The 72089-nt window shown below is 34.0% G+C and overlaps 3 protein-coding genes and 2 long non-coding RNA genes across 7 annotated transcripts; 3 read left to right on the top strand and 2 right to left on the bottom strand.

The window, feature by feature from the left end:
* The first annotated feature begins 11270 nt into the window (after positions 1-11270).
* LOC108479845 (F-box protein SKIP14-like) lies at positions 11271-14935 on the top strand. The gene is made up of 2 exons (XM_017782664.2): positions 11271-13037; positions 13927-14935. The coding sequence occupies exons 1-2, from the start codon at positions 12117-12119 to the stop codon at positions 14389-14391; spliced, it is 1386 nt and encodes a 461-aa protein (XP_017638153.1). The 5' UTR covers positions 11271-12116; the 3' UTR covers positions 14392-14935.
* Positions 14936-17167: 2232 nt separating this feature from the next.
* On the bottom strand, positions 17168-17780 carry LOC108479077 (uncharacterized). Its single transcript, XM_017781498.2, has one exon. The coding sequence runs from the start codon at positions 17673-17675 to the stop codon at positions 17478-17480; it is 198 nt and encodes a 65-aa protein (XP_017636987.1). The 5' UTR covers positions 17676-17780; the 3' UTR covers positions 17168-17477.
* Positions 17781-31402: 13622 nt separating this feature from the next.
* On the bottom strand, positions 31403-33845 carry LOC128285277 (uncharacterized). 2 transcript variants are annotated; one of them, XR_008275744.1, is made up of 3 exons: positions 33740-33845; positions 32719-32791; positions 31403-31616 (listed from the first exon to the last, which is right to left on the bottom strand). It is a non-coding gene; the product is annotated as an uncharacterized LOC128285277 (long non-coding RNA). The 2 variants fall into 2 exon arrangements; XR_008275743.1 differs by lacking the exon at positions 31403-31616 and having other exon boundaries at positions 32614-32791.
* Positions 33846-35886: 2041 nt separating this feature from the next.
* On the top strand, positions 35887-40688 carry LOC108479690 (trihelix transcription factor GT-1-like). 2 transcript variants are annotated; one of them, XM_017782423.2, is made up of 5 exons: positions 35887-36710; positions 37835-37873; positions 39137-39268; positions 39572-39796; positions 40176-40688. In XM_017782423.2, the coding sequence occupies exons 1-5, from the start codon at positions 36167-36169 to the stop codon at positions 40376-40378; spliced, it is 1143 nt and encodes a 380-aa protein (XP_017637912.2). In that variant the 5' UTR covers positions 35887-36166; the 3' UTR covers positions 40379-40688. The 2 variants fall into 2 exon arrangements, with proteins under 2 accessions (XP_017637912.2, XP_017637913.2); XM_017782424.2 differs by lacking the exon at positions 39137-39268 and having other exon boundaries at positions 35889-36710.
* A 5401-nt stretch (positions 40689-46089) lies between these two features.
* Positions 46090-46572, top strand: LOC108479054 (uncharacterized). Its single transcript, XR_001870397.2, has 2 exons — positions 46090-46214; positions 46305-46572. It is a non-coding gene; the product is annotated as an uncharacterized LOC108479054 (long non-coding RNA).
* The last annotated feature ends 25517 nt before the right edge of the window (positions 46573-72089 follow it).

The raw sequence follows: 72089 nt of genomic DNA on the forward strand, positions 1-72089 counted from the left end.
CAACTAGTGGTAGTGACATAGCTAGTGATGTTGGTGTTGTGAATGGTCAACAAGCACATATGTTTACTCAAGCACAATGTCAGCAAATCTTAAATTTGTTGAACAATGAGCATATAGTTGAAGTTGTCGCAAGTTTAGCAAGTATGGTTGGTGTATCTAATAACTGGATCATGGATACTAGAGCTACTGACCATATGCTTTTTACTTTCCAGTGCTTAGAGTTCCTTCTTGCATGTGTATTGGATTTTCCTTATGTTCAAATACCGAATGGCTCATCTACCTCAATCACCCACATTGGCACCTGCACTATTCACCTTAACTTTCAGCTTATAAAAGTTCCTTATATTTCAAATTGCCATTATATAACCTTTTTTCAAATTTCTAAACTCAGTACTTACCTCAACTGTTTTGTTTCGTTTTATCCTAAATTTTGTCTTATACAGGATCTCTCAAGTGGAAGGCTATGGGGGGGATTGGTAGGGAACAAGGCGGTTTTTACATCCTGCAACCTTCTCGACAAACTAATGTGGCTATAACTACACCTATTACATCTCTTTCAGCAAATGTTGAACCATATTTTCTTTGGCATACTAGACTCGACCATGCTCTGTTTCAATATTAAATAAGGTGCTTAATCTTCCCTACATAGTTTTGAATAGTGATAGATATAATAGTGTCTAGTGTGTCATCTTGCTAAACAAACTAGACTACCTTTACTTGTAAGTACAACTCGTGTCAATGCTATATTTTCTCTTATCTATATAGACTTGTGGAAGCCCTATTGAGTTTCTTATCATAGTGGTCATAAGTATTTTTTAAACCATTGTTGATGATTACTCGAGAATGACATGGGTGTATTTGTTGCGATTTAAAAGTGATACTCTTGTATATCTTAAACAATTCATTGTTATGATCAAGAATCATTTTTTAGCTAATATAAAATACGTTCGTAGTGATAATAGATATGAGTTTTTCAAGAATAAGTGTAGTGAATATTTTAGTATGTTAGGCATTGTGTGCTCAAACTCCCCAACAAAATAGGGTTGTTGAGTGTAAACATAGACATTTGATTAAAGTTGCTAGGTCTCTCAAATTTCAATATAATATGCTTAGTAAGTTTTGGAGTGAATGTGTGCTAACAATCTATTTTTTGATTAATCGATTCACACTTCTCTCTTGTATTGGAAAAGCCCTTTTGAAATTTTATACAATAAGCTACCTGATCTTTCTCGTCTAAGAATGTTTGGGTGTCTTTTTTATGCTACCACATCTTATTATCATGATAAATTTTCTCCAAAAGTTATTCCTTCAATGTTTATGGAATATTCTAATGTTTAAAAAGGCTACCTATTATTTAATCTTGAAACCAATTTTTTTTTTGTTAATCGTGATGTTGTGTTTCATGAAAATGTGTTTCCTTTTAAATTTTTCACCAAAAATTTTATTTTTTTCCCTACAGCTGATAAATCGAATTTTCTTGATCTTGAGCCCATGCCTTTCATTCCTATAATGCCCACTTCACTGATTTTACCAGTCGATAATACTTTACCTAGCCAGTCTTGTTTTTTTATTGAACAATCATTATCTCCTTCTGTTCAACCAGCATCTTCCACCTCAAACCTATTAAGACACACCACACGGTCTGTTAAGAAACTTGCATGAATGAGGGATTATGTTTGTTCCAATCAATCTTCTGCTTCCCTTGATACAAGTTCATACTATATTTCTCAGGTTTATTCCTCTTTATATTTACCTATTCATACTCAATTGTTTGCAGCAAGTATTTCTACCATATTTGAACCCTAAACATATACTGAAGCCATCTCGGATTCAAGGTAGGTCGATACTATGCAACATGAAATTTGAGCTTTGGAGGAGAATGGTACGTGGGAGGTAGTTTCTTTACCATCTGGTGTAGTTCCTATTAGCTACAAATGGTTCTATAAAGTCAAATATAATTATGATGGTTCCATTGAATGGTTTAAAGCCTGGGTGGTGTGAAAACGGTACAACCAACAAGCTGAAGTTGATTTTCAGGAGACTTTTTCTCTTGTGGTTAAACATGTTATTGTTTAGACTGTCATTAGTGTGGCTGCAATAGATGGATGGCCTCTTTTCCAAATGGATGTTTACAATGCCTTCTTTCAAGGTGATATGTATGAGGAGGTTTATATGGACATTCTAGAAGGTTTTCGCAAACAGGAGGAGCACAAGGTGTGTCGTTTGCTCAAGTCGTTGTATGGTTTAAAGCAAGCTTCTCAACAATGGAATCTAAAGCTTACTGAGGCATTGTTGCAAGAGAGTAACATAGTAATATTACTTGTTTATGTTGATGATTTGCTAATCATTGAAAGTGATGTTAATATGATCAATGAGCTTAAAAAGGTTCTGCATCAAAATTTTAAGATGAAACATTTGGGAAAGCTAAAATATTTTCTTGGTATAAAGGTGTCAAGATCAAACAAAAGTATTGTGTTGAATCAAATGAAGTATGCGTTGGAGTTGATAGCTAATGTTGGGTTAGGAGAAGCAAAATTAGCAAGTACACCTTTTGAACAGAATCAAAAAGCTCACTTTAATTGAGTATGATGAGTTTGTACAACTGAGAGTTGATGGTGATGAATTGATTCTTGATGTTGCAGTATACCAACAACTTTTAGGCAGGTTGTTATATTTGACCAATACATGACCGAACATGTCGTATGCAGTTCAAAACTTAAGTCAATTGATACACAAACCAAAGAAATTCCATTTAGGGGCTGTTTTTTAAGTAGTTCAGTGTATAAAAAAGAATCTAGGTGGAAAAAATAGGATGGCCTCTTATGGCGGAATTGAGAATTCTGAAGCTAATCTGGTGGAAAAACTAATACCTAAAAAGGTTCGATTCAGAGATAAAGATGATAATACGCATAGCGGTATGATGATTGATCTATCACTGGATCAGTCAATATCTTGGAGGGACAAGCTTGTTGGACAGTCTTTCAAAACTGATTTTAAAGAATCGAATGAAAAAGAAGACCTTGTTATTTTGGAGTGGGATATTCAGAAATCCTTTGTAAATGGAATGCCTGCTATCTATTTCTCTGACAGGATCTATCAAATTCTTATTTAGGGTATGGATAACATAGTTGTTTTAAAACTTTTGGGTCGTAATATTAGATTTTCGATTTTACAGAATAAAATTCATAGCCTGTGGAAGCCTTCGGCACCTATTCACATGATGTATATTGAAAATGGCTATTTCCCAGTCAAATTCCAGAACAAGCTTGATTGTGAAAAGGCTCTATCTGAAGGGCCTTGGACCATATTTGGTCAATACTTAACTGTGCAACCATGGACATTGGATTTTGATCCTTCCCAACCTTTCCCGAATGTGGTCATGGCATAGATCAGATTTCCTGGGCTGCTTGGATATCTCTATAAACATAAAATTTTGACTGAGATAGGATGATTGGTTGGTAGGGTTGTCAAGTTAGATTTCAATACTGATAGTAGGGTGAGAGGTTGCTTTGCTCGCATGGCGGTATATATCAATCTGGAGAGACCTTTAGTGTCTCAAATTTTGATCGATGGGCGTTTTCAATGTAGGAGGTATGGTCACGTGAAGGACAACTGTTCTTTCAAGAATACTGAAATCAATATGGGAAAGGATTCAGCTCCGCCGGAAAAGTCACCGGAAAACCATAGTATGGTAGATGTTGGACAGGAGAAGGAAGATGAAAGTTACGGGCCATGGATAATCGTTGAAAGGAGACAAAGGCAAAAATCCAAGGATAATGGGCAACACACATATGGAAATATTGAAAGAGAGAAGGAAGGCCCTAGGACTAGGGTTCTGATTAATAGGAATTCAAATTTTGAAATAAATTATAGAGATTTAATAGCCCTTAGACAAAAAAAAGGGAAAGATATTATTGCTGAAAATTCTTCAAGTAAGGAAAGAGTGGAATCTGACAACGGTCGACAGAATATGGAATCTAAGAATAATGGCAAGGCTAAAATGTTGGGTTCTAAAATTAATTTGAATCCGCTCTTTAAGGATGGTGGGCTAATTGCTGAATCCAGCAAGGAAAGAATGGAACCTGATAACGATCGATTGCCTAGGGAATTAAAAAAGAATGGCAAGGTTAAACTGGTGGATCCTAAAACTAGCCTGGACCTGGCCATAAAGGATGGTGGGCTAATTGCTATACCCAACTTGTCCAACTGGAGCTCGGGTCTTAGTATCCCCTTAACAAATCAAGCATGTTCCTCTTTGGATATTACAGGGCAAGAGGTAATAGCCCAAAATGTGCTGGTCAGTGGTTCCAACAGTAACACTTCTTCGGCGATGGGAAAAGTCTCGAATTTTACAGTCGTTGGTTCCTTGATGGAAGGCCAACCGAATGCTGAAGTGGTGGTGGAGGTGGGAAGTCTCGACTCAGATAAGCACTCAGCAGTGGTTTTCTCGCAAAGCAAGGATAAGAACAGCACCCCCACGGTTTTAAAGGCCAATCTAGGCTTGAATCAAGGGTTGATTCTTGGAAGTAGGGGCGGTGTGAAAGCTAAAAGCAGGGGAGCTTTGAAAAAATTTAATAAAATGCATGTGAATAGTGGCAGCCGATTTAAATCTAATGGTAACCAAAGAGTTTTGTTAAAAGACTCGATGGCTCATTTGGCTGAAAATATTTCCTCTTTAATAGGTGATAAATCTAGCTCAAATGGATATTTTGGAGACGAAGAACAGCAGAGGGAAGGGAGTCTCCTTGGACAGTAAGGCTGGTTTTATTTACTGCCGCAAGTTTATGGTTTTTAATTTGCTAGTTGTGATATTTTATTATTACAAGTTTTATTATTTATTTTATTTTGATACAGTAGGTAATTGTTATTTTGCTTTTTGGTATCCGAATTTTTATTATTATTGTAAGGTTTATATTTTTAATTTCTTCTTTGACATGAATTCAAACTTAAAATTTTTTTCTTGGAATTGTCAAGGTTGTGCTAGTAAGAAATTTATCCGTGTTTTTCGAGAGTACAATGTGGAGCATCATCCTGATATTGTTTGTCTACTTGAACCGAGAGTGAGCGGTAAAAAAGCCAATTTCATTATTGATCAACTGGGTTTTAATTTTTCTCACCGTGTTGAAGCTGTTGGTTTTTCAAGTGGTATATAAGTGGGTTGGAGTGATTCAGTGAGGATTCAAATTATCAAGAATCATCCTCAATTCATTCTTCTTCGTGTTAATGAGCATGATCCTAATAATAGTTTTTTATTTCCTTTGTTTTTGGCAGTCCTGATAAGACAAAACGGAAGATTCTATAGGATGGGCTTAAAGATGCAATACTTATTCAAACGAGCCCTTGGTTATTAATGGGTGACTTTAACGCTATTTTATCTTTTGCGGATAAGCAAAGCCCTTGTACTAAAGGTAAGAGATGTAGTTTATTTGGGGGTTTTGTTGACTCTTGTGAATTACAGGACCTGGTCTTTAGCGGTCTGGCTTTCACTTGGCAGAGAGGTGGAACTTTCGTCAGGCTTGATCGAGCTCTTGAGAATGATGCTTGGATGACTTCTTTTCCACAGGCTCTAGTATCACATTTACCATATGTTAAATCTGATCATCGGCCTATCCTTTTGTCTACAAGACCGGACTTGAATATGGATAAAGGTAGACCTTTCATATTTTTAACCGGTTGGACGAAACACAATAACTGTTCTACCTTTGTCAAAGATAAGTGGACCTTCGCAAGTAATATGGCTGATTCTTTGAATAAGTTTACTACTTATGTCAAAGATTGGAATAAGGATGTCTATGGTTTTCTGGGCTCCCATAAACGTCAACTTATGAGAGAGCTCAACAACATTGAAAAGGCTTTAGAACGAATTGATTCAAGTTTCTTAGCTAGAAAGCAGATGGAAGTCCGAGATGAATTGAAAAATGTCCTCAATCATGAAGATTTACTTTAGAGACAAAAGGCTCGGTGTGACTGGCTGCAGTTGGGGGATAGAAACACTAATTTTTTTCATAGTCGTACGGTCAAGAGGAGGAAGTTTAACCGTATCACTGCATTGCGTACTAGCAACGGGGAATGGTGTTTTAATCAGGAAATTTTGAAATCTGAAGCTGTGGGATTCTTTGAGAAACTTTATGGAGAAATGCCACAGCCATTGGGGGACCTACCCAATATTAATTTTCCTCGCCTAAAGCCCTCTGAGATTACTTTCTTGGATAAGCTTATCACCAATGAAAAGATTAAAAAGGCTCTATTTGATATGGCACCGTTAAAAGCTCTTGGGAGTAATGGCTTTCATACTCATTTCTTTCAGAGCCAATAGGATCTTCTTGGTAATGATATTTACAAGTGGGTGAAAGGAATTTTTGCCAGGAAGCCTATTGAACAAGATTTGAATAACACTCTAATCATCTTAATCCCTAAAAAGGACTGTCTTAAAGATTTTAGCCAGTTTCGGCCTATTAGTTTGTGTTCTGTTATGTATAAATTGATTATAAAAGTTATTGCTAAAAGTTTTAAGTTGGTTTTCCCTAGCCTTATTTCACAGGAACAGGCTGGATTCATAGCTGGTCGGAACATATTAGATAATATCATTCTAGCTCAAGAAGTCATACACTCGATGCGTGGCAAGAGGAGTGGGAAGAATTGGATGGCTATCAAGTTAGATTTGGAGAAAGCTTATGACAGAATAAGCTAGGACTTCATAAGTGTTTTGATGACAGCTGTTGGGATTCCTGAGTCTCTTCGAAAAGTGATTATGTCGACTATATCTTCCAGTTCAATGCATATCCTTTGGAATGGAGTGTCTACTCGAAAGTTTAAACTAGCCAGAGGTATCCGTCAGGGGTGCCCTCTATCGCCTTATCTATTTTTGTTATACATGGATTGGCTAGGGCATCTTATTAGGTCGGATATTGATATTGGAAGGTGGAAACCTGTTCAACTTTCAAGATTTGGACCAGCGATTTCCCATATTTTCTTCACTGACGACTTGGTGATTTTCTACAAAGCTCAAGTTGATCAAGCGAGACTTCTGAAGAACATTCTCAATTGATTTTGTGATGTTTCGGGACATAGAGTTAGTGCTAGGAAAAGTAATATTTACTTTTCTAACGGGATTAATAATAAAATTTGTAACCAAATTGTTTAACTGCTTGGATTTCAGAAGATTCAGAACCTTGGTATTTACTTAGGAGTTCCTCTTTTGCATAATAGGGTAACTAAAAGTACCTTTAGCTTTGTGGTTGATAAGGTAAGGCACAAGCTTAACAATTGGGATGTGAGGAAACTATCCATAGCGAGAAGAATCACTTTGGCCCAATCTATTTTACTTTCTATCCCGAACTACTTCATGCAGTCGATGCTTATTCCGAAGGGAGTCTATGCTAAGGTTGAAAGATTGGTTAGACAGTTTGTTTGGGGGTGTGATAATGGTCATCCAAAAATGTCATTAGTAGGCTGGGATTCTATTTGTCAACCACGATCTCGTGGTGGACTTGGTTTTCGTCATTTGAATGATCAAAACATGACATTTCTCGTGAAAATTGGATTTGGTTTAGTTTCAAAATGTAATGCATTATGGTTTCGTGTCCTGCGTTCTAAATATGGTTGGAAAGAGCAAATTTCAGAGTCCATTACTAAGAGTCAATGCTCACATTTATGGCGATCCCTTGCTAAAATATGGCCAACCCTCCATGAAAACTTAGCTTGGGCTATAGGAGATGGTGACAACGTTCGTTGTTGAAGGACTCTTAGATTCCAAGTATGGGTCCTCTAATTTCAATACTAACCTTGATTTGAATTGTTTTGTTAGGGAGATGGTTAACGGTGATGGTAGTTGGAACTTGGATTTGTTCCGTGTTTGGCTGCCTGAAGACATGATTAACAGGATCATAAGCATTCCTCCTCTCCATCCTGACTCAGGAGCTGACAAAGTGATATGGACTCGTTCGACCTCAGGCGTTTTTTCGGTTTGAAGTGCTTTTTGAACTTTAAAAAAAGACACTTGGAGTCCTCGAGATGAGAATTGGAAAATTATTTGGAAATATCATGGTCCACAGAGAGTGAGATTTTTCCTATAGCTTGCTTTTCAACAAAGGCTCCTTACAAATTCGGAGCGTACGAAGAGGGGGATCAGACACAGTAATTCTTGTTCTATATGTGGTCATGAGCTAGAGGATATGAGCCACGTTCTTTGTGATTTTCCAGTAGCAAAAAACGTGTGGACACATGTGTTTCCAAATCATCTGAAGCAAAGGTTCGTTTCTGACTCTTTTTAGGTTTGGCTTTCATCTAATCTTTGTTGTCATATGAGATTGCAGGATAGTGGAGTTACTTGGTCATGCCTTTTTAGATTAATAGTGGAGTTACTTGGTCATGCCTATTTAGATTAATAATCTGGCGAATATGGAAGAATAAGAATCTCTTCATTTTCCAGAACATCTCATGGTCAGCTATTGAAGTGGTGAAAGTCTTTACTAGTTGGGCTCGCCAATTTGAATTATATAGTAGTGGATACGAGAATAAGGTTTCAGCTGTGAATCGTCCGAATTTATCTGAGAATACATGGGTACTTTTGTCTACTAACGGTGCCGTGACGAGGAATTCTGGCCATGCCATATCCGGAGGCGTCGTTCGGGATAGAGATGGAATTTGGATTATGGGATTCGGCAGATACTTAGGTGTTTGTTCACCATTTGAGGCCGAAGTTTGGAGCATCCTTAATGGGATCCTTTTGCTACTTAATAAAGGATTGAGACGAGTCATTATTCAGACTAATAGTCTTGAAGCTATCCAAGCCTTAAATGATTTGGGAATGGAGGAGTTTGGGATTACTGTGCTTAGAAGAGTTTAACGAATCATTAAATCAGAAGGCCAGTGGAGGATAATCCACATTCTGCGAGAACATAATTTGGTGGCAGACCGCCTTGCTAAGTTCAGGCTGAATTGGAAATCAACTTTGCAGATCTTTGACAAAGCTCCTATGGAAATCTTAGAATTGTTACAAAAAGATAAAGTTAATGGTACCTTTATGTAATTGATGTAATTCTTCTTTTCTTTTCACAAAAAAAAAAAAAGAATCTAGGTCAAGTGATCTTGCTGGTTGCATCTTATAAACCACTGTTGGAAAAAATGGGTTTGGAAAACGTAGTAGAAAATAAATTTAGGGAAAAACTAGAGTTTTAAAATTTTTCCAAAACAAGATCTTAGTTGTGATATCTAAAGTAATAAACACTTAATTAAAATTGTACCTTTTTCGATTCGTCTAGGATGAGCGCTTCGACTGAGTAGTCTTCTTTGCTATCCTCAAGCTCACGTTTGCCAAGAGTAGGCTCGCTTTGAATCAGATAAATTTTCACAAGAATTACGAGTGGGGTAATTTTGCAATTTCTTTAAATTTTTAGGTCAAATTGTAAATCAAAAAAATATCTTTAGAAATTTTCTGAAATAATATCTTCAGAGAAGAGAATTTCTCTCTACAACTTTCTATTGAATTCAAGTGTATGTAAATAATGACCCAATGCTCTCTTTATATAGGGATAGTTTAGAGAGTTCAACGATGATTAAATATTATATTAATTTAATATTAAATCTTATTAAAATAATAAAATGTTTATCTAAACATTAAATTAAATTTAATATTAAAATAATCACTTTAATATTAAATTAATAAAATACTATTAACATAAGTATTAAATTTAATTTAATATTAAACTATTAAAATAATATTATTTTAGAATAATTAATCAAATCAAATTTTCTGGTAAAGTCCAAATAGGAGTGTGACTTTTCTACTGTTCAACCACCGACAACCAACCGCCTCTATCGCAGCCCACCGAAATCTTTGGTATGCGGTGATGCAAGTCTCGACACCAGTCTGACACCCGAACGATTCGGTCCAGTCGATGATGACTGATCGATTCGATCTAGCCACCGGTTGGACCATTAACCCGATTTTACATACCGAGCCCAATTTAACTAGTTTAAAAATATTAAAATAAAGATGTTTTAAAAAAATTACTATGAAGATGTTTTTATTTTTGTATTTTTATATTAAACTTATGAAATACAAATTTACACCTAAAATAAAATATACAAATAATGAGATTTTAACTTAAAATATTAAAATCCCATAGTTTTTTAACCAAAACTAACCTTGATTGATAAACCATTAAAAAAATTAAATCAATTGAAAATTAATTTTTTCAATGATTTAATAGTTTACATATGTTTTATAATCCAAAATAAAATAATTTAATAAAAAATTTCTACAAAAATTATGAAAATGATAAATAGGTAAAAATTACTCAAGAGTATTTTCAATTAACTCAATTTTTATTTTATTATATTATCTTATAAAACTTTATGTTTAAAAGTTTTGATTTTAGTTTAGAATAAGGTAAAACGTTTGCAAATGAAAGATAGAAATGTAGAATATATATATAAAATATATTTATTAAATAATATAATTATATTTCATAATTAATTTTAAATAATGTACCAAATAAATTTTATAATTTAAATTTAATAATTAAATTTTAATTTATTTTTAACACTTAATTTTTCGTCAAAATTAAATTAAAAACAATTAATCATAACGTTAATGTTTTCGTCAATTTTATATAAATTTAATTGGTATAATAACAAATTTTACTTTCATAATTTTTATATTTTATCAATTTGGTCATGATTTAGCAAATTTAACCCGTAATATTTTGTAACTATATAAATGTTGAGGCTAAATTTGCTGAATTTTTAAAATTAAGACCAAAATAATAAAATATATAAATATCGAGAACTAAATTTATTTTTATACTAATTAAAATTATACAAAATTATCAAAAATGTTAACACCGTAATTAATTATCATTAATTATTACTTTTAAAATTGATAAAGATCAAATTATTTTAATTTTTAAGAAAAACTAATTTACTTTATTTTAAAATTAAAAAGACTGAGGAATTCCTTTTACCTTTAATTAATAAATAAATAAAATTCTTAAATTTTATACTATATTTAACACTGTCCATTAACTGCATAACATTAATGGCTTGCTCTTCGAGCCAAATGTCACCGATTTCGCCGTGTCCCATTTCCTCCTACTTATCCTTCTACTGCTCCAAAAGAATAATAATAAAATAATTGGCATAATGATCTTTTGTTTCTCCAATTTTATAATCATCTATTTAATTTTTCCTTTAATTTTTATCTATTTTGAAATAATTTGAAAAAAATATGTTTAAAGGCTAAAAACAGTGAAAAATAGATAAATAACTTAAATATTTTTTTTAAGTTGGAGGGCCAAATAAGGAATTATACGAATATAATGTACTTACTTATTTCTCAGTTCTGTTTCCTTTCTCTCGTTTTCTCGCTCTCCGCGGAAAAACACCTCTTCCTAGTCGTCTGCTTGGATCGAGTTGCTCAGTTTCTCAACCACCAAACAAAAAACAAGAAGAGAAAACTTTCCAATTTTGTCTCCATGAGGTTTTTCGAAGCGAAGCGATAGTTTTTGGTATAATTTCTGTCGATTGGGATTGAAGAATCTATCTTTTGGTGGTAATCTTAATTTGGTATTTGGTTATGGCTTATTCCTGGTTTTCTTCTTTGATCTATCATTTTCCTTTTGTATAGTTTCTTTTGACCTATTTCATTCGTCGTAAACCGTAGTTTAGGTTAGGTTTGTGTTCAGGGGTTATAAGCTTAAGAAATTTATATTAAGTAAAAAAAAAAAGAAATTATTTGGAGAATTATTTGATTCTTTTTTTGGTGTGTGTGTCTGTGTGTGAATTCAGAAATTAGGTTAAGCCACCGGTTTTGTTTACCCATATTTGGGATTGTAGTCGATGTTTAGGTATTTTAACACAAGAAAAACTCTGAAATTTTTGGTGCGTTGTTTTAGTTTGCCATCCAAAATCTAGGGTTTTTCTTATTAGGTTATATCCTCCTCAAAATTCCCTCTCTTTTTCTTTTTTTCCCCATCGTTTTTCCTTCTTTTTAGCTATTTTCGTAACCCTCCTAAACAAATAAAAAATAAAATAGTTGAATTTTTTTTTTTGTTAAAATTTTTATATAGTATATATTGAAGAAAGGGAATTGGTTGTATATACGGTATAGAACCATGACGTTGAATTTTTCCCATCGGCCTATTATTCCTGCTCATTTAACTGAAGATCGGGTTTCTCCTATGAGAATCGTGAATGGTTACCTTGTTGAAGGTATCCCACAGAAGAATGGAGATGGGTATTTGGAATCTTGGCACTCAAATTGCGAAAGGGAGGATTGCATTGATTATGGTAGGGACAAAAGCGGTGGTCAATTTGGTTCTCTCGAGCCTGTTTCCAATGATATTATTGATCTTTTGCCCTCGGATCCATTTGGAATGGATATCACCTCTACTTTCACTGCAATAACAGGTTGGCTTGAGGATTTAGAGGTTGATTATGGTGGCTATGTGAGAGATGATGTGGGGACAGGTGATGGAAGTCATCAGTTGTTTGCTGGATTGAACTTTATTTGGAACAACTCAATGTGGTTCCAAACATTTCCTGGTGAATGTAAAGGCAGTGTTTCTGGTGGACTTGGTGTGTGTTCTCAGGCAAAGGAAAGAGGGAATGTGTCTGATCATACTGGTTTTGGATCAGCTCATAGTGCACAGGGCATTTTGTGTTTTGGGAATGAAGATATGGTTTCTGTTGATCAGGAAAATGACGAATTTCAGGATTGTGAGGTTTGTTCTGAGGAACATGAAGGAGCTCCTCATGAAGCTCTGAGTTTTGCCTTTGGTTATCTGGGTCTGCGGGATCTATTTGCTGTTGAAAGTGTTTGTATGTCACTGCGATCTGTAGTTCAGAATGATCCCCTTTTATGGAGGAATATTCACATTGATCAGCCACTAAGCGATAAGCTAACTGATGATGTTCTTTTACAAATAACAAGGAGGGCTCAAGGTAGCTTACAATGCTTGAGTCTGGTAGATTGCCAAAGGATTACCGATGAGGGCCTTCAGTGCGTGGTTGAAGAAAATCCAAAGCTAGTCAAGGTTAGTATGTTGCTTTGGAAATTTTATTCTCCCGTCAGTTTCTGAATCTTGATTTGTATTGGTACCAAGTTGTAGGTATATTTGCTGATGCCCTTGCATATCAGTTAACCATATTATGCAGATAAGGAGTATATAAATATAAACGAGAATAATGGTGTAATATGACTAATATTTTACTATTTCAGCAGAATGATACTGCTAGCTACTCTCTGATTTTCTTAAATTGTGAAGCCACCAATTGTCGAGATTGCTTTAGAAAACTGTTACTTGAAGTCTAAATCCTAAGAAGCTTTAGACATGTCTACTAGAAGATAAATGCGTACTCTGTCATGATTTGTAGATATTTAGAACCAAGAATAGTATCTCCCCTAATGACTTATAAGAAAGGAGGATTGCTGTAGGTTAGTTTGCTTATGTTTTTCTGCTATATGTCAAGGTCCAATGTTTTTATTGAACTGGTGAAAGTTTCTTTCAGCTTTCTTAAATTAATGTTTAACTTCTATTTGGCCAACATGCTTTGTTGCCTAACACTAAATCAAAATCCGAGATTGCATATTAATGCAATGATATACTTAGGTTTTTCTTCTTCCTCTTTTGAGTGCTTTTTTCTAGTGCATGAAAAACCTTAGGCTTGGAAGAAACAAACAAATAATTGCCATATTGTCTGGTGTTCCTGGATTTAGCTCTCAAAGCACTTTTCAAACTTAAATTGGCAATTTCATTATTGTGTCTGCTTTTTTTTCTTTTTTTTTTGATAGAGTGGTATTAAACTTCATTAGCTGTGATTAGGAAATATTTTAATTGTCTATTATATGTTTTGCATCTTTATATTTAGATACTATTTTTTTTTCTTTTGTGTTGTAAACTACTGAATATTTTATCCTTGTAGTTGAGTGTACCTGGATGTACAAGACTAAGTATTGAGGGCATTTTGAATAGCCTAAAGGCTCTGAAGTCTGTGGGCAGACAAGGGGTGAAGCATTTGAGGATTGCTGGGGTGTATGGTGTAACACAGAAGCATTTTGAAGAGCTGAAGTTGTTATTGGGCATGGACAACCAAATTCAACAGATTGTGCACAAGCCACATTTTTATAACAGAAGAAATGTGTGTGAAGATGATCGTGCCATTGATATCGAAATGTGCCTGAGATGCGAGAACGTGAGGCTTGTTTATGATTGTCCTGCAGAGGGTTGTCAGCAGAAAGACCATACCGCTCAGTTATGCAGGGGATGCACTCTTTGCATACCACGGTGCATCCAGTGTGGCCGGTGCATTAATGATGGTGAGTATGAGGAAACATTTAGTCTGGAGTTGCTTTGTTCAGATTGTTGGAGGGTACAAATAAAATCTTGATGTCTAAATTGCTAAACCTCGTGTTGCATCTATGGTTGGCATTGGGCACTTCATTGGCATTTTTGGGTTTGCTTGTGGATGGTCAATACTGAAGTTGGTGGGAAATGACCTAAGAAGTTTTATTCTGTATTGGAATCTGTGTTGTGGAGAATAACGTGGAAAATGGAAGTTTGCCTACTTGAACATGAGCTGTTACTGTAGAATGAGAAATATTTGTGGCCTCTGTTGCAGGATGAATTTGGTTGTGATCAGTCTTGTTGCTGCGTAGCAGTTTGCACGGCAGGCCATGATTTTTCTGCTAGCAGCGGTATATGACATCTCGACTTATTGTTATGAAATAAAAGTTATGGGTAATAACAGATAAACTGAAGTCACTATTGCTTTGTCTTAAATTTTCCACTGTAGACTAAAGGGGTACCAACATTTATTTTGTCATCTATTTGGTTTTACTTGGAAACTACTTGTTTGATGTCTCCTTTTAAAAATAATGGTTAACATCAATTATCATCATTCATCAATAACTACTATTGTTTTAGAGCTAAAAGTGTTATATTAGTTTATTATATTTGGTGTTCTTGCTGGAAGATGAAAAAGAAATTAGTTAGAGAGTCTTGGTCATTGAATTGTAAGCAAATAATTTGAAATTATAAAAATGAAATTAGTTTCCCAAGTTAGTACCTCTTTTTTCTTGGGTCTAGATTGATAATTTCATCACACCTTTGTCTCTTTTTTTTGTTATTTTGTTAAAATATGATTATGTATCAATTATTGTGTCATAACACAAATTTATATATATAATTTTACAAATCTTTAAATATATATATAAAGGATAAAAATTCAAAATATACAAGTAAAAAAACTCAATTTTTTAAAGAAAATCTAAACATTAGGTTTTTTTTTTTTTTTTTAATTCGTCATATCTATACCATTTTCGAGAAACTAAAATTCAGCATGAAAGAAAAATGTTGTTTCTAGGCATAGACAAACAAAGAGGAGGTAGTGGGAGTGCTCAATGCTTGCCCAGTCCATTGTGCAGGAGCTTCCTCGTGTTGAAACAAAAGACGTCAAAGTTAGCAATCATCAACAAGCTTTTCCTCATATTTTTTCACTGTAACGTTAACACTAGTTGAACTTTGATGATACAAAACGTCACCGCTCTCGTTGAAAAAACCCACTATTTTCTCTTCAAGGATTTCAAAGCCTTCATTCTCGAACTTAAACATGAAATCTACTATACACATCCGAACAGACTTGAATTGAGACCTCATCAACTTCAATCCGTCCCTTCATTGCCTCTAAGTTTCCATTTCAATCGCTTTATTTGCAATACCCTTTCATTATCAATGCTAAAACATAGCTCTGTATTCTCTTTTATAACCACACATTCAATCCAAGTTTTCTTTCCTTTTGCTTTGTGGTGTACAATTTGTTCTCGAAACAAGAGCTTGGGTTTTTCCAATCTTTCCAACTCTAGTTCAGGCGTAAGTATTATTTCCCCATCGACGACAACAAGAAGATATGATTTGGAGGGTAAATCCTAGCAAACAAAGGAAGGAACCTAGGATGCTGTAAAGAAGATAATGAGGATGTTGATTTTTAAAAAAAAATCTACAATTGTAAAACTTTTAGATTTTTCTGATTTAAAAAAAAACAATTCTTTCTTGAAAAAAAAGTAAACAATTCCAAAATTTATGAAAAAAAACAGACATTCAAATTAAAAGAAATGAAAATTGTTTATGAAAAAATATGAAAAAATGTAAAGAATCATTAATGTATTTAGAAAAATTATGTACTAGTGGAGTTTTAGATTCTATAAGTAGGGTTAAGGGGTTGACAAATATGTTATAAAATATAATAAAATATTTAAAAAAGATACACATGTGATTTTTAAGACTACTTATCGAAAAAAATACACACACTATCTTATATATTTAATAATATATATATTGAAGAATTTTAATTTTTTTCATAAATATTGGAAAGTTTTAAAATTTTTATTGAGAATTTATATATATATTAATTTAAAATATTGAAGAACTTCTTTTCGTAATTTTAGAATTATAATTTTTATTTATGACTTTTAAATGTTTAAATTTTATAAATTTTATATTATTTATTAAAATGTCATATAAAATAATAATATCATGTCATCAATAAAAATTGAAACCAATTTACTTCAAAAGAGGAAGGTGAAGCTAAATAATTGGAATGGGAACAAAGAAGAAGAAAGTGAATTTAAGGATGTGTTTTGGGCTTAAGCGCAACTAAACTAGTGGTCAACGGTCAATGTCTAGCGAGTGGTGGTTGTCGTAGATGTTGGCCGCCAAATTTTGGATTTTCGGTTTTCATGAATAACAATAGAAAGAAAGAAGAGAAATGGAGAAGAAAAAGAAAAAATTGAAAAATTGAAAATTAAAATTTCGAGGTTAAAATTATTTTTTTATATTTTTTTAGAATTTAATCAAATCACACAAATCTTGAAGATTTTTTTTTTTTTTTTACAATCAAAACTAGCTTAACACAAATGTGTGAATTTTAAAAGTTAAATTTATTATTATATTAACTTTTATAACTATCAAATCATATTTCCGTTATTTAGTTAATGATTTGTGATAAAAAGATAAAATATGATAAATTAAATAATTTTTATAATTAAATGATTAAAAAATTTAAAACAGTGGGGTGGAACTACAAAAAAAATTTAGCCTTTAAAATAAAAATCCCTTTGAACGTCCCAAGCGATTTTTCCTGCTGTGAAAAAAAAAAAAAGCGCTCATAGTCATAAATCTCAAGTTTCATATATAAACTCATCAACGAGCATATTGTTTATCCTTTGAAAACATAATTATATTACACTTAAATTAATATCCAATAAATAAAAACTCATATATAATTTACCCAATGAACAATATAAGATGAAAACAAGATTTTTTTTTTATTTGTTCACATAAATCTCATTCTTGAACCAGAAAGGGATAAAAAATGAAAAAAGAAAAAGAGAGAGAGCAATAAAGAATATAAAAGTTCTAGTAAAAGTTGAAGTTAAAATTTGGAAAGATCCATGGAGATAGGGTTTTCATATGTTCTTATTTGCTGTCATTATTTTTTTGCTCAGCTTTCTTACGTAGTTCTTTAATCCATTTGAAACTCAGCACTGACTTGCTAAACTTGCTTTTGGTGGAACCTTCCTCTTTCTTCTTCTTCTTCTTCTTCTTGTCAGGCTCTGCTGGTGAAGGATCAGGATTAGTGTCCCACTGATCAGCCCATGATAACCCAGAATCCATCTCTCTCTTTTTTCTTTCTTTGTTTTTACCTTCAGATCTCTTGTTTATTGCTTAACTGCTCTTTTATATTTATTTAACCTAATCCTTGACTGGAGTTTGGCAAAACTTAGTTATTTTTGGGTGACTAACAACCATTTTTGTTTGACCTTTTCATATTGGGTTATTTTAGAAGAAATTTGTGTTACAGAGTTGACTGCAAAAAAACCAGTTATTTTTGGGAACAATATTTGTTTGTTGTTTTTCTTCCCGAAATCCATGTTGTCCGAATTCAATGGCTTAAGCAAAATGCCAAATTCAGCCATTATAAAAAAAAAATAGAGTTATTAGTTGTAATTAACATATTTAATTATAACACAAAAGATATAAAATAACAACACATCTAATTTCTTGCTATTAGTATTCAATGAGTGTTGGCTTCCAAAAATCCTGCCTAGCTTGACTTAATTTAAATTTTATTCTTCAACTTCTCCATATTTATACTTTAACTTCATAAATTTTAGATATTTACACTTGAGCCACTAACTTTTCTCATATATACACTTTAGTCCTTACTCTAAATTAATATATCCTAACATACCTCTTGATTTTATTTTCTTTGACATCACTCAACTTTCTCCTTTTTATTACTTTCATTTTTCTTTATTTCCTTATTTTACCTTATCGAGAACAAAATCTCAATTTTTTCACTACATTCATACTGTAGTGACTTTCGAACTGTTACAACTATATTGAATATCACAATCTATTTCACATTTTAATTCTCTATTAACTTGATCCGAACTTAAACGGATACATGGATCCTACCATCACACCAATTTGACATCTAATGTCTCATCAGACAAAAATGGAGTAAGATCATCGACTTATAACCAAAGTAATCTTGTACAACTCCAATTTGATGAATAAGGATCTAGAAATAAGTGACTACTCATTTCTCATTTTTACAACTCCAAATTGCGTTCATCTATAACTCCAAATTGAAATCTGATTTCATCATAATTCATTAGGGACTTCCTATTTCTCATTTCTACAGAAAGTTTCACAATTTATGCATTTTAGTCTTTATTGTACAAAAATATCAATTAAATTTACAATTAATCTTTTTTCACCTCTAATATTAAAATCTATCAAGTTAGTACCTAAAACTTCAAGAAATTAACAATAGTAATTTGCTAAAACTTTTACAATTTAACAATCAACGTGGAAGGCTTCAAACTTTTCTTTTAGGTTTTCTTCTTTTTGTTTCGGTGTTCAAGCGGAGAAGATGATGGAAATGTTCATCTTCTTCCACTATCTCATTATATATATAATTGTTTTACTTTTATTTAATAACAAAGTTTTATTTTAAAACAATTTAAATAACCAAATAACTAATTGCTATTTTAGGCCTTAGGTTAATCACAATTTGGGTTTTCAGTTCCTTTCTTAATTAAAAATCTATGAGCATTGAACTTTATAATTTAGACCCTAAACTTTAATAAATCACTAATTCGGTAAGCTTACCTATCCAAAATTCAATTAATGTATAATACAACTCCGTAAATATTTAAGGGTTTGATTTTAGGAAATGGGGTCTCAAAACTGCATTTTCTGACAACACTAACATTCGGGCCATTATAATTACTTTAGCCTTCCTCTTTGCTTTCTTCTAGTACATTCCATTTATTAATTTGCAATGCTCTTTTTTACTAAAGAAATCTCTGTGTATAATGATTGAGGATTAAATTTGTTGTTATGCCTTATACAGAGGCGAATTCGGGGGGTTGGTAGGGGCCCAGCCCCTCTAAAATAGAAAATTGTTGTTTTGGTCCTTTAGAAAATTTTAAATTAGTAAAGGTAAAATTGCACTTTGGCTCCTCTTAAAATTATGAAAATTTAATTTAATTCTTTAAAAATTATAAAAATATAAACTATTAAAAAGTAAAATTTTATTTTGGCCCCCTAAAAAAATTTCCTAGCTTCGCCCTTGGCCTTATATACAAACCAAACAGAAGTATTTAATGAACAAATTTAAAGGAGAAAATATTTTGCTACTTCTTCTACTATAAAAGGATTACTCTGCCTTTTTTTAGTAGATGGACCAAAATGTAATCCAAAATATAGTACAAGAATTATTATGATATTTTTACCCAATATATTTCAATTGAAGAAGTAAAAATAAGGGTTAATGTATTGTTTTGAGTTTGAACTTGACATTCGTTTTCAAGTTAGGGCTTGACTTAGATAATTGTTCCTACAGCTTAAATTTCTTTTAATCCAATTTTTTGAAGAAAATATTAATGACTAATTGAAAGAAAATTCATTTGAAAAGTGGAAGTGTTTGGACAAAAATATAGATATGAAAAATAAGATTGGACAAAAAAATAAAACCCATTTAGAAAATAGGCAAACTGAAACACCCCAAACCCAGCCCAGACGTTATGATCGGATCCGACATGCCACATCGAAGCGTTCAAAACATTTTATATTGCTGATCCAGAAAAACTTACTTAGTGTTTTAAAAGATAATTTCATTATAGGTTAAAGTGAATGGAAGCTGTGCACCAGGTAGGAAACCGGAAAAGAGGTAGTGAGTCCATCAGACTGCTTAAGTACCAAGCTCCCTTCGGATCCAATCCTAGACATGCATACCACCATTGCCACACCTTAACGTCATGATATTTCTAGGAAACCGATTTGATTAAGTCATTTTTAGGAAAAGTGATTAATTTTGGAAAATACTTTCATTGCGGAAGCTTTGCTTGTTGTCGTGTTATTCTGAAATCAATTGTTGTTTTTGAAAACGGGCCCTAAAGCTATCCAATTTCAACAGTTAAAATAAGTAATACCTATCTTAGTAAAACATATTAAAACCATAAAAATAATTAAGCGGCCTTATTACATTTAAAACCCAAAACTTCAAACGTAAATAAAAGATGTCCATTCACGGAAGAAAATCAAACTTTCGAATGGGTGGCCACTCAAATTCCCTTACGACTCCAAGCCCACTATGGTTGGGGATTACTGCGTGGATGAAAATAAAAGGGGTGAGTTTGGGAAACTCGATGTATAAAATAACCCAACCATAGTCTAAATCAGCTCAACCCACAAAGATAGAATAAGTTGGCTTTAGCCCGAGCGAAATCGAATAAAACCCATAGGCCCATAATGAGCGAGCAGATATTACATGTTTATGCGTAAACCCAACCCAGATTCATCCATAACACCCCGTGCCACCTTACACCATGTGGGAGACTACTCGACCCACCCAACCTCTACACACCACAGAAATCGCAGCGAGGCTGCGAGATATTGTGACAAAGTCACCAGATACAGATATTGTGGTAGAGCCACCAGAATAGATATATGTGGCAGAGCCACCAGATCAGATAATCGTGGCATAGCCACCAGAATAGATATATGTGGTAGAGCCACGAGATCAGATAATTGTGGCATAGCCACCGGGCGCTTCCTCCATAATATAACCCATGTCCCCATGCAATGAGATATATAATCATGGCATACATCATACGAAATCGGATCGTCATGCTTTTCGGTCAAAATTAACCCTAGGGGTATAACAAGAATTTTGCACCTAGAGGTATATGATAATTTTCCATACATAGGGGTATTCAAGTAATTTAACTATTCTTAAGGTTTTCATGCATATCATAGCCATTTACATACGATCAGAAACACTTACCGCATTTTCTTACCGACTTAGGGCCGTTGGCCCATTATCCCGTTTTTGGCCCATTAAGCCCCAAAACATCGAAATGCACGGAATCACGCATTCTGCAGTCTTATCACTTTAATTTACCATATACATCAAACTATTAATCTCATGAGCATTAGCACACTCGCAAGATCTCAAAATACCGGCTTTTCGGCTTTTGCCGATCTAGTCTATAAGAGGGTGTTCGTTACACACCTGTTTGCGACGATATGCTGACGAGATCCACACACGAACCGCCTACAATTGGATTACTAACATGTTAATATAACTATTCAAATACAGACTACGTATTAACCCCTTACAATATTCGGCCAACCACACCTACAGATCATAGTAAGCTTATAAGAAAACAATAAGCAACTCATTAACAATTTTTTGTCAATGTTTACCACATAATCATAATTTCACTGCAAGCTGTCTTCCTGAGCAACAGTAACTAAATTATTTATAACTGGAGTTACGAAACTCCAAATCAAGTGTCGTTAATTTTCCCTGAAAATAGACTCATATATCTTCTATCCATAAAATTTTCAGAATTTTTGGTATGGCCAATCAATACCAAATTTTTCTTAAATTTTCCCATGTTTCACTGTTTGACTAATCTAACCACTCTTCATTACGAATCAAATTTCTCATTGTACAGAATTCAAAATATGTTCTTGTTTATTCCATTTGAAACTAGACTTATTAAGATTTAATTAAATAATTTATGCAGCTTCTAACTCATCTCCCACAATTTATGGTGATTTTCCAAAGTCACGTTCTTTTTCTTTGTCCCAAGCGGTTTATTACCAAATCACTCTTTCACACCTAACTTGCATGCTTGTTATTTAAACATGTATATCACCAATCAATCATCACATATCTATGATTTTATTTAAGTATAATCTCCATTTCATCATTTTAAAGCACAACATGTTAGCCGATTTTTCCCTTAGCATCTAAGGCACATGCATGCTCATTTGTTTGGCTCAACTTCACCTATCTTCCATTTTTCATCAAAAGAACATGAAACAACAACCATTTCCTTCATTTTAATTCATGACTAAATGCTCACAACACAACTAAAACCAAAATATGCTTCAAGAGTTAAGGTAGAATCAAGAAGAACTTATGAACATCAAGATAGAAGCAAACTACCATGAACTTACCTTCAATTTTCTTCCCCAAGTGACCGAACATTCAAGAGCTTTCTCCTCTCCTTTCTCTTCTCTAACTTTCGGCTATGATGAACAAAGATGGACAAAACTTTGTTCTTTTCACCCCTTTTTCTTTTAATAAAATTTCATATTTCATCCATTTAATTCTTTATTACAAAAGACATGAAATGCCCATCATGGAACATTTACCTAAACCATTATCATGGAACATTTACCTAACCAATTATCATGGAATATTTACCTAATCCATTATCATGGAACATTTACCTAACCCATTATCAATTTGTACCATGAATTATGGATATCAAGTGCTCATATTGTCTACAACAACATGATGGCTGGCCACTTCATGTAAAATGGGAGGTTTGTCATGCAAATCCTCCTATTTTGCACTCCTATTTATTTGGCCACTTCAATTTAGCCTATAGCATTTTCAAACATTTTCACATAATTCCTATTTCATAATTTCACCCCCTTTTTCTTATGGAACAAAAATTAACTAAAATTACCGGGTTCTATCTTAAGCTTGGGCCTTCTAGAGGCCCACTAACATAATTAAGCCTATGCCAACATTTACAGAATTTACGAAAATTGGGGCGTTACAACTCTACCCTCCTTAAAGAAATTTCGTCCTCGAAATTTACGATCCAACTAGTTGAGGTATTGTTGACGATAGTCTCTTCGATTCCCAAGTAGCTTTTCCTTCCATGATTACGCCAAAGTACTTTCACTAACGGAGAGATTTCCTTCTGGGAACCTTAACATCTCGAGCCAATATTTGCACAGCTCCTCCTCAAAGGTCAAATCGATCGAACTTTAATTTACGCAACTAGCGGGACATAAGCGAGGTCGAAGACGATAACGCCTTAACATGGAGACGTGAAAACATCGTGAATCTGTCTAACTCTGGAGGCAATTCCAACTGATAAGCCACTGCGCCTACTCGCTTCAAAACCCGATAAGGCCCAATGAACCGCGGACTCAACTTGCCCTTCTTACCAAACCTTAATATCTTCTTCCAATGAGAAACCTTTAAGAAGACCATATCACCTACTGAGTACTCAATCTCCTTACGCTTCAAATCAGATATCGACTTTTGCCTATCGATGCTTCTTTTAACCGGTCCCTAATTATTCGACCTTATCCTCGATGATCGCCTACCAACTCGGTCCAAGAACTTGTCGCTCTCCTAGTTCGGTCCAACAACTAGGTGTACGACACCTTCGTCCATACATTGCTTCATCGGTGCCATTCGAATACTACGCACAGTAGCTGTTATTGTACGCAAATTTCGCCAACGGCAAGTAATCCTCCCAACTCCCTCGAAAGTCAATCACGCATCCCCTCAACATGTCCTCCAAAATCTGAATAACCCTCTCTGACTGACCATCAGTTTGGGGATGGAAAGCCGTACTAAAGTTCAATCGCATCCCCAACGCCTCATGCAACTTTTTCCAAAATCGAGATGTGAATCTGGGATCCCGGTCAGAGACAATCGAAACTGGGACCCATGAAGTCGTACAATCTCCGCCACATACAGCTTGGCTAACTTTTGAAGCGAAAAGTCAGTACGTACAGGTATGAAATGGGCTGATTTGGTCAACCTATCCACAATCACCCACACCAAGTCTCTCTTTGATGGTGTCAAAGGCAGCCCACTCACAAAGTCCATGGTTACCCTCTCCCACTTCCAAAGTGGTATCTTCACTGACTGTAACAGTCCAGAGGGTAATTGATGCTCAGCTTTCACTTGCTGGCATGTCAGACATTTCCCTACAAACTCCGTTACTTCTCGTTTAAGTCCAAGCCACCAGTACAATTCTCGCAAGTCGTGATACAACTTGTTCCCTCCAGGATGCATGGCACATAGTCCCCCATGAGCTTCCTTCAATATTGTCTGCCTTAAATCAAAGTCCCTCGGAACACAAATTCTTCCTCGGAAACACAGAACTCTATCACTATTTAAACCGAACTCAGAAGTTTCCCCTTCCTTAACTTGTTGAAAACGAGAAACCAAATACTCATCTTCCAACTGCTTTTCCTTAATCTGGTCCACCCAGGTTGGCCTTACTTGCAATTCAGCTAATAAACTGCCATCATCATACAGACTCAAACGAGCAAACATTGCTCTCAGATCAGATATGGTTCTACGACTTAAAGCATTGGCTACCACATTAGCCTTGCCTGGGTGATACTCGATCGAACAGTCATAATCCTTAAGCAACTCAATCCATCTCCTTTGCCTAAGGTTCAGCTCCTTCTGAGTCAACAAATACTTAAGACTCTTGTGGTCTGTATATATAATACACCTCTCCCCGTACAAGTAATATCTCCAAATATTAAGTGCAAATATCACTGCCGCCAACTCCAAATCATGAGTAAGATAGTTCCCTTCGTAAGGTTTAAGCTGTCATGATGCATATGCAACCACCTTACCCTCCTGCATTAACACGCAGCCCAAACCCACGTGTGATGCGTCACTGTACACAGTAAAATCCTTCCCAGACTCCGGCTAAATTAACACAGGTGCTTCAGTCAGAACTTTCTTTAACTTCTCAAAAGCTCCTTGCTGCTTCTCAGTCCATACAAACGGTTCTCCTTTCCTTATGAGTTTTGTCAGGGGTGCTGCCATAACAGAAAAACCTTCCACAAACCTTCTGTAGTATCCTGCCAGTCCTAGGAAACTCTGTATTTCTGACACCGTCCTAGGTGCCTTCCACTCCAAAATTGCTTCAATCTTCGAGGTCCACCTTAATCCCTCAAGAGAGACCGCATGTCCTAAGAAGGTTACCTCCTCAACCAAAGTTCGAGACTTCTTGAACTTCACAAAGAGTTCCTTCTCTCTTAACACTTGCAGACTATCTGGAGATGCTCATCATGTTTCGCTTCTGTTTCAGAATATACCAGGATATTGTTAATAAAGACGACTACGAACTGATCAAAAAATGGTTGGAACATACGATTCATCAGATCCATAAATGCTGCAAGAGCATTCGTCAGTCCAAATGGCATAACCAGAAACTCGTAATGACCATACCGAGTCCTGAATGCCGTCTTATGGATATCTGCCTCCTTGACTCTTAACTGATGATATCCAGATCAAAGGTCGATCTTGGAAAATACAGAAGCTCCTCTAAGCTAGTCGAACAGATCGTCAATCCTTGGCAGTGGATACTTATTCTTAATCGTCAGTTTGTTCAACTGGAGATAATCAATGCACATCCGCATCGTACCATCTTTCTTTTTCATGAATAGCACCTGTGCTCCCCATAGAGACACGCTTGGCCTAATGAAGCCCTTATCCAACAACTCTTGAATTTGAGCCTTTAACTCCACTAACTCCTTTGGTGCCATCCTATATGGTGCGATGGACATGGGCGCCGTTCCAGGCAACAAATCTATTCCAAACTCAACTTCTCATTTCAGAGGCAATCTTGGAAGCTCCTCCGGAAAAACATCTTGGAACTCCTTTACGGTCCTAACCTTATCCACTATCAGTCCCTCCTCTTCTGACTGACTTACAAATGCCAATTAGGACTCACAACCTTTCCGAATCCACTTTTCGGCTCTTAAAGCCGACACCACATTGGACAAATAATCCCTTCGCTCACCTATCACTATAACCTCCTCATCCTTTGTGGTCCTTAACACCATTCGTTTAGCAGCACAATCCAGGGTCGCCTTATGCTTAACAAGCCATCCATTCCCAAAATGAGATCAAACTCTCGAACAGTAACTCCATCGATCTCGGAAAATCCTACCTTGAGTTTCTAAGGGTACATCCCTATACAGTTTGTCTACCCTAACCGAGTGACCTAAAGGACTTAGTACAGATACTCCACTCACAATCTCCTCAGAGCAGTCCAAGTTGTCCATAATCCGTTCTGTGGCCTTTAATCAATATTCTGCCACATTCGAGGCGATACCAGACACACCCCTAAAGATCTCTGCTCCGTTAGCCCGAAGTCATTCAGAAATAGATCCTCGAACTCCATTGCCCGTACTTGCCCTGGCAACCCTTTCTAGAACACGAAGCATTGCCTGTGACAGGGCATCATCCTCGGCACCGCGGTCATGAGACTTTATCTCTGTTGCCGGTGGTACCAGTGCATCCATCGCCTGCATATGTCTCGAAGACGAAGATTTCGCTCGAGCACTTCCTCGGCTCCATCCACGGCCTCTTGTACTCATATCGTATTATCTTGATTACAAATTTTTATGCATCAATTAATATTCCAGTGTTTATTACAGATGTTTTATGAATCAAACAGTAGTTCAGAGTTTGTTTTCGTAGAATCGAAGTCTAGCTACAGTTTCAGTCTCTTATCAGATTTTCCTATGGTTTCAGTATCATCCTATCTAGAGTATCCTAATAGGGTTTGATGCAGACAGATAATTGGAAAATATTCGAAAAGTTCGAGTAATACTTACAGGCTTGGGCCGGAGATTCGGAATGCCACCTTCTAAAGATCTAAATTTTGAAAATCGCATTTTTCGCAATCTTTATAATTTTTTTTTTGTTTTTTTGAAAATCTTTATTTTTTTTTGTAAACCCATTCCACAGCCGAGTTGTTGCAACTTAGGCTCTGATACCACTAAATAAAACACCCCAAACCCAGCCCAAACGTTATGACCGGATCTGACATGCCACATCGAAACGTTCAAAACATTTTATATTGTTGATCCAGAAAAACTTACTTAGTGTTTTAAAAGATAATTTCATTATAGGTTAAAGTGAATGAAAGCTGTGCACCAGGTAGGAAATCGGAAAAGAGGTAGTGAGTCCATCAGACTGCTTAAGTACCAAGCTCCATTCGGATCCAATCCTAGACATGCATACCACCATTGCCACACCTTAACGTCATGATATTTCTAGGAAACCGATTTAATTAAGTCATTTTTAGGAAAAGTGATTAATTTTGAAAAATACTTTCATTGCGGAAGCTTTACTTGTTGTCGTGTTATTTTGAAATCAATTTTTGTTTTTGAAAACGGGCCCTAAAGCTATCCAATTTCAACAGTTAAAATAAGTAATACCTATCTTAGTAAAACATATTAAAACCATAAAAAATAATTAAGCGGCCTTATTACATTTAAAACCCAAAACTTCAAACGTAAATAAAAGATGTCCATTCACGGAAGAAAATCAAACTTTGAGCGGGTAGCCACTCAAATTCCCTCACATTTCTAAGCCCACTATGGTTGGGGATTACCTGCGTGGATGAAAATAAAAGGGGTGAGTTTGGGGAAACTCAGTGTGTAAAATAACCCAACCATAGTCTAAATCAGCTCAACCCACAGAGACAGAATAAGTTGGCCTTAGCCCAAAATAGAAATTCAGAATAAAGCCCATAGGCCCATAACAGAACAGAACAGATATTACATGTTTATGCAGAAACCCAACCCAGATTCATCCATAACACCCCCGTACCAGCCTTACACCATGTGGAGAGACTACTCGACCCACCTAACCTCTACACACCACAGAAATCGCAGCGAGACTGCCAGATATTGTGACAAAGTCACCAGATACAGATATTGTAGTAGAGCCACCAAAATAGATATATGTGGCAGAGCCACCAGATCAGATAATCGTGGCATAGCCACCAGAACAGATATATGTGGTAGAGCCACCATATTAGATAATTGTGGCATAGCCACCAGGACGCTTCCTCCATAATATAACCCATGTCCCCATGCAACAGATATATAATCATGGCATACATCATACAGAATCAGATCGTCATGCTTTTCAGTCAAAATTAACCCTAGGGGTATAACAGTAATTTTGCACCTAGAGGTATAACAGTAATTTTCCATACATAGGGGTATTCAAGTAATTTAACTATTCTTAAGGTTTTCATGCATATCATAGCCATTTACATACGATCAGAAACACTTACCGCATTTTCTTACCGACTTGGGGCCGTTGGCCCATTATCCCGTTTTTGGCCCATTAAGCCCAAAAACATCGAAATACACGGAATCACGCACTCTGCAGTCTTATCACTTTAATTTACCATATACATCAAACTATTAATCTCATGAGCATTAGCACACTTGCAAGATCTCAAAATACCGGCTTTTCGGCTTTTGCCGATCTAGTCTATAAGAGGGTGTTAGTTACACACCTGTTTGCGACGATATGCTAACGAGATCCACACACGAACCGCCTACAATTGGATTACTAACACTTTAATATAACTATTCAAATACAGACTACGTATTAACCCCTTACAATATTCGGCCAACCACACCTACAGATCATAGTAAGCTTATATGAAAACAATAAGCAACTCATTAACAATTTTTTGTCAATGTTTACCACATAATCATAATTTCACTGCAAGCTGTCTTCCTGAGCAACAGTAACTAAATTATTTATAACTGGAGTTACGAAACTCCAAATCAAGTGCCGTTAATTTTCCCTGAAAATAGACTCATATATCTTCTATCCATAAAATTTTCAGAATTTTTGGTATGGCCAATCAATACCAAATTTTTCTTAAATTTTCCCATGTTTCACTATTTGACTAATCTAACCACTCTTCATTACGAATCAAATTTCTCATTGTACAAAATTCAAAATATGTTCTTGTTTATTCCATTTGAAACTAGACTCATTAAGATTTAATTAAATAATTTATGCAGCTTCTAACTCATCTCCCACAATTTATGGTGATTTTCCAAAGTCACGTTACTGTTGCTGTCCTAAGCAGATTTATTACCAAATCACTCTTTCACACCTAACTTGCATGCTTGTTATTTAAACATGTATATCACCAATCAATCATCACATATCTATGATTTTACTTAAGTATAATCTCCATTTCATCATTTTAAAGCACAACATGTTAGCCGATTTTTCCCCTTAGCATCTAAGGCACATGCATGCTCATTTGTTTGGCTCAACTTCACCTATCTTCCATTTTTCATTAAAAGAACATGAAACAACAACCATTTCCTTCATTTTAATTCATGACTAAATGCTCACAACACAACTAAAACCAAAATATGCTTCAAGAGTTAAGGTAGAATCAAGAAGAACTTATGAACATCAAGATAGAAGCAAACTACCATGAACTTACCTTCAATTTTCTTCCCAAGTGACCGAACATTCAAGAGCTTTCTCCTCTCCTTTCTCTTCTCTAACTTTCGGCTATGATGAACAAAGATGGACAAAACTTTGTTCTTTTCACCCCTTTTTCTTTTAATAAAATTTCATATTTCATCCATTTAATTCTTTATTACAAAAGACATGAAATGCCCATCATGGAACATTTACCTAAACCATTATCATGGAACATTTACCTAACCCATTATCATGGAATATTTACCTAATCCATTATCATGGAACATTTACCTAACCCATTATCAATTTGTACCATGAATTATGGATATCAAGTGCTCATATTGTCTACAACAACATGATGGCTGGCCACTTCATGTAAAATGGGAGGTTTGCTATGCAAATCCTCCTATTTTGCACTCCTATTTATTTGGCCACTTCAATTTAGCCTATAGCATTTTCAAACATTTTCACATAGGTCCTATTTCATAATTTCACCCCATTTTTCTTATGGAACAAAAATTAACTAAAATTATCGGGTTCTATCTTAAGCTTGGGCCTTCTAGAGGCCCACTAACATAATTAAGCCTATGCCAACATTCACAGAATTCCCGAAAATTGGGGCGTTACACAAACCTTAGGTAAGGTCTTTTTGACCTGAGCCTGACCGACTTGAAAACATGTCTAAGGTATCGATACCTCATAGAAAGTATCAAAATAAGGTTTTGATACCCTTCCCAAGATATTGATACATGCCTAAAGAAAAATTACTTGAGTATCGATATTCTCCCTAAGATATCGATACCTAGTAGTAAATATCTGTAACACCCCCTAATCCCAAACCGTCGTCGGAATAGGGTTACGAGGCGTTACCGAACATATTGGTTAATTTACAAACAATTTTATGAATAAACGACAAATATATTAAAATTAAATCTTTAAGTCTCTTTTATGAACCCTCGAGGCCTAAATCATGTATTATAAATGAATAGGGACTTATTCAAGTACTCCGAAAATTTTTCGTAATATAATAATAATAATAATAATAATTATTTTTTAAAAAAAAATTCAATATAACCCCTTTAGAAACATCTAACCTTCCCTGCAATTTCAAATTTGCAACTAACTCAACACAACAACAACTCAACAAATACAATCTTCATCTAAATCATATTCGTCTTATAACAATATCACTAATCCTTATTTTATCTAACATTGTATCCATTCATACTTTCAAGTAGTATTTAAACATCTTAATTAATTTCCATTCATATCATATATCAACTTATATTAACTTAACTAATATATTCATGAGTTGAAACAAAACATACTCACATCAGCTCCTATACATGCCATATAAACCATTTAAAATATTTATAACAAATCTACCTGAAAATCGAGATAGTGTGACTTGAGTGTGATGATCCGATCCTCTGACCCTCCCGTTAATCTACAAAGAGCAATAAACATTACAGGTAAGCTAACTATAGCTTAGTAAGTTCGTCGGCTTAAACCATAAACCTTACCAATATTAGTTTCAAAAATTCAAATCATATGGACGTTTCAAGTAAGTTACTTTCATCCTGTAAATCATAATCTCATTTTATGTAACGCCCCCTAACCCTATACCGTCATCGGAACAGGGTTACGAGACATTACCAGTCAGTACAGTCCAATTTCGGTCATTAATTAAAATAAATATTTACACACATCCTAGTTTTAAGATGTTGTCCCTTTAATGGGCCCTCGCGGTCCAATATGAACAGTAAATTCAATTCGGGACTAATTTAGAATCACTACGAATTTTTAGTAAATTTCAAATTCATACTACATACCGTTGCCAACCATAATTTACTCATTTCATGAGTATATCTACAACCTAAATGACTCTCATAAAACGTCCTAGGTACATGCCATTACCAATAATTAACACACTTTACCTTAATGAATTCGGGATCGAACTGGGATGCTGATTCAACGTTCTATCTTTACTAAACCTACGCACGGAAACAAACCGTACGCTGAGTATGGTATACTCAGTGGTATTTCCATAATCCGAACACTTAATAATATAACAATTAAACTTAAAATCACAATAACAATTTTAAGTATTCATTTATTTGTTTTATAGATAAAATTTCAATTACTTACCATATAAATTCTATACAAGTCATATAACAAACACAATAACATATTTGTTCAATTCTTTTCATTTACTTACCGTATAAATTCTATACAATATATTCACAATTCACTTGTTTTCACACTTTACTTCTTAACAATATACCATTTTAATTCATTCTATCATCAATCATCATCCATTTGAACTTCACTCATTTCATGAACCTTTTGGTTCATGTTTTCAATCTCATATCTCAATTTCAATTCTCAATTCAATTTCTCATTTCATTCCAATAGCTCAATCAATCAAATTCACTCGACTTATCTTTTCACTTATTTACCCCTATTAACAAGACTCGGACCTTGGCGGATACGGATCCAACCAAACACACCAATATGGCACCCAAAGCCTCATCGGATAGTTCAAGCAATATTTGACACCCAGTGTCTCATCGGCCTAGCCAAGTAAAGTTGGTACCAGTACCTCATCGAATCTATCCAAGAAATATAGTGACACCAGTGTCTCATCGACTCGAGGTCGAAGAATCCTGAACACTTCCAATCCTATGGCATGCCAACTATATCCGACTCAGCCCGATCTTTATTAATAGGGTATTCAATTCACTTTCAATTTTTTAATCAATACACATTTTAATTAATCACATAAATTCATAATTTAATACAATTCAATTCACTTTTCAATAACAAATATCCAAATATCACAAATCTCATATTTAAAATTTTCAAACAATTTATATTTCAATTCAATTCAAATAATCAATATATATTCAATATTCAATATATATATCTATATATATATCGTAATTCAATCAATATAAATTCAATAAATTCATCACATACTATATCAATCCATTTCATTTGCAAAACACAATAATTCTTACTTCAAAACACTTAATATACATATTAAGAAATAAATTCAACAATTAAGTATTAGGTTCGGATTATAGAAATACAAACCGTAATTTTCGAGCTAACTCCCGTTGACTTTGTCTTGTCCTTTTTTAGCCAAGATTTCTGGTACCACCATTGACTACGAAATTAATACAATTCATAATCATTAATACATTACTAATTCATATCTTGATTTATAGAATTCTAAATTAAGATCCGCTAATTTTTCCTGAAACTAGACTCACAAATCTTCTTACAATAAAATTTTCAGAATTTTTGGTTCAGCCATTAAGTACAGTTTATTCTTTAAATTCACCCCTATTTTGCTGTCTGACAGTTTTGTCCCTTCTTCACTAAAAATAAATTATCTCACAGTACAGAACTCGGATAACATTCTTGTTGATTTGTAATGAAAATAGACTCATTAGGGATTCTAAACATATAACTTTAAGCCTCTAATTATTTTTATTCAATTTTTGGTGATTTTCCAAAGTCAGAACAGGGGAACCCGAATTCATTCTGACCTTGTCTCACAAAATTCATTATATCTCATAATTTACAATTCAATTGCTTATATTGTTTCTTCTATAAGAAACTAGACTCAATAATATTTAATTTCATATTTTTTCATCCTCTAATTCAATTTATACAATTTTTGGTGATTTTTCAAACTTAGACTACTGCTGCTGTTCAAAATAGTCTTAGTACAAAATGTTGATTTACTTTAATTTCAATTTAATTCTAACTAAATTCACTTACTTTTCTATCTTAATTTATACTTTATTTCTATTAAAATTTCATCCATACTCTCATTTAAATATTAAATTTCCAGCATACTTTCCTAATTTCAAAATTTCATCAATTTAGTCCCTTCAACATAAAACTTATAACTTACTTTACAATTTGATCCTATTATCAATTCTAGCTTGAAATTTACTCAATTAAACCCTTAATTCACTATTCTATTCAACATGAACTATACTTGAAAATCTATAAACTCTCAAAATATCAACTTAATTTCATCAAAGTCTTGTTCCAAAGCTTCTAAAACATCAAAATTTAAGAAGAAATGACTTAATTGACTTACCAAATTAAACTTTGAGCCTTGAAACCCAAATTTTCCTTTTTCTTTTTCTTTCTTTCTTTCTCCCCTGTTTCTTCTCTGTTTCGTTTGCTTTTATTCTGTTTCTTATGTTTCTTTACTTATTTATATAGTATAATATATAATATAATATACTATAATATAATAATAATTTAATATATATTTTAACACATAAAATCTCAGATTTTTATGTTTATGTCATCTCACTTAGGACAAATGGCATAATTCCATTTTGGTCCTCTTCATTTTCTTTTAATCTACAATTCAACTTTCATCCTTTATTCAATTTAGTCATTTTTCCTAATTACTCTTAATTAAACTAAATTTACTTAATTAAACTCTAATTAACCACTCAATTGACTTCGTAAATATTTTAATAAATATTTACGAATCCATTTTCAAAAGCGGATACCGAAAATACACTTTTTGATAGCGGTAAAATTGGTCGTTACATTTTAAAATAATTTACTTAATTGAGCTCAAAATAATGATAACATTATTTACATTTCTTTTCCACGTTACAATTCGACTTCTTGACTTGTCAATTTAAGGAGCGACTTACGGTTTGAGTACATCGTGATGCGAAACCGAAATCTAACTAAAGCACAAAAGTGCTAAGCGGAAGCCGAAGAATGGCTGAAACACATAAGTGCTAAGCAGGCTTAGAAGGCTAAGCTGAAGCTCATCGGTGGCTGAAACCCAAAGGGTTAAGCGAAACTCATATGAGTTAGCAGGCTCGTAAGAGCTAAGCGAGAAAACAAACACGAGTTAGCAACAAATCTGAATCTCGGTTTACTTGGAGTAATTCACCGTCAATTCATCTTTTCACGAGCGATCGTACTCATTTCTTGCGTTAGTTCCTTGAATTACTCGATTCAATTTACGTAACTTTTGTACATGATTTAATTATTTTCAAAAATTAACATACATAAATATTAATCACCATTCATAAAATAACATTGAAATTTAATAATTTAGCAAATGCAATTTACGGAACAATTTGCGATGAGTTAATTGCTCAAGAAATCTTTACAACTCTGCAAAATTGTTAAGTAATTAATCAATAAAATCATTAAAATGATAAAAATGAAATGAAATAAATGATTTATTTTGAGCTCAATTAAGTAAATTATTTTAAAATGAGATTATGATTTACTGGGATGAAAGTAACTTACTTGAAACATCCATATGATTTGAATTTTTGAAACTAATATTGGTAAGGTTTATGGTTTAAGCCGATTTAACTTACTAAGCTATAGTTAGCTTACTTGTAATGTTTATTGCTCTTTGTAGATTAACGGGAGGGTTAGAGGATCGGATCATCACACTCAAGTCACACTATCTCGATTTTCCTAGTAGATTTTGTTATAAATACTTTAAATGGTTTATATGGCATGTATAGGAGTGATGTGACTATGTTTTGTATCAACTCATGAATATATTAGTTAAGTTAATATAAGTTGATATATAATATGAATGGAAATTAATTAAGATGTTTAAATACTACTTGAAAGTATGAATGGATATAATGTTAGATAAAATAAGGATTAGTGATATTATTATAAGACGAATATGATTTGGATGAAGATTGTATTTGTTGAGTTATTGTTGTGTTGAGTTAGTTGCAAATTTGAAATTGCAGGGAAGGTTAGATGTTTCTAAAGGGGTTATATTGAATTTTTTTTAAAAAAAATAATTATTATTATTATATTACGAAAAGTTTTCGGAGTACTTGAATAAGTTCCTATTCATTTATAATACATGATTTAGGCCTCGAGGGTTCATAAAAGAGACTTAATGATTTAATTTTAATATATTTGTTGTTTATTCATAAAATTGTTTGTAAATTAACTAATATGTTCGGTAACGCCTCGTAACCCTATTCCGACGACGGTTTAGGATTAGGGGGTGTTACAATATCGATACATTTTCTATTATATCAATTATACAAGCTTTAATCCTGACCCAAATCTAACTTTAACATTTATAATTTGAATTAAACTTAAACAAAATTTTAAATCCACTTTCTAAGTTGGACTAGACCTAAACTTATTGATTGAGCGTAAAATTTTATTAAGACTCGCTCGTACTCGACCCTACCCCATGTAGAGAATCGCAGAAGGGCGAACGAAAGTAAAAGAGACAAAAACGATGAATAAAATATTATATTATACAAATAATACACTCACTGCCCAAGCTTTAACTCCACGCTCTCCTCCTCGTCTTCTATCTTTCTCTGCTATAATTCCTATCAAAATACATAAAATAATAAAAGCACGTCAAAATTAAATCCCATCCGCCATGAATTCCCTCTTCCTTCTCCTTGTCAAAACCCTCACTTTTTTCAACTCCTAAAAGCCTAAACCGTGCAAAAAAGAACCAAACCCATTTCTTAATCGGATCCAAAACCCCATGTACTTATCGGAGAAACCCCGTTCCATAGATTTGTACAAGGAGGAAGGTCCTGCTACCGCCAGTGACATGATCATCGAGGTCACTACCAATGGGGATTTGCCACCTCACCACCACCACCACCCCCCTCCTCAGCAGCAGCAAATTATCTTAGGTGAAAGCAGCTGCGAAGACCCAGAAGTCAAAGCCCCCAAGAAACGAGCCGAGACCTGGGTTCAAGACGAAACTCGAAGCCTTATCGCCTTTCGGAGGGAAATGGATGGCCTTTTCAATACTTCGAAATCCAACAAGCACTTGTGGGAGCAGATATCGGCTAAAATGAGAGAGAAAGGGTTCGATCGATCCCCAACTATGTGTACAGACAAATGGAGGAACTTGTTGAAGGAGTTTAAAAAAGCTAAGCATCAAGATAGAGGGAGTGGGTCTGCTAAGATGTCTTACTATAAGGAAATTGAAGAGATTTTAAGGGAGAGAACGAAGAATGCTTATAAGAGTCCAACTCCTCCTCCTAAGGTTGATTCTTATATGCATTTCGCTGACAAGGGTATATGCTATATTTTATTTATCACCCTTTTTTTTTTTTAAAATTTGCATTTGACAAGTGGAGTTTATATTAAATTGTTGTTATTCCGTAATTGAATGATGGTTTTGCGGACTTCCTCTTTAAAAGGCTTTATTTGGATTCAAGAATCTGTTTTTGGGTGATATGGCATTAATGCGTTTCCACTGTATATACTGATGTCTAAGCTTTATACCATCAGAATTTTTTGTTAATTGCTGCTAGAATTTTTAAAGTTGAATGACTTTTGCTCTGTCCATCTTTTCTTGAAGTGTCAGACGTATATCCAGATATTGCTATCAAAATATGATGCTAGTCCTCAAATACGTGGAAACCTTAGAAAAGAACTAATCATACCCGTACTAGACATTCCCACCTTCGGACTCCGAGTAACTTAGCTTAAGATGGTAGTATAAACTGCAGTTGAAGAAAGAAATAGGTTTGGTTCTTTAACCGTACGAGTTCCTTTGACTGGAAATGACTTGACAGTCTTCCTCTTTCTCCTGTTACTTTTTTATGATTTTATTGTGTGCTTTGAAGAAGGTGGGTTTGCCTTCATGTATCCTCATGAAAATTAGAACTTGCACAATGGCAGCTTTTAAATGATATTTTTGTTAGAGCTTAGACAGGTAAATTTCAACGTTGATTAAATGTACTTTTGAAGCAAGGGGTCATGCATTGAAAAATAATGAGGGGCTCAATTAAAATTTTGAATACCACCTTTTTAATAAGAGTATGGAAGTATTATGTTGCTATTTGCAAATTTTATTTTCGAAGAGGCAAAGAGAGAGTCATCTATTTATGGTGTTTTGATTTCCTCTCTGTTGTCTTATCTGGTTTACTCTATTGTTCTGTACCTCTTGGCTGCTTTTACGAGGTTTTCTGGGTTTTTGTCTTATGCGGGCATGATACCTTGCTGTTGCATATCACTTAATGAAAATTCTATATAAGATTTAGCCTCCTGCTTTTGGAGATTTCTGCTTCCTCTCCCTCTTTCTCCCTTTGCTGCAAAGGTGTTGTTTCTTTATTCTTATTGCAACACATATCGAGTCTTACTTGTCATTACTATGACTTTAATAATCATTATCAATATTGTTTGACTCTTGCAGGTTTTGAGGATGCTGGCATGTCATTTGGCCCTGTTGAAGGTTATTATTTTTTGTTTCAATTTGAGATTGCTCTCTTCTGGTTTTTCTTCTTTTATGTTTTTGGTTTCCTGTCCTTTATATGCTTCTTGTAGTATTTCTCTTCAAGTTAATATGGGTAATACATAGAATCTATTGGATGCAGTGCCATTAATCTTTTTGACACTATATCTCATCATCTTCTTGCTTGCTTTTAGGAGCTTTATGGGGCATGATTAGAGAAGAGTGTATCTATCTTGAAACTCCTATTTTGGGAGCTGCAAGTTATGTGCATATTTTTCATAAGGCCAACACTGTTACCTGTTGTGTTAATGAGGCCATCTTTAGGTACTGTCCCCTCTATTTATTTCATCAGTCAAATCGGATGTACTTTTATGAACTTAAAACCGAACAATCACTTTTTGCTTTTCAGTAACCTCTCTTTTCAGCTTTGTTAACATCTTTCATGAAGCTGAGACTCCTCCGTCGACAGCCTTGGTTGTTTGTTTCCTTTTTTCACAATCTCTTGCAGCAAATTTTGACATTTTAATTGTAGTGACATTGTCATTAGCCTTGTAGTGAGCCCAACATACCAACTGCTCCCACCTAGGATGAGTTCTCCTGAGATTGTAAGTCATGTGCTAATAGAGACCAGCTGATTATCTACAATACTACTATTACTACTACTACTACTACTACTACTACTATGGAGCACTCATAATTATCAGATGGAAACTGTTCTTAACAATGACTTTGCCTAGAGAGCAATCAGCATCTCTAGACAGTCGATGGTATATTTTATTATATCTTCCCTTCCATCTGGTGAAATTTGTAATGTCTGCACATGACTTCAACAACCTTTAACTGCACAAAGTACATGTTTTTGTTAGGGGCAGAAAGCTGAAATGTGGATTAATTCAATCTAATGGATGACACGCATCTATCACTGGGGTCCATAAGCTTGCTATCTATATTATGTGGTTATGTAATCTTATGTATTCTCTTTGATTTCAATCTGATGAAAGTTTTATTTTATTGGGAATATTTAGAATGGGGTGTCAAACAATGAAAAGAGGATTGATTGTGCAGGTTGATGCCCTTGCATGCCGGACTAACATCTTTGTACTCTACAGAATTGCTACTTGATCTGTAGTGAATGACCTTTTACTGCAGCATGTCTTTCATCTATTCACCATAGAACACTTGTTTTATTTTTCATGTTACGTTTTTTCTCTAATTATCTTAAAAGTCATGCATCTCCTTCTGTTTGTGCATTCTGGTATGCAGCTAGTTGTAGGCCAATACTTAATCTTGAAAGACGTTTAGATCATGAGGGCCATCCTCTTGCTGTCGCTGCAGCTGATGCAGTTGCAGCCAGTGGGGTTCCTCCTTGGAATTGGAGAGAGACCCCTGGAAATGGTAAGTTGTGTTAGAATTTTTGCTGATCCAAATTTACCAAAAAACATGAAGTTTTTTTTTTTTTTTGTTCCACAAAATTTTGCTACAAAAAAAAAATGAAGATTTTGCATGTAGCACGATGTTTAGTTTTTTTTTTTTGGGTTCGTCATGTGCACATTTTATTTGTGCTTGCTCAACTGAATGCTCTTGTGTTAAATGCTCTTTGATTATGAACATGGGATCCGAAATCTTGTCTGACATGAAAGTTTTGATTATGATGAAAATCTTTGTACTTCTGATTATCTTTCCCACCCTTTTTGGTAGGTGTGGACTGCCAAGCATATGGAGGAAGGGTTATAACCGTCAAGTTTGGGGAGTACACCAGAAGGATTGGTATAGATGGTTCTGCTGATGCCATCCGAGATGCAATTAAGTCTGCTTTTAGATTGAGAACTAAGCGTGCGTTTTTGTTGGAGGATGAAGACCACATTGTTCATAGCCTTGACAGGGAGATGCCTTTAGGGAATTATACTCTCCACCTTGATGAAGGTGCGTCAACATTCATGCTGTTTTGTTGACTATACTGACCACCCCCCCCCCCCAAAAAAAAAACCAAAAAAAAAAACTCATAATTGTTTTCATAAAAATATGATAGATGAAAGATACAGCTTCAAATGATGTAATAATCTTGATCATCTATAGAACATAGGTAAGGGTAATCCCTATGGATTTTAATCCCTCACAAGATCACCACAATATGAGAGCCTCATGCATTGGCCACCCTTAACGGTACTGATACATAAGATATATAGCCTACACTTAATTATGCTATCAAGCATACCTGCATGCTGCAGGCCCTATTTTTTCCATTTGCAGAAGAGAAACGAAGTTCCTTATTATTTGTTTATTTTCAAATTCCTACACTCAGGTTTGCCTATAAAAGTTTGCCTTTATGATGAGTCGGATCATATACCAGTCCACACAGAGGAGAAGATCTTTTATGTAGAAGATGATTACCGTGAATATCTACTCCGTCGAGGCTACACAGGTCTCAGGGAGATTAATGGATACAGAAACGTTGACAATTTGGACGACCTTAGAACTAATGCCATATATCGAGGTGTGAGTTGAAATCTGGCACATCTTGCTTGCACAACTGCATTGCTGTCAAGAGGTTATAATAAAGTGGCCTTATCCTGGCATAAGTGTGTATGTAGAATTCCAAGATCTGCTCTAATGCTTTTCTGAAGATTGTGATTTTGCTTTTTTGCTCAAGTCAGCTTTTAATAGGATGTTGTATAATGTTTCTTCTTAGGTATTCACTCAAGTGCAGTTTGTAGATGTGCATTTCAGTTGAAAACGAAGTAGTCTAGCAAGCTTTTTACATGTAAATTTTACAGCATTTTGATCCGTCTGCTGCTTGAAACTTCAGTTTTGAAAATTTATCTTGCTTTTGGTTATTTTCTTGATAGCATAGCCCAAACCACAAGCAACCAAATACTCTGAAACTGACAGTTGAAGAACCGCCAACATCAATGGCAGGGATTGCTTAAAAACTCATTTCAATACTTTTCAAAGTAAATTATTTCATGGTTTGTAATAGAAACCTGAACAAAATTTTCTGAACAGTATGTTCGTGCTTTATATTTGAAACCTTGTCAGCCAACAAATGTATAAGGTACTTATAATCGAATATTAAGTATCAGTTCAGTTGGAAAATGATTAAAATGCTCTTCTATATACAATTAAAATATATTATTATAATTGTTTTTTTATAATTTTATATAAAATCAATAAAAACTTATTTATAATGAGACCATAGTCTAGGATACAATAAAATTTGAATCTTTAATTTTATCATTAAATTTAAATCTTAGAGCGATATTATTAAAAGGGTAGTCATGAATTTTAAATATAAACCATACAATGAGACATGAAGAATGCGAAAAAAAAAACACCTTTTAACTGCATTATTTCAATCAAAATTTCACTTTAATTTTACAGACTTTTAATAAATATATTAGTTTATTAGTTAGCTCTTTCACTTATACCATGAGCTTGCCATAGTCAAGATATTGGGATAAATATATTAGTTGATTGTTGAATATATTATCTGTGATATGATTGTTGATTGGTGGATGCTAGGTTTTAATAACTAAATGATATAATGACTTAATTGACTCTTCAACTTTATAAAAAGTTATTTTAGTAATATATTTAATTTTATGTTTTTTAGTCCTTAAACTTGCGTTTTTGTTAAATTACCCAAAATAAATAGAAAATTAATGTTTTATTTTTGCTGATGTGGCATAGATGTAGATTGCTACGTGAATGACACATCAATATTTAATTAATTTTTAAAATTTAAAATTTTAAAAATTATAAAACTATTTTAAAATTTTAAAATAATTAAAATAATTTAAAAGTATTTTTTGAATTTTAAAATTTAAAAATTAATTAAATGTTGATGTATCATTATATGGTAATCCACATGTATGTAACCACGTCGATAAAATTAACAAACATTAAATTTTCCAACAATTTTAGAATAATTTGACAAAATACAATTTCAAAAGTTAAAAAAAATAAAGTGAAATGAAAGGCTAAATAATTTTTATTTATAAAGTTGAAGGAGCAAAATTATTATATCTATTTTCCAGAAAATGGATAATTTTGCTCCATAGATAAGGGTAGTGATAGTTTCTGATTTAAATTCAATAATAATTTGATTTGGTATATATATATATATATATAAATGGTAATGATACATTCATTGTGATTGAAACGTGTCGTGTTTATAATATTATTTTTATTTAAATATATTGTGTTTGTATCGTATTTCATATGTAAAATTAGTAAAGATTGAAAATAAAAAACATTGATAAACAAAATGAATACTGAATATTTTCAATTCAAACTAGAGTTTATGCTCAAACATAAAAATTAAGCTTAATATTAAATACGAAATTTCAAGTAATGTTTTATAGGGAACAACATGTTCGGGCATATATCTTTAGGATAATCGAGATCTTTTAATGCCTGTCAAATCACAAAATATTGTATATTTAAGGTAGCTGCTAAAACTTGTGGACCTCAGAGAAGCGAGTCGGCTCAGCTGGGGATCAACGGTGTTGGCGACATTGTACCAAGAGATGTGTCGAGTGACAACCACATAAAATTAAAATTGGTGATTGCATGCTCCTACTACAATTATGGGCGTGGTATCGACTACCATTTTTACATCCCTGAGTTGACATCCCTTATACATTCCCACTCGTTATAATACACGTGTCTATTGTATCTATATTTGTATTTGTATATATAGTATGCCTTATGTTGCTGTTAAACTAGACACTTAATAAGCATGACTTTTGCTACTGAGTTGATTTGTTATAAACATTTTATTTGCTACCATATTGAACTATTATAGGCATATTGATTGCTACTGTATTGTTCTGTTAAAAGTATAATTAAATGCTACTGTATTAATCCGTTTTGAGCTTGCCATATTGCATTGCATTGGGTGGGATGATATGTACGGAGGAAGAAGTAACAGTTTATCTGCAAATTTATTTTGCACCTACGACCTAGTGGTAGTGTTTATCCTTTAACTACAAATATGTCATACATCCACAACCCATCTGTAACATTAACCTGCAAATATGTTGTGCATCTACAGTCCAGTGACAATATTATTTGCGATATTTTGCTATATATCCATAGCCCAATGACAGATTTCATCTACGAGTTTTTGTTGTGTATCCACTACCCAGTGATAGATTTTATCTATGAAACCAATGGTGGTTAAACCACAACTCGGTGTGTAGGTGGTTGGAGTTTAGGGGAACTTCCATTATAGTGTGTAGCGGTGGCGTAGGATCTTTTTTGAGATGACATATATGTATTTATTGTTGAAGTGATCTAAAATATTGATATTTTAAAATTGCTATTGTGTAATGTTCTATGTATTGTGTTTCTATATGCTTAAGAGTTTGCATTGGTTTACTTGTGATGGAACTTACACTTATCTTCATAACTTACTCTTTTTTTTTTTCATCTTTACAGATAACCCACCAGGGCAGGACGCGGACAAGAAATACGGAGAGCTTGGAAACGTTTTATTTTATTGAAAGTATTATTAGGCTTATTTTTATTATTTATGTTATTTCGAAACTGTACCATTTTATTTATTTTGTAGCATGGGGTTCATATGTAGAGTTTATTTAGCATGCATAACATTTAACTTAATTTTAAAATAAAGTTTTTATTTAATTAAGGCATGAAATATAGTTTATTAAAACTAAGTAAAATAAATCACCTTTTCGTTGTTAGATTGTAGATAAAAAATGAATACTAAATAAATGAAAAACTAAGTTTTCTTAAAAGTAGTCACAGTTGCATAGGAAAGTTAAATTAAATCGGTTTTTGATAACTTGTGAGTTTTTCTGAAAATAGACTAGGTTTTCTTCCAAAATAAATAAATGTTTTAAAATACCTGTTTTATAAACCCCAATCGTACTAGGCCATCTCGGTGGCCGATGTAATCTCTTGAATTCGGGTTTAACATTTAGGTCGGATTGAGAAGGTTAAAACTTTTATGAATATAAAACCGAACAATCACTTTTTACTTTTCAATAACCTCTCTTTTCAGCTTTGCTAACATCTTTCATGAAGTTGAGACTCCTTCGTTGATAGTCTTGGTTGTTTGTTTCCCTTTATTCATAATTTCTTGCAACAAATTTTGACATTTTAACTGCAGTGACACTGTCATTAGCCTTGTAGTGAGCCCAACATACCAACTCCTCCCACATATGATTTTGAATTTTCAATACTTTATTTAATTTTGATGTTTTGAATTTTTTAAAAATAAATAAATTATTGAAAAAAACATTTGATAATGTCGATCGATTTGTTACTATAATATCAAAATTAATTAAATTAAACTTTTTCTAAATTTTATTTTTATATTTCCAAGTTATTCATAACTAATTCAATTCAACTAACTCATATTGAATATTTTTACAAAATTTAAATTTATTTTGATTATATAATATCGAATCTTTCATGCTAAGCTAAAAGCAAAAAAAAAAAAAAACCTTTACACTTAATTAAATTAATTTCTTTTCTTTATTTGGGTAAACAATTAATTATTATTATTTATTTGGCATGAAAAATAAAATTAATTAATTATTATTGTTCTTCATTTGAGTTTGCTCTAATGCTTTTCTTAAGATTTTAATTATGCTATTTTGCATTAACTCTGTTGTTAATAGTATGCTGTATAATGTTTCTTCTTATGTATTCACTAAAGTACAATTTCTTTATTTATCAATAGAGTAGTTCTAACAATGTTTTACATGGTGCCAATGTTACAAAATTTTGATTGACTGTCACTGCCTTTGAATGGTCTCTTGCACATTTGCTAAGTACGTTAGCTCAACTTTAGGCGTCATTCGCCCACTAAGGTCAATAAAAGACTCGACATGCCTTTTTTTTATTGAATTTAACTAAACCAAGAAAACATAACTAAAACATACTAAAATTGCTTGTAATCAAGCTCCTCAAGTACAAAAACGAGTTTAATCTGCTATACCGAATTACATAGATCAGTCACCAACGACTCAAAACTCTAATTTTGAGAAATTGTCTTTCATTTGGTTATTTTCTTAAATACTATTATTTAAGCCATTTGGAACCTAATACTCTAAAAGTGACAGTTGAAGGGCGACCAATATCAGTGGCATAACGTACTAAAAACATATTTCAATCATTTTCAATATAGATTATTTGATGTTGATTTGAGCTGAATTAAGATATTTAATTCGGACTTGTAAATTTTTCATTTGTAAAAAAAGAAAGAAAGTGATTTTACTTCAAACAATAATAAGAGATAATTTGTTACCACCTAAATTGATGAACAAGAACTTGAAATGATATATACCTGAATACGGTAACAATACATTAATTGTGCTACATTCATGTCTTATTTATAATATCTTTTTTATTTAGGTATATTGTGTTTGTACAAAATTAGTAAAGACCAAAACCCTAGGTATCAAACATGTTCAATTCTAATTCTAATTCTAATTCCAATTCCAATTTGAGTTTGAACTTGATTTGCACCACAGAATTTGAGCTTGATGTCAAGTATGAGAATCCAACTCAAGTTTTATCAAATAGAGAAGCCTAATTAAATTTAGTAAAGCTAATCAAAGCAGTTTAATCTTTACCTTGTATCAAGTTTATATTTTAGAAGTGAAAGTCAATAAAGCTATATTGGAGCATTCAATTCTCGAGGTTTCTATGGAGATTAAGATTGAATTTCTAGGCTCAGTTCTACCCCATTAAATAACTTTAAAGTTTTTATCTTGATACAAGAGTTAATATTATTTTCAAGCACATATAACTGATGGTGTAGGAAGGGGTCAAACTTTTGGTCCGCTTTCTCTCCGTACTATTTCAAAAATTTTAAAATTTTTAATATTTTAATATTTAAAACATAGTAAAAAAAAAAAAATTGACTAACAACAAAAATATAATTTAATCTTTTCTTATCCTAGACCACAAATAAAAAATTTGGAACATAATTCACATTTGTTTCTAAACGGTTGGACCAATAATCAATTTATTGGCATAATGCATTCTAGATTTTGTAGCATTAATTTTCTTGACTCCACTTAGAACAAAATAATAATAATTAGTAAAAAAATCCCCACAAATCTTCTCAAGGATGTTTTGCTGATTTACTTTCCTTTTTAGACATAGTTTCGTAAGGAAAAAAATTAAAACATAATAATCTCAAAGAATCCAAAGAAATTAATATTACTCCATGCAACACAAAATAAGATACTATATATATTGAAGCCATAAGCTATACATTGCCACCAACATAGTTAGTTAGATAAAGAGATGGAGAAGTTTTCATTCAATTTGTTTATATTCACTACCATCTTAATCTTTGCAACTCGTTAGTTTCTTCTTATGCAATTCTTTTATTTCATTTGATATGAATATTATCTTTTTTGTTTAATCTAATACAAGGGAATTTTGATTGCAGATTCAGAGATGATGGCAGAGGCAAGAGGACCTGTCATTTCGTGTAGATGCAGTAAAACCGAAGATTGTCATGGTATTTGCGCCGCATGCCCCAACTATAAGTGCATTAATAACCTTTGTACTTGCCTTTCAGACGCACCTCCATTTCCATAGTCTTAGAATCTACACACTCCTATAGTTGAATTAAATGATGGGATTTTTTTTTTTGTGTAATTTGAAATAAATTATCTTGTAATGGATTTAATAAAAAAATATTGTTATTATTGTTATTTTAATTTTCTTTTTACCCTTCTCTCCCCCCTCCCTCCATTTGTAGTAGTGTAAAGTAGGTTACATTTCAAATAAATAAAAAGAGTTACAATCTTTTTTTAAAACTAAAAGAAATAATAATAAGAACAAAAGACAGGAGAAAAATTAAGACACAAAATGAGAAGATAATTCTTTTTTCTACTTGTATCTTATAAGCTTGTATATGGCTTCAATTTATAGGGCTTCAATAATTATAAGCTAAAAATAATATAAACAGGAATATCAAAAATCTCAATAAAATGAACAAGTATTTCATAAGTTGCAAGTTCCACTGTATTCTGGTGGGGACACTGTAACAGCTCGAATCCGGCCTAGACGTTATAGCCGAATTCGAGAGTGTTACATGGAAGGGTTTTGAAACAGAGTCAATTCGATAAAACTTTTTAGGGTTATTCGATAAATCGTCCAAATTTTATAACCCATATTCATTTATAACTATTACAAAAAGCGTTATTTAATTAAGTCATTTGCCAAAACATGATTTACAGCGGAAGTCTTAGAAATCGTTATGTCTTAGAAATTCAGTTCTTATATTCAGAAAAACCTTTATTTTAGTAAAAACCATGTTTTTAGTCTATCGTCGCAGATGAAGAGTCAAAATGATAATCCAAATCCAAAATAAAAACCAAATAGTCCAAAGAGTGCATTAATTTCAAAACTCCTAGAACTAATCCTTAAATAAATAAAACCATAATTTAAAATCAGTTCATTAACTTGTGGTCATTGTGAGACGCCGTCGCACCGATCCACCTAAGTTCGTGGATTACTTGAACAGAACAGACAAACAGATGTGAGTTTTCGTAAACTTAGTGTGTAACCTAACAGAAAAAGACATGCAACATACACAGATTTTCATGAACAATCAGATATAGATTCGGACCTAAGTCCACAATAGATACAATTATCAGAATTATATAAACAGAATAGTTATAGTGAGTCTTACCCCCATCCTCTACACACCATCTCCGACCATCCCATCACACCATGTGGGGTTAAAAATGCCCACCCATCCCTACACACCATATAGTGTCGATACAACATATTACAGATAACATGCAGTTAAGCTGCCAGAATATAGGCGAAGTGTCACCATACATATCACTTCCTCTACATATACAAGACCTACCCTAAACACAAATACAAAATAACATACATACTTAAACAGTATAATCAGACATGCATTCAGTGTCCTACTCAGATCAGTCTATCAGAATACCACAGTACACAAAATAGGGTTTGGTTAGCCTTTACTGACCCTACAGTAGGCCCACAGTCGATCAGAGCGACCCTAGGGAAAATTTTAGAATTTTGGGCCACATGCCCGTGTAGCCCACACGGCTTGTCCCAAAACCCACACGCCCAATTTGGCCTAGCTCGTGTGACCCACACAGCCATGCTCACACCATCACACAGCCGTGTCCTGTTCACAATGATGCTTTCATCAAACACATGCCCATGTCTTGCACACGACCAACCACACGGCCAGACACACACCCGTGTGGCATCGACAACAAGTTTTTTTTGCTTTCGCCGAAATTCAGTTCTTCGTGTTTTGGGTACACACCTTGTTCATTTTTGATGAAAAGAAAATCCTGAGACCTTCGTAACCTAGGAACAAAATACCAAACCCCGATTTAGTGGTTTATTTACAAATTCGTCAACAACAATCTGACAATAAACTAGACTTACTGTCTACGAAAACCACCACTAACATTGTTTAGGAAAATGGAGTGAAACTCACTATTCACAGCCTTCTCCTACACCAAAATAACCGCAGAAAAATTAGATTCCACGATTACACCAATACACCAACACGGAAGGAAGTAACCCACCTTAAAGAAACCTAAAAATCCAACCGATGAAACCCTACTTACCTTAACCGATGGAGAAGTAATAGAATTACGAAAGAAATGATAGGAGTTAATGGTTGATGAGCAAAATTGGGGAAAATAAGAGGAAACAAAATTTGCAGAGAAGGGAAAAGGAAACATCAAAAAAAAAAAAGAGAGGGAGAGATTTTTGGGAAATTAAAATAATAAAATAAAAAAAATAGATATGACAACATATATCCCTAGATTTTCTCCCACTCACCCACTAGCTCTCAACCACCTCAGAAATTCACTTCCACCCAACCTCACAACCGAAACAAAAATATTAGCCACACTCTCTTAGAGAATTGAACACAGGACCTTCAGGGAACTAACTCCTTACCACTCGAATTAGCAGACACATTTTGTAACAGCCCAATTTTAGCTAAATCAGAATAGTGGTTTTAGAGCCATAAATATGAGATTAAAAAATTATTTTAATATTATTTTTGGTGTTTATAGCATGTGAATATGTATGTGTAAAAAATTCGTGAAATAATTTTAGTGTTTGAGTGCTTAATTTGACGAAAGGACTTAATTGCGTAAAATGCAAAAGTAGCATGCTATAAGTTAAAAGTGCTTAATTACTATGGTTCATTAAATGAAAAGTCCTTATGATGTAATTGGACCATTGATAGTGGAATTTGACATAAATGGGCATTAAATGAATGATATTAAATGTTTTATATTAAGGTTAAAATGGTAATTAGGTTATTAAGTTAATATTAAATAAAACAAAGTGAAAATAAGATTCATTATCGTCATCCATAACCAAAAATCACAAAAAGAAATAGGTTTTTGAGCTCTCATGTATTCGGAACCTTTGAAGCTTGATTAAGGTATGTTTTGAGCTCGATTTTTGATGATTTTTACATTTTTGTGATCGCTGTATCGAGTACTAACTAGCCCAGGGACTAATTTACAAAATTGATTAATGTTTTGAAAGTTTCCATTGATAAATTCATGTGTTTTTGAATGATTGATGATGAATTATGAAAGCTTAGTGATAGATATCTATGCTTTGTAAAGTGATTTTGAGTAAAAATGTATATTAGGGATTAAATTAAGAAATTTGTAAATTGAGGAGTTGAAATGTGAAATAAATGAAAATTATGGTTTTATAGGGACCTATTTGAAATTCTACTAGGCTTGGATCTAATGAAATTTCATGAATTTTGTGTATTTGTGAAATAGGGACTAAATTGTAAAAATGTGGAGCTTTAGGGGCTAAAGTGTAAAAAAGCCCAAATATGTGTTTGTGGATTGAATTGAATGATTTTTTTGAATGAATGAGCTAAATTTGAATTCATATAGATCCTGAAAGAAAGAAATCGAATTTAGATCGGGAAAAATCGAAAGTTGTCGAATAGTCGATTCGATCCGCTCATTACATATACGAGGTAAGTTCATATGCAAATAAATGTCCTTAAATTGAATTATATACATTTAATTTTCATTGAATTTCTATAAATGTTGAACGAGCAAATATGAGCAAGAATTGATGAAGTTATAATATCCGAAAGTCCTGTATGAACCTTAGGAATATTATAGAATACAAATGTCATGACATTAGGTTACTAAGATGTGATTACATGTAAGACCATATCTGGGACATTGACATTGTATTGTGATTACGTGTAAGACCATGTCTGGGACATTGGCATCGTTATTCGATTTCGTGTAAGACCCTATCTGGGATAGTGGCATCGATATGTAATAACATCTAAAACCATATCTGGGATATGGCATTGTACGAGCTTTATGTTATTTTCGAGTATCCTTAATGATTCTGAATGGTTCAATGTGCAAAGTCAAGTCGAGAAAGAATGTGTGAATGAGTTAAGTGGCTCATGTACGTGCTAGATTCATACAAGTATTGAAAAAGGGAAGTATTTGATGAATTCAATTATGATATTGAATATGTGTACAAATAGAAAGGTTTATAAACTTGTATATGTTTAGCTATGCTTACGATATTTGAATTGATATACAAATATTCGTATGATGACTTTATTTGTATATGACTTACTAAGCTTTTAAAGCTTACTTGGTGTATTCTTTCCCTGTTTTATAGATTATCGAAGCTAGCTTGGACTCGGGGATTGTCGGGAAGCATCACCACACTATCAATCATCTTATTGGTACTTTTGGTGCCTTGTAAATATGGTATATGACATGTTTAGGCTAGTGTTAAATGGATATGTTTTGAGATATGATATAGCCATGAGATTTGACTTGTTTTTAATGTAAATGTTGGTGTGCGATTAAGTTGGCTTAATTTATGAGTTGGGTAAGTGTTATATGATGAATTTATAGCATTGTGTTTTGGCATGTTTTGTATAATTGTTGTGATGATTATAAGTTTGCTCAAATTAGCTAGTTATAAATTGGTGTATTGTTATTTAGAAAATGGCATGTTGATGATGAATTGGTATGTTTTAAAGTAGGAAATAGATGATATGATGGTAAGATTATGCATTTGAAAGTTAGGTGAAAAATGTTTGTTATGATATATTAATGTGCTATGTCTTAGATTATGATTTGAGTAGTGAAATGTTTGAATATAATATAGCATGAGCTGTATATGAATTGACATGTTTTGGATGCCTATAAATGTAATGAAATGGTTCCATTTTGATTGCTAGGTGTGCATGAAAAAAGGGTGGCAAATTTGGCTTTGCAAATAGCCTATTTTTGTCCACACGGGCAGAGACACGGACATGTGTCTCAGTCGTGTGCGACACACGGTTATGTTACACAGCCGTGTGTCCCCTGGGGCAGCCCTTCGAATTAAGTCAGTATACCCTACAGGTTTGGCACGGCCTAGACACACGAACGTGTCTACTGGCCGTGTGTGGCACACGAGTTGGCATATGGTCGTGTGGCTGGCCTTGTGATCCAAGTCAGTAACCCATCTAGTTTTCCCATGGCCATAGCACACGAACGTGTCTCCGGCCGTGTGGTGCAAGTTAGAATGTGTGGCATGTTTTCACACGGCCTGTGACACGGGCGTGTCTAGTGGCCGAGTAAGGCACATGGCCTATTCACAAGGGCGTGTGACCCTTAAGTGCTTGAAAAATTTCTAAGTTTCCCAAAGTTTTCAAATGTTATCAGTTTAGTCTCGAATTTCTTTTAAGCATGTTTTAAGGTCTCGTAGAGCCTTATAAGGGACAATGTGAGCGTGTACAATGGATTTTGATTATGAATGTTTACAGTATGTAATATTGATGTGATTTGATTGGTAATGCCTCGTAACCCTATTTTGATAATGGATACGGGTTAGGGGTGTTACAATTTATTGGTATCAGAGCTACGGTTTAGTCGATTCTAGGTCTAACATAGCATGTGAAATTCTAACTATACATGCCATATATATAAACTGCGATAGTGTGATGATTCTTGACTGCTTAATGTGTCTTTTCATATAGCAATTGGATCTCTAACAAGCTTTAGCTGACGATGTGATAAGTAATGCGCGCTCCCGCTCAAGGGGCAGCGCCGACTAATTCTAGGCCAATTTCAATTAGTCAAGAGGGAGAGGCTAAGCAAGCCTTTTTCTAGATGATGAGTGAGTGGTTCATGGAGTTTGTTCAAACAAATCAGGCTGCTCAACAGCCTCCACCCCACTTGTTCCTCAACAAAACCCTGCTATTCCTCAAGTTATAGATTTGACACGGTTGAACAAGTTGCCAGTGGATAAGATTCGTAAACATGGGGCTGAAGAGTTCTGGGCTACCATTGATGATGATGCTGAAAGGCTTGAGTTCTGGCTCGAGAACACAATCTGAGTGTTCGATGAATTGTCTTGTACTCTTGATGAGTGTATCAAATGTGTGGTATCTTTACTTAGAGATAATGTATATCATTGGTGGAAAGCATTGATATCCATGGTTCCTAGAGAATGGGTTACCTGAGAGTTCTTTCAATCCGAGTTTTGGAAGAAGTACATAAGTTAGTAATTCCTTGATCAGAAGCATAAAGAGTTTTTAGAATTGAAATAAGGCCAGATGACTATCACTGAGTACGAAAGAGAATTCGTACGTTTAAGCAAGTATGCCTGGGAATATGTTTCTACTGAGGAGATCATGTGTAAAAGGTTCATTGATGGACTGAATGAGGATATAAAATTGTTAGTCGGGATTCTTGAATTGAAAGAATTTGTCGTTTTGGTTGAAAGAGCCTGTAAAGCTGAAGATCTTAGCAAAGAAAAGAGAAAAGCTGATTTTGAAGCAAGAGATTCACAAAAGAGATCAACTAGTAATTCTTATTAGTCTGCATCAAAGAAATTTTGAGACACGTTTAATCATTCTAATGCATCTGTAGGATATGCAATCAGAGATTGTGAAAAACAACTTGTGAATTCTAAAGCTCAAGCTACATCTATTGCTAGTGTTGGCAGTGTGAGACAAAATCAGCCTGAGTGTAGACACTATGGAAAATGACATATCGGTGATTGTAGATTGAATGATCGTGCCTGTTTTAAATGTGGATCATTAGATTATTTCATTAGTAACTGTCCTGAGTTGGCTGAGTAAGATACTGTACAAAACACGAGGCCGAGTAACACTGTAGCTAGAGGTAGGCCACCTAAAAACACGAAAAATGTGAGTGGTAGCCATAGAACCACTAAAGATTCTACTATGAGGTTAGAGGCCAGAGCACCTGCACAAGCCTACGCTATTCGTGCTCGCAAAGAAGCGTCATCTCTAGATGTTATTAACGGTACTTTCACTCTCTATGATTCTAAAGTTATTGCATTGATAGATCCAGGATCAACTTATCATATATATGTGTGAATTTAGTATCCAGTAAGACTTTGCCTCTAGAGTCTATTGAATTTGTGATTAGAGTATCGAACCCTTTAGGCAAGTGTGTCTTGGTTGATAAAGTGTGCAAAAACTGTCCATTAATGATTAGGGATTTCTGTTTTCTGGCTGATCTGATGTTGTTACCATTTGATGAATTTGATATATTTCTGGGTATGGATTGGCTAATGATACATGATGCTATAGTAAACTGTAAAAGAAAGACGATTGATTTGAGATGTCAGAATAATGAGATTATCCGGTTTGAGTCAGATGATTTGAATGGTTTACTAGTAGTGATTTCATTGATGTTAGCTCAGAAATATGTGAGAAAGGGTTGCGAAGCTTATTTTGCTTATGTGCTCGATACAATAGTGACTGAACAGAAGATCGAAACAATGCCAGTTGTGTGTGAGTATCTAGATGTGTTTCCTGAAGAGTTACTGGGTTTACAACCGATCCGAAAGGTTGAGTTTGGCATTGAGTTAGTGCCAAGAACTATGCCGATATCAATAGCTCTGTACAGAATGGCTTCGACAGAGTTAAAAGAATTGAAAGAATTGAAAGCCTAGTTGCAAGAGTTGACAGACAGAGGTTTTGCTAGACTGAGTTTCTCACCTTGGGGTGCTCTTGTATTGTTTATGAAAAAGAAAGATGGCACGATGAGGATGTGTATCGACTACTGACAACTTAACAAAGTAACGATCAAGAATAAGTATCCTCTGCCCAGAATAGATGATTTGTTTGATTAGTTAAAAGAGGCTACAGTGTCTTTAAAGATGGATTTGAGATCGGGCTATTACCAGTTGCGAGTTAAAGATTCTGATGTGCCAAAGACCACATTTAGAATGAGATATGGTCATTATGAATTATTAGTTATGCCTTTTGGACTAACAAATGCACCTGTTGTCTTTATGGACTTAACGAACCGGATTTTCAAACCGTACCTAGATTGATTTGTCGTTGTATTCATTGATGACATTTTGATTTATTCACATGATGAATCTGAGCTTGCTGAGCATCTGAGAATTATATTACAGACTTTGAGAGACAATCAGTTGTATGCAAATGTGAATTCTGGTTGCGCGAGGTTGGTTTTCTGGGGTATATTGTTTCAGCTGCGGATATCTGAGTTGACCTGAGTTAGATATCTGCGATTATAGATTGGAAGTTTCCGAGAAATGTTTTTGAGGTCCACAGTTTTCTGGAACTCACCGGCTATTATAGAAGATTTTTGAAAGGCTTTTCGATGATTGTGACTCCGATGACCAAGTTGCTTCAAAAAGATGTTAAGTTCGAGTGGTCGAATAAATGCCAGAAAAGTTTCGAGCAGTTAAAAGTGTTATTGACTGAAGTTCCAGTGTTAGTACAGCCAGAATCGGGTAAAGAATTTGTGATTTATAGAGTGATGCATTTTTGAATGGTTTGGGTTGCATTTTGATGCAGGAAGGCAAAGTCATAGCTTATGCCTTGAGACAGTTGAAGCCGCATGAAAAGAATTACCCGATGCACGATTTAGAGTTAGCAGCCATTGTGTTTGTGTTGAAGATTTGGCGTATTTATTTTTTCGGTGAGAAATGCCATTTTTATTCAGATCACAAGAGTTTGAAATATCTAATGACTCAGAAAGATTTAAATTTGCAATAGCAGAGATGGCTGACTACCCTCCGGGAAAAGCAAATGTTGTTGCTGATGCATTAAGCCGTAAATATTTGTTTGCCCTTCGTGCAATGAATACTCAGTTGGCTCTATCTGATGACGGCTTGTTGTAGCTGAGTTAAAAGCGAGACCGTTGTTTATACAATAAATTTGTGAGGCTTAGAAAGTCGATAATGAAATGCTAGCGAAACGAACTAAATGTAATTTGAACCCTGATTCAGAGTTTCAAGTTGATTCCGATGACTGTTTGAGATTCAGAAGCCGAATATGTGTTTGAAGAAATTCAGAGTTGATTCAGATGATTTTGAATGAAGCACATAGTAGTTGTTTATTAGTACATTCAAGAAGCACGAAAATGTATAACGACTTAAAACAGCTCTATTGGTGGCTTGGTATGAAATGTGACATCTCATATTTTGTTTCTAAATGTTTGATTTGTTAGCAAGTTAAAGCTGAGCATCAAGTAAGTTCAGGTTTATTACAACCTATCATGATTCCTGAGTGGAAATGGGATAGAGTGACTATGGATTTTGTTTCGGGTTTGCCTCCATCTCCGAGTAAGAAAGATACAATCTGGGTCGTTGTTGACAGGTTGACAAAATCGGCTCATTTCATTCTATTACGAATGGACTATTCGCTTGAAAAGTTAGCTGAGTTGTATATCTTCAAGGTTGTGAGATTACACGAAGTACCTGTTTCTATTGTTTTGGATAGAGACCCGAGGTTCACATCAAGGTTTTAGAAGAAACTACAAGATGCACTGGGTACAAAACTACATTTTAGTATCGCATTTCACCCAGAGACAGATGGTCAATCTGAGCGAGTTATACAGATACTTGAGGATATGTTGTGATGTTGCATTCTTGAGTTTGAAGGTACATGGGAAAAAGTATTTACCGTTGATTGAATTCGCGTATAACAATAGTTTACAATCGAGTATTAAAATGACATCATACGAAGCTTTATACGGTCAGAAGTGTCGAACACCGTTGTACTGGATTGAACTTAGAGAGAATAAGATTCATGGGGTTGATTTGATTAAATAGACCGAATAGAAAGTGAAAGTAATTCGTCATAGTCTGAAAGCAGCGTCAGATCGATAGAAATCATACACAGATTTGAAACGGAAAGATATTGAGTTTTAGATTGGGGAAAAAATGTTTTTAAAAGTCCCACCATGGAAGAAAAAATTCATATTTGCCAGAAAAGGAAAGTTGAGCCCGAGATTCATCGGACCTTATGAAATTATTGAGCGAGTTGGACCAATGGCATATTGGCATTGCCGTTAGAATTAGAGAAAGTTCATAATGTATTTCATGTATCGATGCTACGAAGATACATATCTGATCCCTTGCATGTTATTTCCCCGACTGAGGTTGAAATTCAGTCAGATTTGTCATATATTGAAGAACTGATTCGAATTCAAGCTCGTGAGATCAAAGAGCTGAGAAATAAGAAAATAGCGTTAGGAAAGTCTTATGGTATCGACATGGGGTTGAAGAAGTTACGTAGGAACTCGAGGATGCTATGAGAGAACAATACCCGAACCTATTCATTGGTAAGATTTTCGGGGATGAAAATCCCTAAGGGGAGAGAGTTGTAATAGCCCGATTTTAGCTAAATCAGAACAGAGGTTTCGAAGCCAAAAATTCGAGATTGAAAAATTATTTTAATATTATTTTCGGTGTTTATAGCATGTGAATATGTATGTGTGAAAATTTCGTGAAATAATTTTAGCGTTTGAGTGCTTAATTTGACGAAAGAACTTAATCGCGTAAAATGAAAAAGTAGCATACTATAAGTTAAAAGTGCTTAATTACTATGGTTCATTAAATGAAAGGTCCTTATGATGTAATAGACCATTGATAGTGGAATTTGTCATAAATGGGCATTAAATGGATGATATCAAATGTATTATATTAAGGTTACAATGGCAATTAGGTTATTAAGTTAATATTAAATAAAACAAAGTGAAAATAAGCTTCATTATCATCATCCATAAGCAACAATCATAAAAAGAAATAGGTTTTTGAGCTCTCATGTATTCAGCACCTTTGAAGCTTGATTAAGGTATGTTTTGAGCTCGGTTTTTGATGATTTCTACGTTTGTATCGAGTACTAACTAGCCCAGGGACTAATTTGCAAAATTGATTAATGTTTGAAAGTTTCCATTGATAAATTCATGTATTTTTGAATGATTGATGATGAATTATGAAAGCTTAGTGATAGATATCTATGCTTTGTAATGTGATTTTGAGTAAAAGTGTATATTAGGGATTAAATTGAGAAATTTGTAAATTGAGGGGTTGAAGTGTGAAATAAATGAAAAACATGGGCTGCTAGGGACCTATATGAAATTCAACTAGGCTTGGGTCTAATGAAATTTCATGAATTTTGTGTATTTGTGAAATAGGGACTAAATTGTAAAAATGTGGAACATTAGGGGATAAAGTGTAAAAATGTCTAAGTATGTGATTTTGGATTAAATTGAATGATTTTTTTTGAATAAGTGAGATAAATTTGAATTCATATAGATCCTGAACAACAGAAATTGGATTTAGATCGGCGGAAATTGAAAGTTGTCGAATAATCGATTCGATCCGCTCATTGTATATATGAGGTAATTTCATATGCAAATAAATGTCCTTAAATTGAATTATATACATTTAATTTTCATTAAATTTTTATGAATGTTGAACGAGAAAATACGATCAAGAATCAATGAAGTTAGGATATCCAAAATTCCCTACGAACCTTAGGAATAGTATAGGATACAAATGTCATGACATTAGGTTATCGAGATGTGATTACATCTAAGACCATGTCTGGGACATTGGCATTGTAGTGTGATTACGTGTAAGACCATGTCTGGGACATTGGCATCGTTATTCGATTTCGTGTAAGACCCTGTTTGGGACAGTGGCATCGATATGTAATAACATGTAAGACCATATTTAGGTTATGGCATTATACGAGATTTATGTTATTTCTGAGTATCCTTAATGATTCCGAATAGTTCAGGCGGGCAAAGTCAAGTCAAGAAAGAATGTGTGAATGAGTTAAGTGACTCAGGTATGCACTAGATTCATACAATTATTGAAAAGGGAAGTATTTGATGAATTCAATTATGATATTGAATATGTGTACAACGAGAAAGCTTTATAAACTTGTATGTGTTTAGCTATACTTAGCATATTTGTATTGATATGAAAATATTCATATGATGACTTTATTTGTATATTGCTTACTAAGTTTTTAAAGCTTACTTGGTGTATTCTTTCCCTATTTTATAGATTATCAAACCTAGCTTAGACTCGGGGATTGTCGAGAAACGTCATCACACTATCAATCATCTTGTTGGTACTTTTGGTGCTTTGTAAATATAGTATATGGCATGCATAGGCTAGTGTTAAGAGGATATGTTTTGAGATACGATATAGCCAAGAGATTTGGTTTGTTTTTTATATAAATGTTGGTGTGCATTTGGCCGATTAAGTTGGCTTAATTTATGAGTTGGATAAGTGTAATATGATGAATTTATGGCATCGTGTTTTGGCATGTTTTGTATAATTGTTATGATGATTATAAGTTTGCCCAAACTAGCTAGTTATCAATTGGTGTATTATTGTTTAGAAAATGGCATGTTGTGGATTGGCTTGTTGATGATGAATTTGTATGTTTTGAAGTAGGAAATAGATGATAAGATGGTAAGATTATGCATTTGGAAGTTAGGTGAAAAATGTTTGTTATGATATATTAATGTTCTATGTTTTGGATTATGATTTGATAAGGGAAATGATTGACTATAATATAGCATGAATTGTATATGATTTGGCATGTTTTGGATGCCTATAAATGTATTGAAATGGTTCCATTTTGATTGCTAGGTGTGCATGAAAAAAGGGTGGCAAATTTGGCTTTGCAAATAGCTTATTTTTGTCCACAGGGGCAGAGACATGGGCGTGTGTCTCAGCCGTGTGTGACACGTGGTTATGTTACACGGCCGTGTGTCCCCTGGGGTAGCCCTTCGAATTAAATCAGTATAGCTTACAGGTTTGGCACGGCCTAGATACACGGGCATGTCTACTGGCCGTGTGTGGCACACGGGCTGGCACATGGGCATGTGGCTGGCCTTGTGATCCAAGTCAGTAACCCCTCTAGTTTTCCTATGACCATGGCACATGGGCATGTTTCCGGCCGTGTGGTGCAAGTCAGTATGTATGCCCTGTTTTCACACGATCTGTGACACGGATGTGTCTAGTGGCCGTGTGAGGCACATGCCCTGTTCACCCGGGCGTGTGACCCTTAAATGTATGAAAATTTTCTAAGTTTCCCAAAGTTTCCAAATGTTATCAGTTTAGTCTCGAACCTCTTTTAAGCATGTTTTAAGGTTTTGTAGAGCCTTATATAGGACAATGTGAGTGTGTACAATGGATTTTGATTATGAATGTTTAAAGTATGTAATATTGATGTGATTTGATTGGTAATGCCTCGTAACCCTATTCTGGCAATGGATACGGGTTAGGAGTGTTACACATTTTGATATGAGTTAACTAAAGATAAAATATAACCCAACTCACTAAGGATTATGTAATAGCCCAAAATTGGGTCTAGTTGGAACAGAGGTTTCGGGACCACAAAATCTGAGATATAAATAATTATTTTATGATTATTTTGAGGTCTATGATATGATTGCATGATTGAGTGAAAATTTCGTGAAGAAATTCTATGCATAAGGTGCTTAATTCGAAGTTAGGGACTAAATTGAATAAGTTGCAAAAATTGCATTCTAGAAGTTTCTAGTATGAAATTGATTTGAAATATTAATTAGGAGGTCTTAAATAAAAATTTTACCAATTTATAAGTTATGGACAAAAATTGGATATGGATGGAATTTTTGGAAAGTTTAGTAGTAAGGGTATTTTGGTCATTTAGGGGTAAATGAATTAAAATACAAAATTAAAAGCCAATTTTGCTCATCTTCTTCACCATGGACGTGTATACCAAGGGAGACTCCATGACTAGGGTTTTCAAGATTCCCAAGCTCAATTGTAAGTCCGTTCTAACCCTGTTTTTTAAGTTCTTTACGTTTTGGAGTCCCGGTAACTTGATTTAGCTTATGCTAGCAATAATTCAACCTAGGGTTCATATTTGGAAAAATACCCATAGGTAAAATTTGTGTATTCTGGTGTTTTATGTTACAATATGAGATTTTAAATTATGTTAGACAACTTGTGCTACTCGGTTTTAAGTGAAAACGAGCAAAAGGGATTAATCGGTAAAAATACCTAATAGTCATAAGTATATGTTAGAGTGAGAATTTGATGTTGCCATAGAAGGGAAAAGTGATCATCATGTCATAAAACATAAGAATAAGGGATGACGTTTAATTCCCAAGCCTAGGGGCAAAAGTGTAAATATGCAAAAGTTTAGGGGCAAAATTGTAATTTTTCCAAAGTTTGAGTTAAGGACTGTTTTGAATAGTAAATTAATTAAATAAGTAAAATATGATGTTTTAGATCTCGAAAAACGAGATTTGAACCTAGAATGAGAGAAAAATCGAAAATTGGGAAAGTTGGTAAAATGGCCGTTTTAATATCAAGGTAAGTTCATATGTATAATAAGCATTAATTTATGCATGTTTCAATGTAAAATTGATCTATTTACTATGATTTCGAGGTGTTGAAAGTATGTAAGTTGGTATGATAATAATACAACAATAATCTTGTAATTTATATTTGAAAGTTAAATTTAGTGAATTAATTGAATTATGTTAAATTAAATGATTATGGTGCCAAGTTTATGAATTGATTTAAAAATATGTCTATGGTACATGAAGTGTATTTAATTATCATACATAAATGTGATTTCTATGATTATGGATATTATGGGAAATTGTAAGTTCATATGATTTTAATAAGACAATGTGTAATTTAATGTTATTGCGTTGATATTAAATGAGATGTAAGTTTATATGTAAGTAATACATCACTATTACTTGTATTATGATATTTTATAAAAATATTGGAAATATGTTTGTGGATAATTACTTGATTGGTGAAATTGTTGGAAAAGAGAGAAATCCGATTGAACCTTCTGAAAGATTGGATGATCTGATGGTATGTAGCTAGGTCACATGTATAGTCTTGAGTGCACATCATGTGTTCAAGAGAGCTACAAGACATTATGATGTAGCTAGGTCGCATGGGTGATACTATGTGTACACCATGTAGACAAGAGAGCTACGAGATATATGTAGCTAGGTCGCATGCGTGGTTCCAAGTGAAGGACACCATGTAGACAAGAGAGCTACGAGATAAAGCTGGCTAGGTCACATGGGTGGTACTAAGTGTTCACCATGTGTACAAGATAGCCGAACTATATGATGGGTGGAGCTATGTGCTGAAACCACCAAGTATCGAGGTTTGATCCAAGTGTTCAACGGAGACTCTCTATGTATTGCTTTGTGAGTTTTGTGATGAATAAGTGCAGAACTTGGTTATGTGAATGATGTGTTCATTAAGTGACCAGGATGTGGTAAGGTTATAAACAAGTAAGTTATACATGAGGATGATTTTATGGTGACCTTGTGATCATGGGCCTATACTTGTGATGTATGAAATATGGTGAAAATGATTTGTGATATGTATGTTAAAATGAGGTTAATACAAAGAAAGTGTGAAAGAGTGAATTAGCAATAAAACTGTTTTGGACAGTAGCAGTGACGTGATTTTGAAAAATCACAAAAAATGGTAAAAATTGAATCAGAGACTGAATGAGATATAAAATTAAATCTTAATGAGTCTATTTTCATATAAAATAAAAATATAAAGAAAAGAAGTTCTATATTTTGAGATATTTATGTTTTTGTGAGACTGAGTCAGAATGATTATGTGATCCCTTGTTCTGACTTTGGAAAATCACAAAAATTTGGAAAAAAATAATTAGAGGCTCAAAATTATATTTTTAAAATACATAATGAGTCTATTTTCAAGATAAATCAACAAGAACATTATCCGAGTTCTGTACTATGAGATAATTATTTTTTAGTGAAGAGAGGTCAGAACTGTCAGAAAGTGAAACAGGGGAAATTTTAATGAATAAACTGTACTAATTGGCTAAACTAAAAATTATGAAAATTTTATGGTGGAAAGATATGTGAGTCTAGTTTCAGGGGAAATTTACAGATCTTAATTTGGAGCTCTGTAGCTCGAATTATAAATAATTAAGTGACTATGACTCGTATGGACAGTTTGATGTGAACATTTATTAGTAAATTGTGAAATCGTGCTTACAAGAATGCTATATACATTAAGGATGTGGAATGGAGAGGAGGAGGAGGAAAATAAATATAGGTGGAGTACATGGAAACTATGGTATATGAAATATTGATATAATGAAATAAATGATATGTGTTTATAAGAAAACAAAAAGAGAATGTTATGTATCATGACATGTATATATATATATATATATATATATATATATATATATATATATATGACTAGTCTCAATGTAATGCTTGTTGGGTATGGAATTGAATTGAAATGTTTCGAGCAAACATGTTATTCTGCATGATCTGAATTGTGGTATTTTATAAAGATATGATCTAGCTTTAAATATGAATGCTTGATGATTAAGCTGAAGATATTTGGTAAGATGATAATCTTGGTATAAATGTATAAGTGGTACTATAATAAACAAGGTAAAATGAGTATGAGAGACACATGTATGATGACATACAAATGCTATGTTTGTGGTTTAATTGAGGATGCTTAATCATTAAATGAATACCATGTTATATGCTTTTGATTTTGTATAAGTGTGTAAGAGATCAAGGTTGACCAAAGCTTGGAAAATAGCCTAGGTATATTCCACACAGGCAGAGACATGACCATGTGTCTCAGCCGTGTATGGAACACGACTTTGGGACACGGGCGTGTGGAGCCTAAAGCATGAAATTTCCAAGATTTTCGTAAGTTCTCGGTTTAGTCCCGAACCTTTCTAAAGTATGTTTTGGGCTCTGTAGACTCAAATAAGGGACTATGTGTAAGAGAATAAACGCTTTGAAATATGAATAAAATTTTATGGCTCGTATTTTAGTTTAATATTTGTATGTTTGTCTGGTAACGCCTCGTACCTTACCCCGGCCTCGGATACGGGTAAGGGGTGTTACAGATTAGGCTAAGGTAAAAAATAAACAAGTTTACCAAAAGGGAGACTTGAACCCAAGGCATCACATAGATACCCATAACACATAACCACTAAAGCAAATACACATTTTTGTTAAATTTCACAAAAGCATAAATAATTTAATCAGGGCGTTACAGACAGTTTGTTAATTTATTAACAAAACTCTGCACTAGATGTATATCAAATGGAAATATGCTCTATTAAAACTTTATTAGAAATAATTGCACAATCACCTATTATAAGCTACAACATTAAAAAAATTTTCGAAGAAAAGTTAGTTGGGCAATTCCTTGGGTAAAGGAAAGAGTAAACATCTTTCGGACTCCCCCTAATTTTAAAAATATTGAAACATGGTATAAATTTTGAAACAATTTTTTGTTGCTATATACTTTGTCAAAGAGAATCATACTATGAAGGCATGCCTTTTTAATTACAATGATAACCATTGAGTTTCATTGTATACTCAAGGTTCATTTGCAAATAACTCTTTTGCACATAAAAATATAGGTGGGGGTGAATAAAACCTTCAATAAAGTGACATTAATGCACACATTAAAGCCTCCATTAATTTCTTATAAGTTTATTTTTATCGCCACAATCAACATTTTTCTTATGCAGACATAATACCTTGCAATTGCATATCACTTAAGAAAAGTTGTATATTAAATTTAGCCTCTTAGTTTTGGAGATTTCTGCATCCTATCTCTCTTTCTTACTTCGTTGCAAGGATGTTCATGTAGATCACCTGATAGATAGTTGTATTATTTTTTTATTCTTATTGAAACACATATGGTTTGACTCTTGCAAGTTTTAAGTATATTGGCGTGTCATTTGGCCTAGTCGAAGGCTATAATTGTTGTTTCAATTTGAGATTGCTATCTTCTAGTTCTTCTTGTTTTGGTTTCATACCCTTTATATGCTTGTTGTAGTATTTCTCCTTAAGTTAATTTGGGTAATAAATAGAATCTATTAGATGCAGTGCCATTAATCTTATCAACATTATATCTCATCATCTCTGCTGTCTTTTAGGAGCTTTATGGGGTATGACTAGAGAAGAGTGTACCTATCTCGAAACTCCTATTTTGGGAGATGCAATGTGCATATGTTCCATTAGGCCTACACTGTTACATGTTGTATTAATGAGGACATCTTTACGTATAGTCCCCTCTATTTATTTCATCAATCAAATAGAATGTACTTTTATCAACTTAATGCCGTACAATCACTTTTTGCTTTTCTATAACCTCTCTTTTTAGGTTTCATAACATCTTTCATGAAGTTGAGACTTCTTCGTGGATAACCTTGGTTATTTGTCTCCCTTTATTCAATTTCTATTGCAGCAAAATTTGACATTTTAACTGTAGTGATAGTGTCATTAGCCTTGTAGTGAGCCCAACATACCAACTACACCCACCCATGATTTTGAATTGTAGATACTTTATTTAATTGATTTTGATGTTTTGAAATTTAAAAATAAAAAAATATTGAAAAAATTTCTTTCAATAGTGTCGTTGATTTGTCACTATAATATCAAAATTAATTAAATTAATATTTTTCTATTTTTATTATATGTCCAAGTTGTTCATAACAAATTCAATTCAAATAACTCATATTTAATATATTTTACAAAACTTAAGTTTATTTTGATTATATAATATCGTATCTTTCATGTTAAGCTAAAAGCAAAAGAAAGAAAAAAACCTAACATTCTTCATTTGGGTAAACAATTTATAATATGTTTTTACTTGGAATGAAAGATAAAATTAATTAATTAAATTAATTGTAAGAAATTTTTTTTTATTTTTATCCTAGCATAGCTAAGCATGTAGAATTCTTAGGTTTGCTCTAATGCTTTTCTTAAGATTTTGATTTTGCTATTTTGCATTAACTGAGTTGTTAATAGTATGTCGTGTAATGTTTCTTCTTAGGTATTCACTCAAGTATAATTTCTTTAGTTGGCAATAGAGTAGTTCTAGCAATGTTTTACGTGGTGCCAATTTTATTGAATTTTGATTGACTGTCACCAACTACTCGAAACTCTAGTTTTGAGAAATTGTCTTTCTTTTGGTTATTTTCTTAAATACTATTATCTAAGCCATTTGTAACCTAATACTCTAAAAGTGGTAGTTGAAGGGTGGCCAATATTTATAACAACAAAAAATATAGGAGATTAATTGTAAAGAATGACAAATGAGTGACTTAGTCTTGATGGATAAGTAGTTAGTGCATTGTTTAAAGATCTTAAGTTTTATTCATTGCACTCTCATTTTTTTTCGTTCTCTTTTTAGCAAACTACGTTATAAAACAATCCTAAAATAAATATTAAATGGGGTAAACACATAACAAGAATGGGTAGTAGCCCAAATGGTTAAGTAGCTACTCATTCATTACATTTTAGGTTGAAGCCACGCCAAAACTCCCCCATTTTTCCTTTTAATTTCGACAGCAAGGGTAAATAATCCTGCAATCCCTTAAAAGTTCAAAAACCTAACTATTTATTCCCATTTCCTTCATTACATTAGGATTTTTTTATTTTCGATTCCAAATTAGAATTCCTCCCTTTTTTCTCTATATCTTCATCTTTTCTTTGCTCCCCTTTTCTTTTCATCATATTTTTAATGCATTTTGAAATATTAATGCCTTTTGAAATATTAATGCCTTTCCCGAATGAAAGTCAATCTCCATTAACTCATTTTTATTTTGGAATTGAAACTGTTGTTAGAAACATTCCAAATCTTAGCTAAGAATCGATAAGTGCGCCTCAATCTCGATGTTTAGATCTCAAAATTTTAAAAAATTTCTATCTAATGATAATCTTGTGATTGATTAACCGATCTTTCTTGATTTTTCTTTGAAACTTTTGACGATATTATTTTATCTTGAAATTAATCATTAATCCTTATGTAATTGTTAGTTGAAGGGCCCATTTGGGGTAACCTAGATAAAATTTGAACGAAAGGGACGTCACTCAGTCTCCCGGTGAAAGGTGTGTGTTCTATCACAAGCAAATCGTGGCTAAACTATGCCCGTCCGTGGGCCCACACCGCCTAGCCACACAGCCATGTCCCCTTTCAAAACCAAAGATAGTTTAGTTCTCACACGGGAACGACCCTTCCACACAGTCTGTCACACGAGCATGTGGACAATATGGCCTACCATACGACCATGTGCTCTTGAAACCCTAGTGTAGTTCGTAAATCGCAGGACCTCAGTTTGTTACACGACCTGGTCACACGGTTGTGTAACCCTTTCACATAGCTTAAGGCATTTCACACGACCTGGCCACATGGCCATGTGCCTCTATTTTTTAGATTTTACAATTTTGCCAAAATTTTGAGATTTATTCAGTTTAGCCTAATAAATCCCCAAATAATTTTTAGTATTTTATTTTATTCAATTAAGTCCTTGACAATACAAATAATGTTAGAATCTATGATCTGGTTGACTGAATTATTAATATTATGAAAAAGTATGATATTTCCAGTTCAATCCTTATTATGAAAAAGTATGATATGTCGAGTTCAATCCTTGTAAGTTCTCTAAATTGCTTTTAGAGTTTTCCTTGCTTAAATAAGTCCTTGATAATGTGTGAATTCTGAAATTTGTGTTTAATGCCTTAAGTGCTATTATTAGATCGCATGATATGTGAACATTATGTGTTTTCTGATAAAGTGAAACTGTTAACTTGAAAGTGATAATATTACTACCACTCTGCGAAGAACATTATTATCATGTTAAGTGTTAATGATGAATTAAGTATGTGTTGCTTGTCTACTACTAGTGTTGATTTTTTATAACACAAAGCATGACATAATGCATTGCATGGGGTGAGACATTGTACAAAGGAAGAGTGACAGTTTATTAAATCTACAAACAAGTAGTGGCTCATCCACAAAACCTAGTGGAAGTTTGTTTAATTTGCGACTATATTCTACACCCATAATAAGTGGCAGCAACTGTAAATATATGGCTAGTCCACGAACCTAGTGGCAGTTTGTTTAATCTGCAGCCATGTTGTGCACTCACAACAAGTGGCAGTAACTACAAATTTTTTTCATCTAAAATACTAGTGGTTTACCCATGTTTTTCTTTCTAATGTGTCGTGATTCGTTATAGCAGATTAAACTAGTTTTCGTACTTAAGGAGCTTGAATATAAGCAATTTTATTATGTTTTATTTAGTTTTTCTATTTTAGTTATGTATAATAAAAAATGTGATTTGAGTTGTTTATATGGCTCTAGGTCCAAATAAGCCTTAAAGGAAGGCTAACGTACTTAGTGGGTGTGCAGGACATGTCTTTGAAGGCATGAGAACTTAATACTAGTTGCTGTGTTGCAACTCGAAGTTTTCGAAGTCGCAACATAGGGAGTTGGACACCAAAATGTCAATACTACCATCGGTGTCATGACATAGCAAGAGGATGTCACGACATAGCCTTGAATCTAAGCTTGAGCTAAGCAGACTGCCATTAGTGATGTGACATAGAGTAGAGGATGTCGCGACATCGACCCTGTATATGAAGCATTTCCAAGCTGAGGGCGTTTTCGTCTGCACAATGAAATTTAACGAAAAAAATTAAGTGAACTAGGGATAAGGACGATGACCAACCCTAATGCAATATATAGGCCTTATTAAACACTTTAGAGATTTATTTTCTGTATCTGTAAACTCATATTTTAGTTTAGGTTTCAAATTCAATTTTTTTATACTAATGATTTATTTTTAGTTTATTTTTCATTAATGTTCTCCAAATAATCTGACTTGTGGATTCAAAGCAAACTATTTCTAGATTTATGCGCTTCATTCAAATACAATTTAGGATTCTTCTTAAATTTTTACTCTTGATTTGTTCTTTATGATTATTTTCTTTATCAAGTGTGTGTTAATATCTGACACAACTGTGTGTCTGCTTTAGTGGTTAAGTGTTCTGGGAGTGTGTGGGAGGTCTTGGGTTCAAGTCTCACTTCTGTCAATTTTGTTATTTTTGGATCCAAGCCTTATTCCTATTCAGTAGGCTTTTATTAAATTGTTTGTTAATTCATATCATAATGAGCTTACTAGTTCGAGTGGTAACAAAGTTAGTGTGTTGGAGGTCTTGTGTTCGAATCCCTATGCGAGCGTGGGCATCATTTTTGCTGGGTTTTGTGATAGAGTTTTGGTGGAATTAAAATTCTGAAGTGGTTGTGATTAAGGTGTTAGTGGGAAGTTGGGGGATATCAAAATTGAATTTTATTTTTGTTATTTTTTCCCAAATCCCCTCTATTTTTATGCTCTTCTTCTTCTAAAAACAAAAGCCCATTTTTTCTCTTGCCATTTTCTTTTCTCGCAGATAGATATTAAACTCTTTTCTCCGTTCTTGTCCTTATCGTTAATCCTTACTATTGGGCATTTCAAATCATTGTCTTTCGTGTAGTCGGTAAATGGGTTTCTGTTTGTATTCTTTTTATCGTTATTTTTTGAAGGTTGAAACGTTGTTGTATCTTGTGGTGTAGGAGAAGGCGTTGAACTGTGAGTTCGCTTCGTTTGTTTGATTAGGGTTAGCAATGTTCTCATTGTTGGTAAGTCAAGTTTTTATCGGATTGTTGATGATGAATTCAAAAATTTAGTGACTTGATCGATGTTTGGTATGCTGTTTTTAAGTTTTGAAAGGCTCAGGAGTGATTTCGTATCAAGTTGATACCAGGTGTGGTCCCAAAATGTAGAAAAACAAGTTTCAACGAAAGCCAAAAAACTATTCTGTCGACGCTACACAAGCATGTGGCGCCCATGTGGATGGTCGTGTGCGAGACACGATCGTGTGGTCAACGAAAGCATGGTCGCGTGCAGCACATGGCTATGTGGTGACGTGAGTGTGGCCATGTGGGCCCACATGGGCATGCCACAAGGGCGTGTGGGTTTTGGACCCGGCCGTGTGGGCTACATGAGTAAGGCCAAGTCTGGGCATGTGGGCCCACATGGGCATGTAGGCCCATTATTTGAAAATTTCCCTAGGGTTGCACGGGTCGCTCCGATCAACTATGGGCTTATTGTAGGGTCGGTAAGGGCTGTTTAACCCTAATTTGAATGTGATGATATTTTGATAGACTGATCTGAGTAGGATATTAAATGTATGCCTGACTGTACAGCCATATGTATATATGTTATTTGTATAAAAGCATGTCGAGCTTGTTCAATCTGGTAAATTTGTATATGATTTGTGTGAGATTTGTATATGAGGAGGAAGTATTCTGATCGACGTTAACCACCTATATTCTAGCAGCTTGGTTGCAGATATTCTAATATGTGTCTTAATGGCACAATGTGGTTTATAGGGATGGGTGGGTGTTTTAACCCCACAGGGTGTGATGGGATGCTTGGAGATGGCGTGTAGAGGATGGGGGTAGGATTTATGCATATCTGCTTCTGGATCTCATTCTAAATCAGAAACTATATTTTTTTCTGACCGAGCTTATAATTCTGTATGTTGCATGCTTAATTTTGCTGGGTTACGCACTGAGTTTTTGTAAACTCACATCTGTTGTCTGTTTTGTCAGGTAATCCACTAGCTTAGGTGGATCGGTGCGACGGAGTCTCATGGTGATCACAAGGTTGCGAATTGATTTTAAATAATGGTTTTTATTTAATTACAAATTATTTCTGGGATTTTTGTAATTGTTGGACACTTTAGACTGTTTGAATTTTATTTTGGTTTTGGTTACGTTTTAATTTTTATTGCAATGTTTAACTAAAATTACGGTTTTATGATATCAAAGGTTTTTCTGAAAGTATGAACTGGATTTCCAAAATATAACGGTTTTAAAGACTTCCACTGTAAACTATGTTTTGGAAAATGAATTGATCAAATAACGTTTTCAGTAATAGTTATAAAACTTGGATAATTTATCAAAACAACACCATTTTCAAAACCCTTCCATGTAACACTCTCGAATGCGACCATAACGTCTAGGCCGAGTTTAGGGTGTTACATTTAGTGGTGTCAGAGCCAGATTGTAAAACTCGGGCTATGAAATTTTGGGTTCCAAAATTGTGTTTTAAAAAGAGTTAGTTAATTTTAAATGATTTGAATAATTAGAGAAAGTATGCGGTACATCGAGTTTACAGCACCGATCCTGTAAGTATCTTTGTACTTAGATAGAACTATTTTGATATACTGTAGATAGTACTTTCTGAAACTATACTGATATAGTTAGAGACTAAAACTTCTGAAAATAATTCTGAACTTTTGATAATTTATGATAAAATATTTGTTAATAAATACTAGAACTGATGCATAAAACTTTATAATGTAGATAAATTTGAAAATTTACGATGAGCATTCGTGAAACTTATGGACGTGGTATTCGAAGCCGTAGGGGTGCTCAAGCTAAGTCTTCTTCTCTGGGTGGTATGCTGAATTTAGATACGAGTGAGGCACCAGTTTCATCTGCTATTGAGACTGGGTCTCAAGGCCGTTTTGCTGGGGACGACGCACTGTCCTAAGCAATGCTAAGGATTTTAGAGAGGATTGCTAGACCCTATTCTGGAGTTAGGGGCCGAGGGTTGGTAACTGAACGACTCCGGTCTAATGGTGCTGAGCTGTTTAGGGGTGTCACTGGAGTCGCCCCTAATGTGGTCGAGTATTGGTTGGAGGTCACCGAGAGGATTACGAATGACCTAAACTATACTCCTGAGCAGAAACTGAAGGGTGCAGTCTTTTTACTTCGTGATGAGGCTTATCAGTGGTGGTTGACGGTTGAGGAGGGTACTTAGCCTGATAGTCTAAATTGAGATTTCTTCAAAACCACTTTTCAGAGTAAGTACGTGGGGGCGAGCTATGTGGATGCTCGCAGGTGTAAGTTCATGAATCTCACGCAAGGCGATAGATCGGTGGCCGAGTATAAGGCCAAGTGTCTGATATTGAGCTGCTATGCTCGAGGCATGGTGGCATTCGAGTATAAGAGATGAGTCTGTTTTGAGGATGGTCTGAGGGAGAACTTGAGGGTTCTGATTGCTCTACAGAGGGAGCGGGAGTTTGCAATTCTGGTCAAGAAGACGAATATCTTTGATGATGTTAAGTGCCAGAGTGCCAGAATAGGGATCGAGAGAGGGGTAAGAACAAGAGGGAATCAGAGTCATCTAGTTTTGTTCAAATGCCTTAGAAAAAGGCCAGACCTGATAGACCAGTTAGAGTAGGAGACCCTATTGTTCTTACTGTGATTCAGCAGTGTGGAGATTGTGGTAGGCACCATCTGAGTGGGTGTTGGAGGAGGATTAGGGCTTGTCTAAGGTGTGGGTCATTAGAGCACTGTATTAGAGAGTGTCCATAGTAGGAAAATTAGATGCAAGCCTTGGGACTGGGTTCTGTACAGTCTCAGAGGGCAGTTCAGCAGCGACCTAGTGGCCGTGGCCAGGCTAGGGGTGGTAATGGTATGGGTCAAGGGCAGATAACACCGGACAGAGGTGCTAATCAGGTCGAGACGAGACAACCTGTTTTGGTTTATGCTACATGACGTCAAAAGGATAGAGATGCTCCAGATTTTATCACCGGTACGTTCTTTATATTTGACATACTTTATACTACTCTGATAGACATAGGTTCTACTCATTCCTATGTAGCTAGCACTGTATTTGAAACTCTAGGGATTTCTGTTAAGAGCACTACTAGTGAGATTACTGTATTGAGTTTGTTGGGGCAGTTTGTTTGGGTTAGTAAACCCTATAGGGACGTTCCGTTAGAGGTGTAAGGGATGGTATTTCTGGCAGATTTAATTGAGCTTCTATTTGGGGAATTTGACTTGACCTTGGATATGGATTGGTTAGTTAAGCACCGAGTTAGTTTGGATTACACGATGAAGAGGGTCGTTCTAAGAATTGAGGATAATAATGAGGTGGTTGTGATCGGTGATCACCGAGATTATCTGTCTAATGTGATCTTTGCACTCGCTGATTAATTGGTTTGAAAAGGATGTGAGG

Source organism: Gossypium arboreum, chromosome 12, assembly GCF_025698485.1.
Source record: "Gossypium arboreum isolate Shixiya-1 chromosome 12, ASM2569848v2, whole genome shotgun sequence".
NCBI classification, from domain to species: Eukaryota; Viridiplantae; Streptophyta; class Magnoliopsida; order Malvales; family Malvaceae; genus Gossypium; species Gossypium arboreum.

Bases quoted from the DNA above. Each gene is read 5' to 3' on its own strand.
- LOC108479845 (XM_017782664.2), top strand. From the start codon at position 12,117: ATGACGTTGAATTTTTCCCATCGGCCTATTATTCCTGCTCATTTAACT. The intron at 13,038-13,926 runs GTTAGTATGTTG...TTATCCTTGTAG, and splicing joins AAAATCCAAAGCTAGTCAAG to TTGAGTGTACCTGGATGTAC.
- LOC108479077 (XM_017781498.2), bottom strand. From the start codon at position 17,675: ATGGATTCTGGGTTATCATGGGCTGATCAGTGGGACACTAATCCTGAT.
- LOC108479690 (XM_017782423.2), top strand. From the start codon at position 36,167: ATGTACTTATCGGAGAAACCCCGTTCCATAGATTTGTACAAGGAGGAA. The intron at 36,711-37,834 runs GTATATGCTATA...TGACTCTTGCAG, and splicing joins TATGCATTTCGCTGACAAGG to GTTTTGAGGATGCTGGCATG. The intron at 39,797-40,175 runs GTGCGTCAACAT...TCCTACACTCAG, and splicing joins TACTCTCCACCTTGATGAAG to GTTTGCCTATAAAAGTTTGC.